Source organism: Cherax quadricarinatus, chromosome 61 (assembly GCF_038502225.1).
Source record: "Cherax quadricarinatus isolate ZL_2023a chromosome 61, ASM3850222v1, whole genome shotgun sequence".
In the NCBI taxonomy this organism is placed as follows: Eukaryota; Metazoa; Arthropoda; class Malacostraca; order Decapoda; family Parastacidae; genus Cherax; species Cherax quadricarinatus.
Window position 1 is genome coordinate 21,530,987 of NC_091352.1, and position 72,089 is coordinate 21,603,075.

General features: G+C 40.6%; 1 protein-coding gene across 1 annotated transcript; it reads left to right on the forward strand.

Annotated features, from left to right (window-relative positions):
• Positions 1-19,417: 19,417 nt before the first annotated feature.
• On the forward strand, positions 19,418-60,017 carry LOC128699300 (zinc finger protein 84-like). The gene is made up of 2 exons (XM_053791906.2): positions 19,418-19,686; positions 57,267-60,017. Exon 2 carries the CDS (start codon positions 57,904-57,906, stop codon positions 58,867-58,869), a length of 966 nt encoding a protein of 321 aa, XP_053647881.1. The 5' UTR covers positions 19,418-19,686; positions 57,267-57,903; the 3' UTR covers positions 58,870-60,017.
• Positions 60,018-72,089: the final 12,072 nt, after the last annotated feature.

Consider the following 72,089-nt stretch of genomic DNA (forward strand, 5'->3'; position numbering starts at 1 on the left):
CTACCCTTCCCCCTGGTAATAAGTCTCATAGGTCAATTGTTATATTGTGTAAATTTCCATCAGGATATGTTGTATTCTAGCCCTTTTATGTTATTAAGTAAACTATAGCCATAGTTCCCATTGTTATTTGTACCTTCATATGCTATTCCCTATTTTGTTAAGCACTGGGATATACAGGAGACGTGCTCACTCGCTGGGATACCTCCGGTAGAGTGGGTAGAGGTCTCACACCTGGGAGTGATAATGTCAGAGAATCACACCTTCAAAGACCACAGCAATGTATCTAGCGCATCTGCTAGAAAAATGATAGAATGGACAATGAGAACGTTCAAAACTAGGGACGCCAAGCCCATGATGATTTTCTTCAAATCGCTTGTTGTCTGTAGGCTGGAATACTGCTGTACACTGCCCCTTTTAAGGCAGGCGAAATTGCTGACCTGAAGACTGTACGAAGAACTTTCACGTCACACGTAAGTACGATAAAGCACCTAAATTACTGGGAACGATTGAAGTCCTTTGTTTATATTCCCTGGAACGCAAGCGAGAAAGATACATGATAATATAGACTTGGAAAATCCTAGAGGGACTAGTACCAAACTTGCACAGAAAATCACACGAAAAAGACTCGGTAGGAGGTGCAACATTCCCCCACTGAAAAGCAAGGGTGCCACGAGTAAACTGAGAGACAATACAATAAGTGTCGGGGGCCCAAGACTGTTCAACTGCCTCCCAGCATACATAAGGGGGATTATCAATAGACCCCTGGCTGTCTTCAAGAAGGCACTGGACAGGCACCTAAAGTCAGTACCTGACCTGCCGGGCTGTGGTTCATACGTCAGTTTGCGTGCGGCCAGCAGTAACAGTCTGGTTGATCAGACCCTGATCCAGGGACGTTGACCTCCGAAACCCTCTCCAGGTATACTCCAGGTATGTTGAAGGGGAAACCTTTATTGCTGGTAAAATGTTTGGAACAGGGTTAAATTTTATATAGACAATAAAAGAGACACCAATATACTGCCTTATGAAGCATATAAACCCACTAAGGTTAAGCTCCAGCTCCAGAGAGGGCACACTAAAGATGATAGGTGGGATAAAGAGAAATGTCCAGGGAAGAGGTAAGATGTGAGGTGATGGAGGTTAAGAGAGGGCAAGAAGTTATACAGCGAATGGGGAATGAAAGTTAACCGTGTATCAAGTAAGGAAGGGAAAAGTAACGTCAGATTCTTGAACGAACAGCCGTTCACCAGTATGAAGGCTTCCTCTTTTAAGAGACATCTTTCACCCTTCACCCGGGAGATTCGTCTGTAAAAACTTGTATTTGTGGTCACAGTGGTGCCTGTGCTAACCTTCCTATGGTGTAGAAATATACCTAGTTGGACGAATCCTATTGTGGCTAGCTGGTCCAGTGGCTAACGCGACGGTCTGGAGTTTTGAGTCTATGACCGCAGGTTCAAACCCCACCCGTGGTATGGTTTGTTTGCAATCGTGTCATTACGATTTCGTGAGTCATGGTTATACATGTTTCACCTCGCGCGCTGACCGCCATTCCAAAGAGCACTGGAATGTTCATGCATTTCTTGTTCATATATGTTACATATAGTAATATGGCTTTTTTTTGGAGAGTGGTGAAATAAGACATTTATTTGGGACATTAATGTTTATTTGAAAATTACACGGCGATGATATGACAGATAATTGATTTAATGAGAGATATGACTGCCCTTTGCCTTAAGCTCTATGGCATAGAATCGACCAATGCTGAACACATTTTGGCAAGTTCTTCGTCGTGGCACCAGGTTCTATTAACAACAGTAATTACCTTCTCCATAGTTGAACAGACCTGTTTCGCAATCCTGCGTCTGGTTATTGCCATAGATTCTCAGTTGGGTTGAGGCCAAGAGAATTTCCAGGCCAATTTAGAACACCTAACCCACTCTCTTCGAAGACTGTCAGCATTTTTCTGAAAATGTGGCACGGGACAAGATCCTTCTAGAAAATTCCTTCTCCATAAGGAAAGTCTCTATCCACAATGGGCAGCAAATGAGTTGCCAGGATTGCCTTGTATTTGTCACTAATCATCTTTCCCTTAACAATAACAAGCAATCCAAGACCTTTAGCAGTAAAACTATCACAAAATATCTTAGGTGTTTTGGCGCTGAATGTGTGTATTCCGAAGAGGTTCAACTTTGCTCCGTCTCACTAACATTGATTATAACCATGTACTTCAAAATGCGCCTCATCTAAAAATATAACTTTTCTCCATTCATCTGTCGTCCATCCCTGATGACTGAGTGCCCACTGAAGCCGTTTTTTCTTCATAGTAGTCAATTGTTTCTTTACTGACTTTCTGGCAGTTCTACCAACTTCAAGGAGCCATGTCGAACATTTGAAGAATTAACATTTACGCCAGCTGAAGCCAAATCTCTGTATATAATTTTGCTGGTTTTCTTGAGATCCTTCACACTATTTCTTATAACCTTGTCATCGTGAGGTGTTGTCATCTCTCTTCAAAATCCGACCAACAGTTGGCTTTCCTAGGCTCAAAATTTTGGAAATCTGTCTGATACTCAAATCAGCATATTTTCGAAGAGAAACAATACTTGCACGCTTCCTAGGTGTAACATCCATCATGAAATTCATCAAGAATTATGAACTGAGGGAGAAAATTTGGCAATACCACATTAACTCTCAGAGCATGCTTGCAGGAATGTACTCACAGAACAACAGCTGTTATAGCACTGACAAGATTCGCAGGGTAATACCACAGTTAAATGGATGCCAGAAGTAAGTAGGAAACGCTTCTGAAAAATAACCCAAACTACACTAAGCCGGAGACTAAGAGATATGAGACAATCACAGAATTTACTCCTGTCCCAAGTAATTTGCACACTACTGTACATGTTTAGATGTATTTACATATATACGAAATAATTCCAACGCATTTAAAAACAGGAAACTCACGATTTTTGTCTATGATAGCAGTGACACATTACACTGGTAAAGACCTTGAAACATACCATTTCTTTGGGGTGAACATAAAATCGAAGTCAGTGGCAAGTACCTGAGGCTGTTAAAAGGAAAAACACGTATATCAAAACAAGATATTTGATCAAAATCGACTTTTCACCTACAAAAAGCTTTATCAAATGCTTTAAAAAATCTCTTAGGTGAAATGTCGTTATTGCTATACGGGTCATTTTCCAGCACTTGTGGTGGAGTGCTTCAGTGCAACGACCCGCAGCTGTACCCAATAATAGTGAGTGCTTCAGTACAACGACCCGCAGCTGTACCCAACAATAGTGAGTGCTTCAGTACAACGACCCGCAGCTGTACCCAATAATAGTGAGTGCTTCAGTGCAACGACCCGCAGCTGTACCCAACAATAGCGAGTGCTTCAGTGCAACGACCCGCAGCTGTACCCAATAATAGCGAGTGCTTCAGTACAACGACCCGCAGCTGTACCCAACAATAGCGAGTGCTTCAGTACAACGACCCGCAGCTGTACCCAACAATAGCGAGTGCTTCAGTACAACGACCCGCAGCTGTACCCAATAATAGCGAGTGCTTCAGTACAACGACCCGCAGCTGTACCCAACAATAGCGAGTGCTTCAGTACAACGACCCGCAGCTGTACCCAACAATAGCGAGTGCTTCAGTACAACGACCCGCAGCTGTACCCAACAATAGCGAGTGCTTCAGTACAACGACCCGCAGCTGTACCCAACAATAGCGAGTGCTTCAGTACAATGATCCGCAGCTGTACCCAACAATAGCGAGTGCTTCAGTACAACGACCCGCAGCTGTACCCAACAATAGCAAAACTAAGAGGTGATGTTTTCTATTTATTTATTTTCTTCAATGTTTTGATTTCTTTCATATTACTGTATTTTGCACTCTGAAAAAAAAGGGGTAAATGAAACTGTGTCAACTAAACAGTGGATAAACAGAGGGAAAGGAATGATGTTCCTCTCTCACTGACACGACCTAACACAGTGGCTTCCTGGATGATAAACTAATGTTATATATAAGCATTGACTCCAGTTTCACTTATGACTCACCTATTTGTGGTTGCAGGGGTCGATTCATAGCTCCTGGCCCCGCCTCTTCACTGATTGCTATTCGGTCCTCTCTCCCCCTGCTCCATGAGCTTTATCAAACCCCGTGTTAAAGCTATGTATGGTTCCCGCCTCCACTACGTCACTTTCTAGGCTCTTCCACTGCCTGACAACTCTGACTGAAGAAATACTTCCTAACATCCCTTTGACTCACCTGAGTCTTCAACTTCCAATTGTGACCCCTTGTTTCTGTGTCCCACCTCTGGAACATCCAGTCTTTGTCTACCTTGTCTATTCCGCGCAGTATTTTACATGTCGGTATCAGGTCTCCCCTGACCCTCCTGTCCTCCAGTGTCAGGAAGTGGAATAGTCTAGCAAGTGTTGTAGTGGAGGCAGAAGACATACATGTGTGAGCGCGCGAGCGCTGACTGATGATGCACTAAACAGTTTTCTGACACGTGTGTAGACCTGTGGTGCTAAGGGTGATAATCAATATATTCATAAACACTTTCTGGCCATTGTAGGAGTGGAAGTGATTGTTAAGTAGGGAAAGAACAGTCAACAGCAAGGAACTTGCTCGCTACATCAGCGGGAGACAGATGGTCAGCTGTCGATATTCAGAACTAAGTTGTGAAAATAGTCGTAAGGCGGGGTTTACTGTACGAAACAAATACACCATAATAAGATAAAAACAATGAAAATATAGTTACGTTATAGTAACAAATACATAATAGCAACAATCACTAAATATAAACGCTAGTTTATATTTCTCGTAATGTTATTTTTAGTTTGATATTTTGCATAATTCTGGCGAACCGTGAATACACATCTCTCATCGACACCATGCCTAACCCTTCTAGGGTAGGGTAGGTGCCCGAGTCCGAGCTTTTAGCTCATAAGACTGTCATTCCCATTTGCTCCTTTGGGGCGGGGATGGCAGACCAGAGAGGCCTAGCTTGTGGCTAGGCCTGGGGACAGTTGGTCCCAAAGATGAGGAGGTACTTGTGCCTCCTCCCATGGGAGACTTAGGTCTCAGACACTCCCTAAAGAGGGAGCCAAGGCCGGGCCACCACTTGGAAATGGCCCGGGCCGGGAGAATACCGGCGAATCTTTAATAATAATAATAATCTGGCGAACGGTGAATACAAATCTCTTTATTCTCAATATATAAATATTATACTGTGTATTTTTAGTCTTTCCCTCTTAATGGTAAAACAACGATTTTCATTTCTTTGGAATATTACATTTATTTCCTTGAAAAAACTTTTAAAACTCTAAATATTTGATGTATTGCAAAGTTCCCATAGAATATTTTACCTGCAACAAGTGAAAAAAAATTGTTTTAACTTATAAACCGAAAAAATCAGACATTGGTGTTGTGCATTTGTGTCAATCTGGTTACACACACTTTTATCTGACCAGTAATTAGATGATCACTTAAACAAGAGCCTCAACATTAAGGAAATAAATAAACGATTTCTTGTGCATCTATGACATACAATACCAACAAGATGAACTGAGTAACATCTGGGTATCTTTATTGTAGACGTTTCGCCATCCAGTGGCTTTATCAATACAAATTAAAGATCATAATTGGAAGACAGTAGAACTGTATACAAAAGATGAGGTAATCAGTCCCTCAGCCTTGAAATTGGTGAAGATTATAATCAAGGGGGGAAGCACTAAACCCGTAGGATTATACAGCGTCTGTGGGGGGGGGATATGGAAGGTATTCAGGCTTAATTCGGGGAACTGGAGCACAGATCCAATTCCCTATATCAAGAGCCCCTCACCAGCATCAAGGAACCTTCCCTGAGGGGAAATTGGTGAAGAGTACCGTGGTACTCTATATTTTGTATACAGTTCTACTCTCTTCCAATTATGTCCTTGAATTTGCATTAATAAAGAAATTGGATGGCATAACGTCTACAATACGATATCTTCCCATAAGTCCTGCTGTACCACATTGACATATGCAGTATTTATCCAGCTTCTCGTTTCTTAGACTCCATATGGGCAGCGCTGTATAGCCCTTGTGGCTTAGCGCTTCTTTTTGATTATAATAATAATAATTAGACTCCATATGTCCCCCAACTTATAGAATTATTCTTCATTATGTTAGCAAAACATACAGTAATCTATTATCTATTAATGCTGTTGAAATATTCCGTTCAATATATAACAAACAAAGGGACAATACCGTGACTGGAACAATACACAAATAACCCGCACATAGAAGAGAGGAACTTACGACGTTTCGGTCCAGCTTGGTCCATTTACAAAGTCACTCTCCTTTTCCTTAGTGTGACTTTGTAAATGGTCCAAGTCGGACCGAAACGTCGTCGCAAGCTCCTCTTTTTTATGTGCGGGTTATCTGTGTATTATTACCTTCAATATTAAGGTCAGTCCATACTCTATGGGAGCAGTCCTGAGCTGCCCTCCAACTGTGTTACTTGTAATAGTGTTGGTAGAAATACCGACAATATGTAAAGTAAAAGGATACAAGTGCAACTAAGCACATTACAGAGAGTGAACACTGAAACAGCCCTTCTGTATCCAGTCTATATTTGTCTAACCTATTTTTATGTTACCCAAGTAATAGCTTTTATATCCTTTTACTTATGTACGAGTTAATTGTTCTACCATATTGCATTACTACTACTACTACAACTTATGTCACTACTACTACTGCCACTAGTATTGCACCTCACTATGAGCCTATATATATATCCTCTGTGTCAATGTACTGTTTCATTGTACGTCGTCGTCCCAAGATGAGCTTCTCCAACAGAGTCAAGATAAAACCATCCAGTGGTACTATCAATGACTCCACCAAGCTTGCCCTTGCTGTGGTAATCAGGGGTCTACAGGTCAAGATTTATACCATCCTCTCACTCCACGAAGCCTTCATTATTGTATACATCCATTATTGTCTGTGAAGACGATGTTGAAGCTGAAAAACTAATGACCTCCTCCGCTTTGTCCACTCTATCAGACCGTGGCTTCAAAGTCATGTCCTCTCCTGCCTTACGGGCTAAGAGGACTGTCTTCTTGAAGAGACTTGACAAACATTTTACCATACAACCTGTTGAAGACCTAAAGACCTCCATAGAAGAACAAAATCCCTGGGCTACAGTTGAAAGCATCACCAAGATTCCTACTGCCTCCTCCATGCTGAAAATCACTTTTACTGATGTGACAATGGCTGCCCAAGCTATGGCTGAAGGTTTGGCAATATACTATTACTTCATTAACTCCAGTCATACTGAAGCTGAGCGGCACCATCATATTACTCAGTGCTGGAGTTGCTACTCTTACCTACACTCCACAAAAGACTGCCCCACAAAAGACAAAAAGTTCTGCTCTACCTGCGGGTCTGAAGGCCACGATTCCAAGACTTGTACTTCTACTGCCCCACTTAAGTGTCTCAACTGCAAAAACAATCACCATACTCTCGCTGCAAAGTGCCCCACTCGTCGTGAAATTCTGAAAAAAAGCCAAGAAGCAGAACAGAAGAAGACACCTTCCAAGTCACCTACTTATGCTGCCATCACCAAACTCCAGGCCGACACAACAAAACTTTTAAAAGCTACCCAACCCTCTGCCACTACTCCATCAGCTTATGAACCTACGAAAATTCATTACTGTATGCTATATGCACACATGCATAATATGGCGTTACCAGGCTCCTTCAACAGTTATTAACGAGCTCTTCCGATTGAACAACATGCCAAACTTTACTTTCCCAGACTCTCCACCATCTGCCGACATCATCCTCACCAAAGAATTAGGCAACATCACAACACCTGAAGTTCCATCTCCAAGAAACAACCAATCAGCGACTTCCAACATCACCACCGCTGTGGACCATTCACCTGAGTCTTCCACCTCCTCTGCTACTACTACTAACGAACCACCTGCTTCATCTCCAACTCAACCACCAAAAGCCAAGAAAGCTAAGACACTTCCTCCTGAAAATCCACCTCAAGATACTCGAAGACCTTAAGAAATGGAAGAGGAAACAATATTTAGACCAACTGAACCCCTCACCTTCTATACATATAACCCTCACACTCCGTCGCTATATGCACCTCAGGTCATCTATTCCATGCACCATGGTAGTATCAAGTACACTGTTGCTCCTGGATGCGATCCCCACACTGAAACTGCCCTAATTGCAGACTTAGAAAAAGACAGCAAAAGTCTGCTCAAACTTAGTTTATTATCGAAACGTGCTTTCAAAAGACTTCAAAATGGCTCTACGACAGGAACGAAAAATTAACAAAACGCAGATATGAAGAGTGTTATCCACCAATCAACGCTGATCCTCTCTCCTCTCTGCATACTTAACCAATCCAGCAACCAATCGCCGACCAGATCTAGAGATCAACCACCATGATGCAGCCTGCACAGCTTGCCCACGTCGTCCACATTCTCAGCCAAGTCCTGTTCTCTCCAGCTCTATCCCACGATCGTCTCAGCTGCTGGGTTAAGCTCTGGCTCTATTTCTACAACTAGGAACACTCCTCTCCTTCGCTATTCTTCGTCTGTCCCGTCTTCCCCGCTCATCCAATTGGGATCTTACCTGAACTTGTTCGTTCGTTCACGTACTGTTTGTAACGGCTTGACAAAGCTCCTGGAGAGCGAAACGTTGCCACAATAAAATGTCACATTAGTTGCACTTGTGTCCGTTTACTTTACAAACTGTGTTACTTATCCTCCAGACACAGAACTATGCACAAGTAATGAAAACAAAGACAAAATAAACTTTTGCTGGAACAATGTTACGGATCGTCTGTCAAAAATACATCTGTATACGATTTTTGCCACGAAAATGGCAAAAAGTAAAATGCAAAGTTCCTTTTAATAGAGCGAATAATATAGCACTTAAAGGACAGTGTCAAAGGAAGTTGTGGTAAACTAAACTTTTAAATTATGAAATTAAAAATTAACTCTGTTATAAATTAATGGGGCTGAGTAGTCAGTAATGGAGAGAAATTGAGTCATGGAAAACGTGATTACACCCATCATGGGATTATTTGATCATTATAATCATGGGGTAGCGCTAAACCTGTAGGATTATATAACGCACGTTGGGGAGGGGGGGGGATGTAAGGTATTCAGGCTCAATTCATGGAACTGGAGCACAGATTCAATTCCCTAGATCAAGAACCCCTCCCCAGCGTCAAGGAACCTCCCTTAAGGGGACCCATTATGGAAAATTCACATACTTCGCTTATTTTAATGAGAAATTAATATGTAACCATTGTCACCACTGCATCTGATATCACGTCGATTAGACATTCACTCATGAATCGCTAAATCCTAAATGGTGTGTTGCAGGATCTTCCCTTACATCATACATCCAGGAATGTCATTAAGCCTCCAGAACTGTGAGTTATCAGCTCACATTGAATTAGTTGCCCAAGTAAGCGTAACGCATCCTAATAATTTCCTATCACACATATTATGCAAATTGCTCAAAATAAGTGATTATGGATAATTCTGTCTTTATGGTTGTATGCTTTTAACATGCGTCGAGTGCAAATGCGGTGGTTTTGGTAGGTTTAGTTAATTCAGCTCTTTGTTGGGTCATTTGTGCTGTAGTTCGACGCATACCTACTACTACTACTACTAATAATAATAATCTTTATTTCTACAAGTATATATACACGGTATACAGACCTAGCTGACATCGGTGACATACTGCTATATAGAAAGTCACTTGTTATACAGAGCATTTCTGGCAAATTAGGTCAAGTTTGTCCCAGGATGCGACCCACACCAGCCGACTAACACTCAGGTATCCATTTTACTGATGGGTGAACATTGGATAGCAGGTATCTTAGGAAAACACGTCCTAATGTTTTCCAGTCATAACGAGGATCGAATCCCGGATCACAGTGTGTGCGCGCTATCTAACGTTCCGGCATGTCATCTTAACCAGTTAGAAGCACGGTTAGTTATTACCTCTAAGGCGAGTCCTCCATTATAGCATGGGTGGCTAACATCAGGTATCTAACAGCAAAGGGTGGCTAACAGCATGGGGTGGCTAACAGCAAAGGGTGGCTAACAGCAAAGGGTGGCTAACAGCATAGGGTGGCTAACAGCATGGGGTGGCTAACTAGGTGCTACGTCTTTCAGAAGAGGATTGGTGGCCTGGGAAAAGTTATCACGCTTCTAGTAACACTTCAGACTCTCCCTCTCTGGTTCATTTCATTACAGATTCGATTTACATATAGGTGTGCTATTGCTGCTGTAGTGTGTGCATACGTACTCACTCCAAAAAAAAAATTATATTCACCAATACGTTGACGCTGTTCCTAAACTCTGAACATAGTGTACAAATGTTCTAGTGATGGGAATGTACAGTTTGTTAAACCAAACTATTCTAGATTTTTTAATACACTGGCAGTCTCCCACCGAGGTATGGAGGCCCGGAAAAGAAAAAAAAAACACTTTTACCAACACTCCATCACTGTCTTGAGAGACAGAGGCGTTCCGACATTATATTTCAAATGCTCCTCCAGACTATTGTACTGTGTATACTTTATTCCTTATTTTCTGATTGCTGCTGTAAAAGCAGAAATCAGGTACTGTAGTCTCTTAAAACGTTCCACAGAGTTCGTGATAATTTTCCCTCACAGTTTGTTAGGTAAGACACATATGCAACAGTTAGACAACTTTATTCCGAAACGTTTCGCCTACACAGTAGGCTTCTTCAGTCGAATACAGAAAGTAGGCAGGAACAGTAGAGATGTGAAGACGATGTAATCAGTCCATCACCCTTAAAGTCGTAGAATTTGAGGTTGTCAGTCCCTCGGCCACTTCGAGGTACATTCACAAAGAGGATCAGCAATGATGCCCAATTTTATTTTCTGGCTCTCCGTCTCTTACACGATTTGAGGCGTTGCTCTATAATGTCAATGTTGGTATGTTCATTCACAAAATGAGTGGCGCTTTTCGATTTTGCGTTTATAACGGCATCTTCACACACACACACACACACACACACACACACACACACACACACACACACACACACACACACACACACACACACACACACACACACACACACACACTCGCACACACACACACACACACACACACATGAAGATTGGGGAAGGACAAAGAAGACCGTAGACAAAGTATAGGCTAGGTGGCCAAAGACTGCACACCTCACACAAGGATAAAGATCTTGGGGTGAGCGTAACACCGAGCACGTCTCCGGAAGCACACATCAACCAGATAACTGCTGCAGCATATGGGCGCCTGACAAACCTGAGAATAGCGTTCCGTTCCCTTGTAAGAATCGTTCAAGACACTGTACACTGTGTACGTCAGGCCCATACTGGAGTATGCAGCACCAGTTTGGAACCCACACCTGGTCAAACACGTCAAGAAATTAGAGAAAGTGCAAAGGTTTGCAACAAGGTTAGTTCCGGAGCTCAGGGGAATGTCCTACGAAGAAAGGTCTGGGGGAAATCGGCCTGACGACGCTGGAGGACAGGAGGGTCAGGGGAGACATGATAACGACATACAAAATACTGCCTGGAATAGATAAGGTGGACAGAGGCAGGATGTTCCAGAGATGGGACACAGAAAAAAGGGGTCACAACTGGAAGCTGAAGACTCAGACGAGTAAAATTGATGTTAGGAAGTACTTCTTTAGTCATAGAGTTGTCAGGAAGTGGAATAGTCTAGCAAGTGATGTAGTGGAGGAAGGAACCATACATAGCTTTAAGACGAGGTATGACAAAGCTCATGGAGCAGCGAGAGGACCTAGCAGCGATCAGTGAAGAGGCGGGGCCAGGAGCTGAGTCTCGACCCTGCAACCACAATTAGGTGAGTACAATTAGGCGAGTACAAAAACACACACACACACACACACACACACACACACACACACACACACACACACACACACGAGACATGACATGACAACGACATACAAAATACTGCGTGGAATAGACAAGGAGGACAGAGACAGGATATTCCAGAGATGGGACGCAGAAACAAGGGGTTACAATTGGAAGCTGAAGACTCAGATGAGTCAAAGGGACGTTAGGAAATATTTCTTCAGCCACAGAGTTGATAGGAAGTGGAATAGTCTGGCAAGCGATGTAGTGGAGGCAGGAACCATACATAGTTTTAAGACGAGATATGATAAAGCTCATGGAGCAGTGAGAGGAAGGACCCAGTAGCGGTTAGTGCAGAGGCGGGGCCAGGAGCCGAGTCTCGACCCCTGCAACCACAATTAGATGAGCACAATTAGGTGAGTACACACACTGAGGTGCCGCTCAATACCGTCAACATGATGAAATGTTGACTCAAAGGGTAAGTGACTGCCAGTACAGTAATTATAGTTATATGCCACACGATTAGTGACTCTTAATTCTGTCATTACGACGGTATATTCACTTCCAGAAGATACTTAATAAAACTTTTTTTTTGAAAAAAAAAAAAATGTCAAAGGATGTGGTGGGATGTTCACTCTCAGGAGAAATGTTACTGAGGCATGTTTAGCCATAAGAAAAGTTGCGCTGCCCTGTTCAATCAAAGCAAGAATGGTGCTGTCCCATATACTCGCCTCTCAGAATAAAAAAAATACGATGAAATTTAAAAAATCAAAGGAAAAAAATATGGACCTAGAGTAAGAAATATGCGAGATTATTATATTAGGTGAATCGGAGATAAATTGATCCGATGTGATGTGACTTGTTCTGGCTGACTGCATCCTTCTCCGTTTTCATTACCATTAGCACAAGATACAGCACGTTAAATATTCATCCTTCAAAAATTATTCTAAACGAACTTTTACAACTGCCATTTCAACTGAAACAAAGAGATACATGGTTTTTTGCTATGTGCGCAGTCGCGAAAAAGGTTGGGAAGTTGACTGGCAAGTACTCTCCGGACCCTACACCCATTCTCATGCTTGCTGGTGATAACGTTGCAAACCCAATTGCTGTGGAAATTGATGTCCAGTTGTCACAGTAATTGGACATCATCTTGGGCTACATCTCTCTCCCTCGTTCCTTTTCTCTTAACCCGGGAGAGGGTCGGCACCTCTAGATTTTACATCTCACACTGAGGGACCTTATGACGTTTGCTTTACTCTCCGCGATCTCATGTAAACATTATCCACTAGCCAATCGACAGCAGTTGGGCCTAATGATATACATGTTTATATGCTTCAACACTTACACCCTACGGTGTACGTTGGGCCATAACACCACTCAGTACTGACCCATCGCCCTTACTAGTGCAATTTTTAAGTTGATGGAACACTTAGTCAACGTTCAATAAGGCGATTGTATACCCGAAATTTTCTCCCATCATTTTTTTTAAGGTCGTTCTACCATCAGCCCTTTAATCCACTTGAATACGTACATTTGCAGTGCTTTCACTAATGGACAATCAGTTATTGCAGACTTGAACCTTAGACCTGAGACTGCTACTCTTCCTTAGAGACTTCTTACTGGAGAGAGCCTGTTGTGTCTGAGTGAATAACAGCTCTTCCATTGACTTTGTCCAGGTTTAAGACGTAGCTCAAGGCTGTTCTTAACACTACTTCCTCCTCGCCATTAATGGCCTTGCTTCTGTTATCCCTTCCAACATTTGGTCATCTCTCTATCCCCACGATTTTACTAGAACTTGTGTGGGCGCTGACTATCTCCATGTAGCGGCCCCTCTAGCATGCTTCCAACTAGGCCACCTCTCACGGGTTTAATTTTTTATACTAAAACACACCAGATAACTTTTACAAGACGCCCTATTATCTATCATACCATTTTATTCCCGTGCGGTTCCCATATACATGACCAGGATATAGTCAAAGTTCTCGGTGTTCTGTTTGATCACCGAATGTCCTGGAAGCCTTTCCGAAAACTGCTCGTCTTAAATGCCTGAAATTCCTTAAAACTCTAGCCCATCTTTCTCAGGCAGCTGAGAGAGAAACCCATTTTCACCTTCATTTACCCTCGTCTTATCTAAACTAGACTACACTGACTACATTCTTCAGCCTCCTGCGCTATTATTTTTAATCTTGATTCCGTTTATCGTGAGTCACTTTTGAGTCTCGGAACCTATCGATGGACCAATGCTTTAATGTCTCTATTATATTTAATTCCACGATCTTTATGACCTTCCACACAGAGCAATAATGCATGATAATTTGGAAAATTAACCGAGTATCATCGTCGCCCTAGTTTATTGTGCCTGTTTCTTCTCTGAATTCACTCTGGTCATATATTCCTCTTGACGTTCACCCTGCATCTTATTTTTCCTCTCCCTTCTTAGGAGGTTCCGATGATTCATGCTTGTCCCTCCCTACTTTCATGAGCAAAAGCTCTAGTCGCCTATTACAACTTTATGCTCTCTCTTACTGCAGCACTTCCAATCTCATTCTATTACAGTGTACAATGATGGTTCTAATACCATTTACTGACTTACTAGGCTCTAGTATATACATTTACTATTGCGACTATGTCTGCCTCGTCATTCGTAGCTATATCTGATTTCCAAAGTGCGCCACAAACTATCCAAAAATTCGACCCTCACCTCGTACCATCATCCTTCATATATAGCTTTGGTTACCTATTTACTTGCCTGGAGTCTGAAGGTAGACACTGGAGTCCATCTGGAGGTCGTACAGAGGGTCAACTCCCCCGGTACGACAAGTCAGAGTCAAACAAATCTTTCGTATAAGTTGAATTGGCCAGCTTTTAAGCAAGTGATGTGAAAAGTTAGTATTATTAAAGAATTAGGTATATAACATACAAATATTTTACAATGGTCTTGAGGGCACCCGAATGTTACAAGCACATAAAAGTATTTTATGTAGATTCAACACTGACTTATTTCTGATCAGAAGAGACATTCTGCATTTTTTTTTTCAGAGAAAAATTGATACAATTGGCAAATTAAAACTTAAAAATCAAGAGAAAACTTCCATTGTGGAAAATAGCACTAAAGGTTTGGAGACGACCAGGAGATGCATTCTTCAGTTATAGCAGAGACTCCAAAAAAATTTCTACCTACACTGCTTATATTCAAGAAACGTTTCATCCCTTTCATACAACAGCCATTAACGATTTATACTGTACATAATTGTTTGATTTTAATCAGGGGAAAGCACTAAACACACAAGGGTCATATAGTGCCTGTAAAATGGGAAGCATTCAGATTCGGTCAAAGGAAGAGGAGGATCAGTTCAGTTCTCTGAATCAATAGCCCTTCACCAGCATAATACAGTTATTCATTGCAAGATATTACAATGAATAGCACTAACGTCCCATATTAAAAATCTTTGAAGGGGTTCTAAGAAGCAAGATCGCCACCCTCCTAAATATCCATCAGTTCTGCAACCCAGGGCAGCACAGGTTTAGGTAACTCCTGCCTGTTCCAGCTACTGGACCACTATGACAAGGTCTTAGATGCACTGAAGGACAAACAGAATGCTGATGTAGTATACACAGACTTTGCAAAATCCTTCGACAAGTGTGACCATGGTGTAATAGCACACAAAATGTGTGTTAAAGGAATAACAGGAAAAGTTGGTAGATGGATCTATAGCTTCCGAACAAATAGAACACAAGGAGTAATAGCAAACAACAAAGTCTGAGGTGGCCACAGTGGAAAGCTCTGCTCCAGAAGGCACAGTACTCGCCTCCATTCTGTTCTTTATCCTCATACCTGCCAGACATAACCTACTGTACCGTGTCTTCCTTTGTGGATGACACCCAAATTTGCATGATGGTGTCATCCATTGAAGACACTGCAAGACTAAGCGGACATCAACGAAATCTTTAATAGTCCACAGAAAACAATATGAAGTTCAATGAAGAGAAATTTAAATTACTCTGATATGGAAAGCTAGAGGAAGCTAAAGCTGTATCGGAGTATAAATTCCAGCCACACAATAGACCGAAAAACTAATATGAGTGACTTGGGAGTGATAATGTCAGAGGATCTCACTTTCAAAGATCACAACAATATATCTAACACATCAGCAAGAAAATGAATGATGGATAATGAGGACCTTCAAAACTAGGGATGCCAAGGCCATTGTGGAAACTTATTCGGAAATAAATCACTGACTTTTTGGGTTATCCGAGGTACTTTACACATATGCTGCTATTTATGATAATTCTATGTAACTATTTGTGTATACCTGAATAAACTTATTAAAAGTTTCACAGGGTATAAGCCGTATGAAGCCCTTGACATCCACACACACATCCACACACACATCCACACACACATACACATACACACACACACACACACACATCCTAGTTGGTGAAGGGATGCGAATGTACGTATTAATTGATAAATTTACCCTTCAAAGAAGGCTTAGGTAGAATTATACGGTTAGTAACTAATATTAGGATTAGTGAGGTAACCTTAGGACCATAACATAGGTAGGCTTAGTCCTTTAGTATAGGCTAATATTAGGTTATATTAGCTAAGGGGAACTGACAGCCCCAAGCCTGAACAAAGTAGGAGCAGGGCAGACAGGTAATAGTTTCTTCTTCCTGGACAAGACACTGGTGATAACATACCAGGAGCTGCAGCTCGGTGTCCCACATATCTACGCATACTAGACCTGGAGAACTCAGTATCAGAGGCATCCCGAAGTACCGTGGGCATTCGCCTCTGTATACACACACCTACATAAAGACAATACCTCTCTTTTTCTCAGCAAGGTTGGCCAGCATTCTGGGGAAAATGTGAGTTGAACTGTGGGTCTTTGAGCAGTTGGACGCCCTAAGACCAGTACGTACGGGCCTCTCCTCTTATGTACAAGTCTAGAAGATAGTGTCACTGCATAAATATTGCTTAGGGGATATCCTTTGAAATCAAGGAGCTCAGAGGTGCAGGCAGGACACTATCACCTTCTGAATACTTAGAGAAATTAAGTCCTTTACTGCACATGGTGTCTCGAAGGAGAGACCATGTGGAGGTTGGAAGAAACTGGTGATATATTCCTCTCCAAGTCCTTTTGTTCGTGCATGTAGTTGGGAATTTTCTTGCGAGTTCAGTTATATATGGAAATGTGTCCCATAAGCCACTTGTGAGACTGAGAACTATTCTCGGGGTCTGTGTCAACAGCGCCTGCTAGGGCAAGCATCTCACTTGGAGGCAGTCCATAGATAAACTTCCAAACCCATGATGATTCTTTCTAAGCTGGAATATTGCTGTACATTAACGGGTCCCCCTCAAGGCAGGTGAAATTGTAGATCTGGAGAACGTACAGAGAACTTTCATGGCATGCATAAGTACGATAAAGCACCTGAATTACTGAAATCTCTTGATTTGTATTCCCTGGAATGCAAGCGAGAAAGATACATGACAATATACACTTGGAAAATCCTAGAGGGACTAGTCCCAAATTTGGTCACAGGAATCACTCCCTACAAAAGCAAAAGATTTTCAGGAGATACAACGTTCCCTCAATGAAAAGCAGGGGTGCCACGAGTATGCTAAGAGACAGCAGAGTGTCAGGGGCCCAAGGCTGTTCAACTGCCTCCCAGCATACATAAAGGGGATTACAAATAGACCCCTGGTTGTCTTTAAGGTGCTGGAGAGGCACCTTAAGTCAGTACTTGACCAACCGGGCTGTGGTTCATACTTCCCCACAAGTAATTTGGTAATTTGATTACCATAATACGCCATATTCACATTACCACTTAACATATATATTACATTATATTAACAAATTGTAGGAAAATTATATAAAAAAATCGACAGTTAATGTGGAAATAAATCACTGAATTTTTTTGGGTTATGCTAGGTAATTTGCACTGTCTGACACTCGCTTCACACAGCGAGTGTCTGGGTTCGATTCCCGGCGAGGGTAGAAACATCGGGCGTGTTTCATTACACCGGTTGTCTATGTTCACCCATCAGTAAATGGGTACCTGGGTGCTAGTAAACTGGTGTGGGTCGCATCCTGGGACAAAACTGACCTATTTTGCCAGAAATGCTCTGCATAACAAATGGCTTTATATACTGTAATACATTACTGATGTCAGCTAGGCCCGTATACCTTGTACATGTACTTAGAGTAAATCAAGATATTAAGGAAGGTTCCTTGACGTTGGTGAGAGGCTCTTAATCTAGGGAATTAGATCTGTGCTCCAGTTTCCTGAATTAAACCTGAATACCTTCCACATCCCCCCCCACACAGGCGCTGCATAATCCTACGGGTTTAGCGCCCCCCTTGATTATAATAATAATTATATTAACACAGTGTCTACCCACTGAGGATCGCAGGACCCTATGTCTAGCCCTTATACAATGCCATATGGATTACGCTTGCTCTTCATGGTACTCTGCCTTGACAAAAAAAAAACTGAAAGATAGACTGCAAATCACCCAGAACAAAATTGTAAGATTCATCCTGGGGCTGGGACCAAGACAGCATGTAGGCCAGAATGAATTACAGCAGTTAGATATGCTGAATGTTGAAGACAGAGTAAAACAACTTAAGCTAAATCATGTTTATGAAATTGCTCACAATGTTCAGAATATCTTGCTGTCAATTTGTCAAGGTTGGGAAGCAAAGCAATCATAGTACTAGGGGGAGAGAGCACAACTTAGTAGTACCCACAGTCATTGGCCAGGCTTCAAACACCTTTTATTGTACATCAATAAAGGAATGGAACAGACTACCCGCACATGTCAAAGCCAGTCATAGCATGAACCAGTTCAAGAAGAGTGCCAAAAGATGTCTGATGAATGTAGCTACAGAAAGGGAGGGGAATGATTATCTATTTTTTAGCTAGCATACGTGTAAATTTTACCTTATTCCTAGTAATGACCCTCGTATTGTAGATAGTCTTAATGACCCTCGTGTAGTATAGTCTTTTTAGTATGATAAGATGTTATCTTCATTATAGAATAAAAAAAACATTATAATCTTTATATTATAATAATAAGGTAAAAGGACCGCAATGGAAATAAGTCACTGACTTTTTTGTGTTATCCCAGGTTCTCTACACATTTGCTGCTATGTATGATAATTCTATGTAACTGTATTTGTGTATACCTGAATAAACTTACTGGTATAGATACTCAAAAATTAGGGACAAAGGAATTAATGTACATTATTATTATTATTATAATCAAGGGGGAAGCGCTAAACCCGGAGGATTATACAGCGCCTGGGGGGGGGGATGTGGAAGGCATTCAGGCTTAATTCGGGGAACTGGAGCACAGATCCAATTCCCTAAATCAAGAGCCCCTCACCAACATCAAGGAACCTTCCTTGAGGGGAATTAATGTACAATTGCTATGGATCCCATCACACATTGGATTACTCCATGATAAAGTTGATATGTTAGCCAAGAAGAGTATCCAGAAGGAGAACGTAGAATATAACTTTGGTATAACTGTGTCTAGCATTAGGAATAATATTAGGAGAGAAGTAAATAATGAAGATGACTGTTATAGGAATGCAGTTAGAAGCCTGAGTACTGTAACATGGGGAGGCAGAGATCCACACAGTATAAGCTGCCAGTGGCCCTTTACAAACCCAACAAGAACATCAACAAACTTAGTAAATTGGAGCTAAAATTAGGTATCTTGTTCATCATGTATCTTTGGTCATCTGTTGAATCAGGTAAGTACCATTACTGGAAGAATTTTGTATAGTAAAAACTGTGCTATAGCTGCCGACCCCAGTGGAAACAGGTCGCTTTGACTGTTTTTAATGGAAATTAGTCACTCTTACTTTTTTGGGTTATCTTAGTTTTCTACATATATGTATGATAATCTATGTAACTGTATCTGTGTATACCTGAATAAACTTACTTTCTAATGATCTTTATTTCTACAGTGGTAAGGCTTCAAACACATTTTTCTATTCAACAATAAAAGAGTGGAATAGACTGCCTGCACATGTCAAAGCCTATCATAGCATAAGCCAGTTCAAGAAGAGAACCAAAATGTATCTCCTGAATAAGGAAGGAGAGTGATTTCTTGTATGAAAATAACTAATTTTACCTCTCCCCTGGTATATCTTCTTTGATTGTAACTGCCTTTACATAGTTAAGATACTAACCTGTTTTTAACTTGTAAATATAAATAATTAACACAAGGACACCAATGGGAATAAGTCACTGACTTTTTTGGGTTATCCTGGGTTCTCTACACATATGCTATGTAAGATAATCACTGTGTATACCAGAATAAACTTACAAGTACATGTACAAGGTATACAGGCCTAGCTAACATCAATGGCATAGTACTATATAGCGCTGTATAGCCCTCGTGCCTTAGCGCTTTTTTTGATAATAATAATAATAGTACTATATAGAAAGCCCCTTGTTATGCAGAGCATTTTGGGCAAATTTGGTCAATTTTGTCCCCAGGATGCAACCCACACCAATCTACTAACACCCAGGTACCTACTTACTGCTAGGTGAACAGGGACAGCAGGTGTCTTTAAGGAAACACATCCTAATGTTTTCACCCTTACCAAGGATCCAACCACGGATCTCAGTGTGCGCTGAGTGCGCTACCATTCGAGCAATGGGACACAGTTTTCGGTTATTGTAGCCAATTTACACATATTATTATTATTATTATTATTATTATTATTATTATTATTATTTAAGACAATTGTAACCATTCAAAGATTGTGTGATTGTACCTGACTGAAGTTATTTGCATATAACGCAACAAATACATTTGTTAATTATTTTACCATGTTGAATTTTTCTTCTGGTGATTACTTCTTTATGCTTCCCTGTACCCCTCATGGAAGGTTAGGGGCTCTTGATTAGAGAAAATGGAGCTATCTCATCCTTTCTTGGGACAGATCCAGATTGCCTCCCATTCCCATGTGTACCTGTGTCTAAATAAACTTTCTTAATGCTTATGTATCTGAGGTTTCTTCAGGTTGATTCCTGTGATATACCTGTTACCTGATATACCTGTGAACTGACCATTGTCTGCTTTGTTGTCGAGTGCTTGTTAAACCAGATTGTTGCTCTTGGCACTGCTCTCACCTCACACTCACTGTCCGTGGTTCAATCCCTGGTCGGGTGGAAATGTTGAACAAGTTTCCTTACACTTAGTGTGTGTGTGTTCACCTAGCAGTAAACAGGTATCTGGGTGTTAGTCAACTGGTGTGGGTTGCATCCTGGGGTACAAGACTGAATGATCCCACTGTTAATAAGACAGTCTTCAATGATGCACTGACTTCCTTGGGTCATCCTGAGTGGCTAACCCTCCCCAGGTTAAAAATCTGAACAAATCATATTTTATTCATTGCTTGGTTGATATGGCACTTTTACAGATACAAATATTAGATACTGGTTGTGGGTCTTTGATGGAACCCAAGCATTATTTTATATTTTACAATATGCACAAGCTCACTACAAAATACAGACAGGCTCTGCTTATACAGCAGGTTATGTTCTGCACTACTGCTGTAAAATGAAAATATGTAGCATATAAAAGCATATAAAAGCCTGATAACATGTTTACACTATCATATTAAGTGAGCAGTAGAGCTAGGCCTAAAAAATGCATATACAGTGGACCCCCGGCTTACGATATTATTTCATTCCAGAAGTATGTTCAGGTGCCATTACTGAACGAATTTGGTCCCATAAGGAATATTGTGAATTAGATTAGTCCATTTCAGACCCCCAAACATGCACGTACGAACGCACTTACATAAATACACTTACATAATTGGTCGCATTGGGAGCTGATCGTAAAGCTGGGGTCCACTGTACAGTACACATATTACTTTCCTTAAAAAAAAAAATTTGTTTTTAGCTAGTAAAGCATTTAAATTACCAGGATTGCCTTAGTCTTAAACATGTACTTACTAGAACAGAGGAGGGATACATGATAATATATACCTAGAAGGTTCTCAGTGGCCTGGTCCCACATCTGCACACTACCATAACATAATGGAGCAAGAGATTTGGGAGGAAATGCAAAATAAACCCTGTGAAAACAGGGTTGCAGTGGAGACAATAAGGGGACACTATATGAACATACACGACCCCAGATTATTCAGTATCTTACCATAAGATTTCAGAAACACTGCTGGCACAAATGTAAGTCTTCAAAAGGAAACTGGACAAATATCTTCACCAAGTGCCAGATCAGCCATATTGTGATGGATATGTGGGGCAGTGGGCCTCCAGCAGCAACAGCCTGGTTGACCAGGCTAGCAGCAGATGAGACTGGCCTATGGCTGGGCTCCAGGAGTAGAAAGTCTTTTGTAACTTGTCAAAGATATATCAAAGGTGTAAACATTAGCTTATAGTGAATGGTGAATATATTTATTGCAGGAAATCTGAATAAGTGAAGAATGGTTATATAGTGGAACCTTGGCTCATGAGTTTAATCCGTTCCATGACTTTGCCCATATCCTGATTTGCTTGTATGCTGAGTCAGTTTTCCCCATTTAAATTAATTGAAATGCCATTAATCCATTCCAGCGGAATTCCTGCTCTCAGGAGGCAGGAATATGATGCTAATATCAACTCTGGCTTATTTATCTATCACAGTTTATCTAATATGGCATATTAAACAATATAAATAGCACAGAAATCTGGGCCGCCTTGTTGTGGGTCAGCGGGGGAGACCTCCCACCATCCCCTGCTATCTCGACACCACCATCCCAGCTTATGTGTTAAGTTCCACTTCTCTCCTACAAGCTAGCTGTGTTTGTGAATTGTGTTTTGATCTTTTAATTACCATATCTTGTATCTGCCAGGCAATCCTGACACCCCAGTAGGCATACCAGTGTTGCTGAATGACTTACTGGCTTGACTGATCAACTGATTGACTTGACTGACTTAAAGTCAGACTTTTTCCCTGAAAGGATGTCTACAGCAGCTGATGCCTTACCGTCAGTTGTATAATGTACTGCAGGGTAAAACAGAACAGAAATCCATTACAGAATTTATGCACACTCCAGTACAACCATCGACTTCAGTACCAGAACCTCTACCATTCGCCTCAGCCCAGTAGGGCCACAGCATAACTCTCCACTCTCTTCACAATCACCGACAAACACCAGCACCCACAATTTAAGGTAAAAAATATGTTCATGTACTATTATTTTTGTTGCAGTTGTAGTCTTAAGCAGTAAAAACAACATAATACATCACGACAATGAACTGCAATTGTATACGTATTCACTTTTACTTTTGTAAGATCTTGAGGTCTAAAAAAAAGTTGTTTGAGGGAGAAGCTTGCATCCTGAATTTTTGTTCGTATCCAGTAACAAAAAGTCGACCAAAAAATCGACCGAGCAACTGCTCGTATCCTGAAAAACTTGTATGGCAGGGCACTCGTAAGCTGAGGTTCCACTGTAATTGAAAAGTGCTTCATTACCTTACCATCATGTTATAACCAAGTCATTGCCATTTTTATTTTTTTATTATTTTTTATTATCCTTTGCTACCTCAACTTGTGTATTTTGTCTTGTCAAATTAAATTTAGTTATACTCTAGTTCTTGTTAACAACTTACATTAAACCTTAGTGCAATTACAAGTGAGAGTCTTGTGCCATTTTAAACTAGTATTTTTTATATTGTTAGATTAAACCTAGTTGTACTTTAGCTCATTCTAGCTCAATACATAGACAACACCAAATTCATTATATTAGACCTTAGTGCAATTACAAGTGAGAGTCTGGTGCTATTTTAAATTTGTATTTTTATATTTTTAGTTTATACTTAGTTGTACTTTAGCTCATTCTAGCACAACACAAAGACAATATCAACTTCATTATGTTTATTATTGACTATACTCTATATGACCAAAGTGCTTTAGCTATATACTTGTCCAAACTTCCCGCTACTACAGATATCAGTATTAGAACTCACCGCACAATACAGGATATAAATAACCACTATTTAAACCTAGAAGATGAATAATCACGTTGACCCTGATATAAGCCTCCACAATATAACACCCAATCAAAACCTACTGGAAAGTAACTGCCTTTATTACACAGCATCACAAGCCAGCACTATCCTAAACAGTGCTAAAAGTCTATCAGTTCTTAACTACAACATCAGGTCCTTAAGCAAACACTATGATGACCTCCTGGCACTCCTTGAGCTGCTAAAGACACCCTTCTCCTGCATTATTCTTACTGAGACCTGGCTTAAGCAGGACACAATAGATATCTACCCACTACCAGGATACACAGCACTCCACAACTGCAGACCATACCAAGTTGGGGGTGGTATTGCAATCTATTACTCCAACCAACTATCTTGTATTAGCACCGCAGCTTTAGTGATGAATATGCTAATGATGAATATGCTAATTTTACTGTAAAAAACCTTAAGACGCCTATAACAATTGGCGCCATTTACCGGATACCTCACACAAACATCCCAAATTTCAGTGAGAAATTAAAGGCACTAATAACAGACAAATGAACAAGCACCACCTTCTCTTAGCTGAGGACTTCAATATTAACCTTGGCCTACTAGATGATCAGCCTGTAACTGATTTCATCAACAATATGAACATACTTATACCAACAATAACTAAACCAACCAGGCTGACTGAGACAAGTGCAACCATAATAGACCACACATGGACCAATATAATAGCCCCCCTTAAATAAGGGATAATTGAAGACACCACTACAGACCACTACCCTACCTTCCTCTTAACAAACATTAGTAAACCACCACTGGAATACAACAAAGTTTCATTTAGACTCCATAACGAGGCCTCAATAAAAAATTTCACAGAAGACCTAGAGACTGTTGACTGGCCTACAGAATTGTCCAAGGCCAATGGTATTGATGACTGGACAGACATTTTTCTTAACAAATTGCTTAGACTATACAACAAACATTGTCCTATAAAAACGAAACAGATCACGAATAAACGGCTCGGTTGCCCATGGCTAACCAGCAGCATTCTGAAATCCATTGATAAGAAACACCAATATGAAAAGCAATATACAGGGCTTAATACACAAAGATATTCTCAAACACTATTCATCAGTTCTCACCAAAGTAATAAAGAAAGCCAAACAACTGTACTACTCCAGCAGATTCACCGACACAAGAGGAGATATAAAAAAGACCTGGAAAACACACTCTCAGGTTCTGGGCACCCACAAACTGAAAAAAAACAAGAATATTGTCCTAACTAAACCTAACGAAACACCACTGCATCCCACTGAAACAGCTAACAAGATAAACGACTTCTTCTCAACCATAGGATCTAATCTTGCCAGTAAAATCCCACGTACCAACGCCCATGCCGGGGACTATCTAGATGGGAATTTCCCAGATTTCTTCTATCTTGTACCAACTGAGCCCACCGAAGTCACTGAGATTATAAAGTCACTTAAAAATAACTCAGGGAACCTGTCTCATGTCCCACCATTATTGTACAAGCGAGCGGCCCATGTCCTCTCGCATGCTATTTCATTACTTTTTAGCAAGTCACTAGAAACTAGCACCTTCCCGAAACTACTCAAGACAGCAAGAGTTACACTAATACATAAAGGGGGTGACCCTACAGATGTAAACAACTATAGGCCAATATCAAACTTACCATTGCTATCCAAAATCTTCGAGAAACTCGTGCACAGGAGACTGTATTCATTTATAACGGCACAAAACATACTTAACTCCTGCCAATTTGGTTTCAGGAAAAATAAAAGCACTAACGATGCAATTGTAAAAATGCTAGATCTGCTTTACACAGCATTGGAAAATAAGGAATATCCACTAGGAATTTTTATTGACCTAAGAAAAGCTTTTGACACAGTAGACAACGGCATCCTACTCCACAAACTTGACCATTATGGTATAAGAGGCCATGCACTTGCATGTTTCAAACCCTGTCTTACTAATAGGTATCAGTATGTCACCACTGAAGACACAGCATCAACAACACAGCCCCTTGATACTGGAGTTCCACAGGGAAGTGTCCTTGGACTCCTGCTCTTCCTCATTTACATCAATGATCTTCCAAACGTATCCCAACACCTGAAACCCATTCTCTTTGCTGACGACACGACTTATGTCATCTCTCACCCTAATCTTGTCACCCTCAACACCATTGTTAATGAGGAGCTGCTCAAAATATCAACTTGGATGACAGCCAATTAACTTACACTTAACACAGACAAAACCTACTATATTATGTTTGGTAGCAGAGCAGGTACTGCACAACTAAACATTAAGATTGACAGCACTCTAATTGCCAGACATAATGAGGGCAAATTCCTAGGCCTATACCTCGACAACAACCTGAATTTCAGCACCCCTATCCAACACATATCAAAAAAAGTATCCAAAACAGTTGGGATCCTCTCCAAGATACGATACTATGTGCCGCAAAATGCCCTTCTCACACTATACCATTCACTCATTTATCCATACCTCACCTGTGCTATTTGTGCTTGAGGTTCAACTGCAGCAATACACCTAAAGCCAATAATAACTCAACAAAAAGCCACAATAAGAATAATCACTAAATCCCATCCCTGGCAACACAGCCCCCCACTCTTCATAGATCTAAACTTACTCCCTGTTCAGAACATCCACACTTACTACTGTGCAATCTACATATACAGGACCTTAAATTCCAATATTAACCTTGACCTAAAATGCTTTCTTGATAGTTGTGACGGGACCCACAAGCATAACACCAGACACAAACATCTCTACGACATTCCCCGTGTCTGACTAAATCTATACAAAAATTCAATGTATGTCAAAGGCCCTAAAATCTGGAACACCCTACCTGAAAACTCTAGAACTGCAGACACATTCATCACCTTCAAAACTACCGTTAAAAAACATCTTATCTCCCTGATACACCCCGTCAACTAACTACATAAAAACCATCTGGTGGTTCACACTTACACTCACTCACTCGCCCATTTCACTATAATCACAGAAATACGTATCTTAATCTTAAAATAATGATTCCTAACTAGTCACAAGTTTGCCTGTGTTACTCCAATATAGAAACTATGTATTGTGCCAAAACAAAAGCATTCACATTGCTAAAATCACAAACTAGTATTTAGTCACTTAGTATTTAGTTTTTTATTTATTTATTTATTTAGTAATTTGAGCATACATACAGAGGTACAAAAAAATACAGGTAAGAGCAGCATGCCAAAGCCACTTATATGCATAGCATTACGGGCTGGCTTAAAATTAACTTGAGTTTAACTAAGCAATGATGAAATCAGTGATAAGACATTATTGTAAACAGATAACTATAAAGCACAAATGAGTATTACAAAGACAGGTCATATGGTTGCATGCATTGCTGTACATTCAGTCGAATGGAGTATTCTGTTAGATTGGGTTTTAGGTTTAACATTTATGTGATATAATTGTGAGAAACATTTAAGATATACAATTTATAAGGTTCAGTTATTCAGTATTTATTTGGTTTTGGTTAACTTACTCCACAATTTGTAATAATTTAGGGTTAAGAATTAATCTAAGTTTGCCCAAAATGCCTAGCCTTGCTAGGTGTTCTGGTGGCCCCCTCTGTAATTAGTATATTTTATTACATGTAAACCACACACTAACCAAAATCTGTAAACCCCACATTGTAACCCTTATAGAGAATAAACTTTGATTTAATTGATTTGATTTGATTTGAGAAACACTGTAAAATGAAGTGCTGTAAAGTGGAGCCTGGCTGTTATGAGGTATTAGCAAAAATAATGCCATTATTTTTACTAAATAATGGTATTTTAGCAAAAATAATACCATTATTTTTGCTAGAATGCAACATGGAAGGGCTTACCAATGGTTACTAATAAGTCATGTAACATCTGGACAGTCACACATCAGTCACATAATAATAATAATATAATAATAATAATAATAATAATAATAATAATAATATTTATTTCTACAAGTACATAATACAACTTATACAGATGTAGCTGACATCAGTGACATACTACATATAAAATCCCCTGTTATACAGAGCATTTCAGGCAACATAAGTTAATTTTGTCCCCAGGATGCAACCCACACCAGTCTGCTAATACCCAGATATATACTTTCTTCCAATTACAATGAACATAAGCAAAACCATGCCATATCCTTATCAACTGATAGAGTAAGTTCTTCTCTGTATGATACAAGGGGCTATCAAAGAGTTCTTGAACTTGAGTTTTCGCAAGACTCCTGTGTGAAACATAGTAGCGGCTTAGATCATTCTATACACTACAATTTTGTGAAGTATTATTGCCAGTTTTAAAGTGATCAGTCATTCCATAGAGATTAGATGGGTGTTTTTTTTGCTGTGCTGTCAGTGTGTTGTTGCAATTTTTTTGTGTATCAGAATGTTATCTTTAAAAAAAAAAAAAAAAAAAAAAAAAAAATGTTCATGCAAGCATTTTGGCAATGAAACAGTGAATCAGCCACAAGTTTTTGGATGATTATTCAGAGCAGGATGAATGCCATTTGAGGTGAATGCTATGGTCATCCATCAACAACAAGAACAGATGCCAACATTGAAAAAGTGGAGGAAAGCTATTCATAAAGATTGTTGTCAGAGTATCCAGGACATTGCAAGTTCTGTGGGAATTTTTTATGGGTTGTCTCCTATGTTTTTGACTGAAAATTTGAACATGAGATGAGTGGCTGTGAAATTTGTGCTCTGCTTGCCAACTCGAGATCAGAAAGCCCTTTCTTTTCTGGCCAAAAACAATGTGGTGTTGTCCTCCCACCCTCCGTACTCCCAAGATCTAGTCCCCTGTGACTGTTTCCTTCCCCAAAATAAAATGGCAATCATGAGGTGGCATTTGTATGATGTGGAGGAGATTCTAGCAGAATTTAGGCAGTTCTAGACACCATTAGGAAAAAAAACAATATTCCAAAAATGTTTGGAGAAATGGCAGATGTGCTGGGATCTGTGTATAGCCTCACTCTTTTCATTTTATTTTTTTACTGACCATTTGCTGCAGGACTCTAGTTCCAGTGATAGTATATTAGCTATATTTTGTGGGTCTTTAACCAAGACTGTCAGAGCTCTGTCATCTGATGGGTATGTCATTTTTTTTTTTTTAACACACATGCTGTTTTCAACTGAGGCAGGGTGGCCCTAAAATAAGAAAAACTTTCAACATCACTCATCACTGTCTTGCCTGAGGGGTGCTAATACTACAGTTCAAAAATGCAGATGTCCCTACCCCTCCTTCAGAGCGAAGCCACTGTACTTCTCATCCCAAGGACTCAATGCTGGCTAACCGGTTTCCCTGAATCTCCTACAGGACGTCAGATCATGAAAAACTACTTTGCTCCACTCACTCCTGTTGAACGTGCTCACACTCTTGCAGGATGTCTAAGCCCTTTGCACACAAAATGTCCCTTACCCCCCTCCCTCCAACCTTTCCTAGGATGATTTCTACCCTACCTTCCCTCAACTACAGATATGTCCAAGTCATTCTATTTTGTTCCACCCTCTCTAATTGTCCAAACCACCTCAACAAACCCTCCTGAGGCCACTAGAATTGTTAGTAATCCTGCACCTCTCCTCCTAATCTCCATGCTATAATCAGGGGTTCTGATTTGAGGTGGACATTGAAGAATTTTCCCCTTGTCTTGTCTTTCATCTTTTTGTTTAATTGTTAATTTTTGACTTTATTCCCAGACATTTAATAAGTCTTAGCATTATGAATTGTGTTAATTTGTTTATCACCATCCAGTCTATTCCTTTTTAAGGTAGTTTAACATTGGCTAGGTTAATGAGACCAACTGAATTTGGATTAAAGATGACAAAGGTAGTGTTGTAGAATAAAAAGGGCACAATACCATGGCTGGAACAATATACAAATAACCTACACATAGGAGACAAGGTTATGATATTTCAGTTGGACCAAAATGCGTCATAAGTTCCAGTCTCCTATGTGCGGGTTATTTGCGTATACAAGAACATAAGAAAGGAGGATCACTGCAGCAGCCCTGTTGGCCCATACTAGGTAGGCCCTTTACAATCCATCCCACTAACAAAACATTTCCCCAACCCAATTTTCAATGCTACCCAAGAAATAAGCTCTGATAACTATTCACTCATTTGCAAGTCCCACTCAAATCCAATCCCTCTCACTCATATATTTATCCAACCTAAATTTGAAACTACCCAAAGTCCTAGCCTCAATAACCCAACTAATACTGTTCCACTCATCAACTACCCTATTTCCAAACCAATACTTTCCTATGTCCTTTCTAAATCTAAACTTGTCTAATTTAAATCCATTACTGCGGGTTCTCTCGGAGAGACATCCTCAAGACCTTATTAATGTCCCCTTTATTAATACCCCTCTTCCACTTATACACTTCGATCATTTCTCCCCTCATTCTTCGTCTAACAAGAAAATGTAATTTAAGAGTCTTCAATCTTTCTTCATAAGGAAGATTTCTAATGCCATGTACAGTGGACCCCCGGTTAACGATATTTTTTCACTCCAGAAGTATGTTCAGGTGCCAGTACTGACCGAATTTGTTCCCATAAGAAATATTGTGAAGTAGATTAGTCCATTTCAGACCCCCAAACATACATGTACAAACGCACTTACATAAATACACTTACATAATTGGTTGCATTCGGAGGTAATCGTTATGCGGGGGTCCACTGTATTAATTTAGTCATTCTGTGCTGAATGTTTTCTAACGAATTTATATCCATTGTGTAATATTAAGACCAGAACTGAGCTGCATAATCTAGGCGAGGCCTTACTAATGATGTATAAAGCTGCAGTATAACCTCTGGACTTCTGTTGCTTACACTTCTTGATATAAATCCCAATAATCTATTTGCCTTATTACGTATGCTTAGGCATTGCTGTCTTGGTTTTAGGTTGCTGCTCACCATAACCCCCAAGTCCTTTTCGCAATCTGTATGGCTATGTTCTACATTATTTAACTTGTAAGTGCTAGGATTATGGACACTCTCGAGCTTCAGAACCTTGCTTTTATCTACAATGAACTGCATCTGCCACTTTTCTGACCAAGAATAGAGTTTGTCTAAATCCTCCTGAAGTTCCCTAACATCTACATTTGAATCAATTATCCTACCTATCTTTGTGTCATTGGCGAATTTGCTCATATCAGTTGTAATACCCTCATCAAGGTCATTGATGTATATTATAAACAACAACGGGCCTAAGACTGATCCCTGTGGTACGCCACTTGTTACAGATCCCCACTCGGATTGAACCCCACTTAAGCATACTCTCTGCTTCCTATTAGTGAGCCATGACTCGATCCGTGACAGCACTTTTTCCCCTTATGCCATGAGCTGCCACTTTTTTTAACAGTCTCTGGTGTGGTACTCAATCAAAAGCCTTACTAAAATCTAAGTAAACTACATTGTATTCTTTATCATGATCAACGGCCTCAAAAGCTTTACTGAAGAAGGTTAATAAATTAGTTAGGCAGGAATGGCCCCTCGTGAATCCATGCTGAGTATCCTTAATCAAGCCGTGCTTATCCAGATGGCTTCTTATATTATCAGCTATAATTGACTAGTAATTTGCCTATAATTGAGGTTAGGCTTATTGAGCGGTAATTTGACGGTAACAACTTGTCCCCTGCTTTAAAAATAGGAATTACATTAGCCATCTTCCACATATCAGACACTACACCTCTTTGAAGAGAAATATTAAAAATATTAGTCAATGGTTCACAAAGTTCCATTTTACACTCTTTAAGAGCCCTTGAAAAAAGTTCATCGGGGCCCGGGGATTTATTTTGCTTTAACCGGTCTATTTGTTTGATAACCAGTTCGATAGTGACTGTGATATTGCATAATTTATCATCAGGCCCACTATAAAAATTAATTACTGGGATATTGTTAGTGTCTTCCTGAGTGAAAACAGAGAAAGTAATTATTAAGAATATACCACATTTCATTCTCCTTATCAATGAGATGATCAGAGTTATTTTTAAGGGGACCTATCTTATCTCTAACTTTTGTTCTATAAACCTGGAAAAAACTTTCTGGGTTAGTTTTCGAATCCCTAGCAACTTTAATTTCATAGTCCCGTTTAGCTTTTCTTATCCCCTTTTTAACGTCCCTCTTAATGTCAATATACTGATTCCTAAGATGACCCTCACCTCTTTTGATGCACCTATAAATTCCTTTTTTCTGTCCTAAAAGATATCTGAGCCTATTATTCATCCTTCTGGAGTCATTTCTATTCGATCTAATTTCCTTATATGGGATAAATGTCCTTTGGGCAGCATGTATTGTGTTAAGAAAGCTGTCATACTGATAGCTCTCTTCGTTACCCCAGTCTACAGATGATAAGTGTTCTCTAAGCCCATTGTAATATGCTAAGCGAAAATCTGGGACCAGTACTGAATTATCCCTACTGTCATACTTCCATTCAATGCTAAAGGTAATTGATTTGTGATCGCTTGTGCCGGGTTCCTCTGTAATTTCTAAATTATTAACAAGAGTTTCCTTGTTTGCCAAAACCAAGTCAAGAAGGTTATTTCCCCTTGTAGGCTGTATCACAAACTGCTTCAAAAAACAATCCTGAACTACTTCTAAGAAGTCTTTTGATTCTAAATTCCCAGTCAAGAAATTCCAATGAATATGGCTAAAGTTAAAATCTCCTAGAATTACTACATTATCGTGCCTTGTGGCCTTAACAATTTCCTCCCATAGTAGTCTCCCTTGGTCCCTATCTAAGTTTGGGGGATGGTATATCACACCTAAAATCAATTTTTCATGTCCCTCTGAAAATTCTATCCAAAAAGACTGTGTGTGTGTTACTTCAGATTTAATATCCATTTTTATGCAACAGTTCAAGCGATCTCGGACATACCACCCATGCCACCCCACCCCCCTTCCCGATACTTCTGTCTACTTGGAACAATTTAAATCCCTGTATGTGACATTCAGCAGGCATATTCCGATTTTTCGTATTGAACCACGTCTCAGTTAAGGCAAATACATCAATATTACCTGCACTATCAACTAGTCTCAACTCGTCCATCTTATTCCTAGCACTACGACTATTTGTGTAATATATGTTTAAGGACCCTCTTTTCTCTTTACCCTTCCTGCTCCTTTCTGTTATTCCACTAAACCTATTGCTGTCCTTGTCACCTAGTGCCACTGGCTTTCCAATATCCACCTCGTTTTGCCTATTACTAGTTCTCCTAGTACTCACATTACTACACTGGGACTTCACTGTTTTCCCGCCAAAACCCATACCACTAACCATTCCTAGTTTAAAGACATAACAGCTCCCTCCACTGCGTTGGCCAGTGCTCCCACCCCAAACCTAGATAAGTGAACCCCATCCCTGGCATACATGTCATTTCTGCCATAGAAGAGGTTCCAGTTGTCAATGAATGTTACTGCATTTTCCTTACAGTATTTGTCCAGCCAGCAATTGACACCAATTGCCCTGGACAACCATTCATTTCCAACTCCTCTCCTTGGCAAAATACCACATATGACAGGGTTCCCACCCTTCCTCCTATTTATCTCTATTGCTAACCTATACCTGCTAATCAGGTCCTCACTCCTACGTCTGCCAACATCGTTGCCTCCAGCAGTGAGACATAATAGGATTTCTCCCATTACCTCTCATAATATCATCCAGACAGCTAACAATATCCTTCATCCCAGCCCCAGGAAAAAACACTCTCTGCCTCCTACTCCTATCCTTCAAGCAGAATGCCCTATCCATGTACCTAATGTGGCTATCCCCAACAACAACAGTGCTTTTACCTTCCTTGTCGACATCCGTCGTGATGTTCCCAGTAGTCGACTCACATTCGTTAGGTAGCACTACACCTTCACTTATGGAATTCGTGAAGATGTTCTCGATGGTCTTCATCGGTGTTTCTAGGGATGTCTCACTCACGTCTGCCAATGCTTCCTTGGTGCTCGTTGTGGCATTCCCAGTAGAACACCCACTTTCGTCAGGTAATATCGAAAATGGGTTGGAAGCTTCCACAGTAGTCTTCCGGTTTCTCGTTGTTTCTGCTTCTCCAACAGTCTTCTTGATCCTCAGCTTGGTTCCATGTTGCCCGGCCACTGACCAAGTTCCCCTCTTAAACTGGGGACTCACAACAGGAGGATTACTACGAATCCTCTTGTTCTCCTCCGTTAATCGCCGTATCTCCAGCTTAGCAGCCCTAAGCTCTTCTTTCAGTTGCTGGTAAAGTTGCTCAAGAGAGGGCATCCTGGTTCAGATTCACAGAAATGCACAAACAGGTCTTCACAGAGCTAAGTACACGTCACCACTCATATTATCTTTTGTTATGAATTTATTCTGGTTAGAAATCAACTGTTTGGTATGGATTTCCAAAGGGTCTCCATTTTTGTAGACTGGTGCAACCCTAGCTAGTTTAAGTATATTTGAATAAGTTTTGGTTCATTTGGTTTGTTAACCAGGATTGCAGTAGTTAATGCTGGTATATGGTGCATATATATGATATGGATAATTACTCAAACTCCCTATGCCTAAGAAAATCTCTCATTTGCACCTGGGAATTTGAGACTTCTCTGCCTAGCTTTGGTCTTATAACCTAATAGTTTTTTTAAGATTTATTTCCCATTTCAGTGATTTGGAGGTGAGGTTCATTAGGTTTATTTAGTATAATTTATTTTGTAATCACTGCTTGAACCCAATATTTAAGTGTGTTTATCTAGTCCATTTTATTTTTTTGTTTCATTCAATTTGTTAACATAGTTGAGTTGTGTTGATTTCTTTATTAGTTTGGTTCTTTGGAGATTAAGTCCTATCTGTATATAATATCATAGCTATGTCTTTAGTAAATGGATCCAAATATGCTATTAGTTACCTTTGGGCTATTTAGTCTCTTAGTTGTGATCTGTAGAAGCTCTTCATATTTTTTGTGGAAGTGTTAGGACATTTGAGTTAGTGCCATAATCATAATTAAATTATCTCTGCCAGCCAGTCAGTGTAAATTAATTTAAATCTTTTTTTTTTGTCCAGAAAGTATGCAATTTCTTTAAAATTAGGTGACATGTTTAGCAAAATTTGTGGGAAGCCCCTGGTTATGTAGAGTTTTTTGGCAGATTAAAACTAGAACTTAAGACTTAATTGTATAGTTGAAGCTTAAATAATTCAATGCTAAGTTTAATACCAGTATAGTATGTTATTAGGAAGAGATAGTTATCTAGAAATAGAATGACAGTTTTAATTATAAAAATTTTTGGAGTATAGTTTTAATGGTGACAATAAGTGAATGAGTATGAATGCTAATTGGGTCTGGATAAGCAGGTTACAATAGATGTGCAATATGGTAAATTGCCTCTTTTTGCATGTCCAAGTATTGCATTTCCAACACATTGCAATTCTCATTTTGTGTCAGATTGCCATGTTTTGCTGTCAACACTAGACCAATCATCACTGTGGTGTTCCCACCCACCCATAGTATGCCACCAATTACCTCATGGATATCATCACTCTCCTGTGTTTATGATTCCATTTCCATTCTATTTATCATCCTGTCTTGTATCTGGAGCTTAATAATGGCATCAACAAGTCTAGTGTTGAAGTTGCCAAGAGGTTTAATTATGAAGCCATACCTTTAGTGAAGTAATTAAGTGCAATTGAGATTCTTGATGGTGGTGCATTTATGATGGAAGCATTGCATGCATTTGGTACAAAAGACTCAATAATTTGTTCAATTCAAGGCAATGAGGAGAATATAAGAGCTTGTGGAATGAGTAACCCTCTCTGTTACTTGCTGAAAAAAGTGGGAGTGGCTGATACTGCTAAACAAGACTGAAAATGCTCAGCGAATAAATTTGACCTAGTGAAGTGCCCCACTTAATTTTGTTTTCATTAGGCAGAAAACTGTGCGAGCAGGACAGAAAAACCTGCAAAGGAAAGATTTGCTTACTTTTTGATAGTTTGTTTTAAAATGTGCATTTGGTTGCATAAATATAAAGTTTAATGTGGAGAGTGCATCTGACCACATGGCTGCAGGGAATTTTCCAGCTGAGCTGCAGCAGATTATTTCTAAGGGTGGCTATAAGCCTCAGCAAGCGTTTAATGGTGGCAAAATAGGCTTACATTGGTTACATTACATTTGGATTCAAAAACAGCTTCCTTCGTTGTGTTAATGTATCATGTGAATCTAAGTTAGGGGGCCATGCTTATTTATTGCTCCAAGAATCCCTCTGCTTTGAAACAAAGACAAAAGCATTTTGGCTTTCATTTGGCAATCTAACCCTACAGCATTGATGAGTGAGGCTTGTTTATCAAGCATTTCAATCTTCATTTTATTCCCAAGATCAGGTTTTTACCTGCAGAGAGGGACCCTTGCATTAAAAGATATTCTTGTCTCTTGATAATTCTCACACTCATCATCAACTCTTGCAGGATGTGGATCCAGATATGAAGGTTTTTTTAACCACCAAATATGACATTGATACAGCCACTGGATCGAGTAGTTATTAAGACATTCAAGTGCAAATATTTAATATGCAGCGTGATGCAGAAACTTCTTGCAGCAATGGAAACCTTCAAACTATTTTAAAATAATTATTTTAGGTAAATTAAGAATTAAAAAATACCTATTTGGCTTTTTTTAAGGTATTAGGAATGTAACCCAATTATTCCCATAAACTGTTCATTCTACAAATCACTTTTTTTTTTATAGCTCCAATTTCAGGAACGTACTTCATGTGAAAGGTGGCAAGCTACTGTATTAGATATTTACTTTTAATATTTTATTATTTTTTTTTATTAACACACTGGCCGATTCCCACCAAGGCAGGGTGGCCTGAAAAAGAAAATTTTTCACCATCATTCACTCCATCACTGTCTTGCCAGAAGGGTGCTTTACACTACAGTTTTTAAACTGCAACATTAACACCCCTCCTTCAGAGTGCAGGCACTGTACTTCCCACCTCCAGGACTCAAGCCCGGCCTGCCGGTTTCCCTAAATCCCTTCATAAATGTTACTTTGCTCACACTCCAACAGCACATCAAGTATTAAAAACCATTTGTCTCCATTCACTCCTATCAAACACGCTCACGCATGCCAGCTGGAAGTCCAAGCCCCTCGCACACAAAACCTCCTTTACCCCCTCCCTCCAACCTTTCCTAGGCTGACCCCTACCCCGCCTTCCTTCCACTACAGACTGACACACTCTTGAAGTCATTCTGTTTCACTCCATTCTCTCTACATGTCCAAACCACCTCAACAACCCTTCCTCAGCCCTCTGGACAACAGTTTTGGTAATCCCGCACCTCCTCGTAACTTCCAAACTACTAATTCTCTGCATTATATTCACACCACACATTGCCCTCAGACATGACATCTCAACTGCCTCCAGCCTTCTCCTCGCTGCAACATTCATCACCCATGCTTCACACCCATATAAGAGCATTGGTAAAACTATACTCTCATACATTCCCCTCTTTGCCTCCAAGGACAAAGTTCTTTGTCTCCACAGATTCCTAAGTACACCGCTCACCCTTTTCCCCTCATCAATTCTATGATTCACATCATCTTTCATAGACCCATCCACTGACGCCTCCACTCCCAAATATCTGAATACATTCACCTCCTCCATACTCTCTCCCTCCAATCTGATATCCAATCTTTCATTACCTAATCTTTTTATCCTCATAACCTTACTCTTTCCTGTATTCACTTTTAATTTTCTTCTTTTGCATACCCTACCAAATTCATCCACCAACCTCTGCAACTTCTCTTCAGAATCTCCCAAGAGCACAGTGTCATCAGCAAAGAGCAACTTTGACAACTCCCACTTTATGTGCGATTCTTTATCTTTTAACTCCACGCCTCTTGCCAAGACCCTCGCATTTACAGGGGACCCCCGGTATTCGATGGCATCGGTATTCGATAAATCCGGTATTCGATATATTTTATCGCAAAAAATTATCCTCGGTATTCGATACGATTCATACGAGACGTGTCCACATGTGGCCTGAACTGCCCCTTGTGTGCCAGTGTTTACAAGCCAGCCAGTGTGCGCACATCTAAGGATACATTCAGTACGTTCCATATTATCCAAATTATCACTGTGTTTGGTGCTTGTTTCTGCAAAATAAGTCACCATGGGCCCCAAGAAAGCTTCTAGTGCCAACCCTTCAAGAAAAAAGTCACTAATGACTTATGAAATGAAGAAAGAGATAATTGCAAAGTACGAAAGTGGAGTGCGTGTGTTGGAGCTGGTTAGGTTGTATAACAAACCCCAATCAACCATCTCTACTATAGTGACCAGGAAAACGGCAATCAAGGAAGCTGTTCTTGCAAAAGGTGCAACTGTGATTACGAAACAGCGACGGCAAGTGTTAGAAAATGCTCAGAGATTGTTATTGGTGTGGATAAATGAAAAACAGATAGCAGGAGATAGCATCTCTCAAGCGATCATTTGTGAAAAGGCTAGGCAGTTGCATGACTATTTGGTAAAGAAATTGCCTGCAAATAGTGGTGATGTGAGTGAATTTAAGGCCAGCAAAGGTTGGTTTGAAAGATTTAAGAATCGTAGTGGCATACATAGTGTGATTAGGCATGGTGAGGCTGCCAGTTCAGACCAAAAAGCAGCTGAAAAATATGTGAAGGAATTCAAGGATTACATAGACAGTGAAGACTTGAAACCTGAACAAGTATTTAATTGCGACGAAACAGGCCTGTTTTGGAAGAAAATGCCAAGCAGGACCTACATTACTCAGGAGGAAAAGGCACTCCCAGGACATAAGCCTATGAAAGACAGGCTTACTCTGTTGATGTGTGCCAATGCTAGTGGTGATTGCAAAGTGAAGCCTTTATTGGTATATCACTCTGAAACTCCCAGAGTGTTCAGGAAAAAAATGTCCTCAAGGCTAATTTGTGTGCTGTGGAAGACAAACAGTAAGGCATGGGTCACCAGGGACTTTTTCTATGACTGGTTACACCATGCATTTGCCCCCACTGTGAAAAATTACCTAACTGAAAAGAAATTAGACCTTAAGTGCCTCCTGGTATTAGACAATGCCCCTGGTCATCCTACAGACTTGTCAGAGCGACTTTCTGGGGACATGAGCTTCATTAAGGTCAAGTTTTTGCCTCCTAATACCACTCCTCTCCTGCAGCCCATGGACCAGCAGGTCATTTCCAACTTCAAGAAACTGTACACAAAAGCTATGTTTCAAAAGTGCTTTATAGTAACCACAGAAACTCAATTGACTCTAAAAGAGTTTTGGAAGGATCACTTTAATATCCTCAATTGTATAAACCTGATAGGTACGGCTTGGGAGGGAGTGACTAAGAGGACCTTGAACTCTGCTTGGAAAAAACTGTGGCCAGAATGTGTAGACAAAAGGGATTGTGAAGGATTTGAGGCTAACCCTAAGAATCCTATGCCAGTTGAGGAATCCATTGTGGCATTGGGGAAGTCCTTGGGGTTGGAGGTTAGTGGGGAGGATGTGGAACAGTTGGTGGAGGAGGACAGTGAAAAACTAACCACTGATGAGCTGATAGATCATCTTGAACAGCAAGAGGGCAGACCTGAGGAAACTGCTTCGGAGGAGGGGATAGAGAAATTGAAGAAGTTGCCTACTTCAAAGATTAAGGAAATGTGTGCAATGTGGCTTAAAGTGCAAACCTTTTTTGATGACAATCACCCTAACACAGCTATTGCAAGCCGTGCTGGTGACTATTACACTAACAATGTTGTGAAACACTTTAGGGATGTCAAAGGAATGGGAGGTACAGGCCACTATGGACAGACATGTTGTGCGACAGAAATCCAGTGACTCTGAAGCTGGTCCTAGTGGCATTAAAAGAAGAAGGGAAGTAACCCCGGAAAAGGACTTGCTACCTCAAGTCCTAATGGAAGGGGATTCCCCTTCTAAACACTAACACCTCTCCCCTCCTCCCATCCCATCAATCACCACCAGATCTTCATTAAAGGTAAGTGTCAATTATTTTATTATTATTCTATTGCATTAAACTTAATATTCCATGTAGTAAAAATTGTTTTTTTCATACTTTTGGGTTTCTTGCACGGATTAATTTGATTTCCATTATTTCTTATCAGGAAAATTGATTCGGTTTTCGATATTATCGGTATTCGATGAGCTCTCAGGAGCGGATTAATATCGAATACTGGGGGTCCACTGTACTTCTCTTACAACCCCATCTATAAATATATTAAACAACCACGGTGACATCACACATCCTTGTCTAAGGCCTATTTTTACTGGGAAATAATCTCCCTCTTTCCTACATACTCTAACTCGAGCCTCACTATCCTCGTAAAAACTCTTCACTGCTTTCAGTAACCTATGGTGTACAATACACCTGCAACATCTGCCACATTGCCCCCCTATCCACCCTGTCATACACCTTTTCCAAATCCATAAATGCCACAAAAACCTCTTTAGCCTTATCTAAATACTGTTCACTTACATGTTTCACTGTAAACACCTGGTCCACACACCCCCTACCTTTCCTAAAGCCTCCTTGTTCATCTGCTATCCTATTCTCTGTCTTACTCTTAATTCTTTCAATAATAACTACCATACACTTTACCAGGTATACTCAACAGACTTATCCCCCTATAATTTTTGCACTCTCTTTTGTCCCCTTTGCCTTTATACAAAGGAACTATGCATGCTCTCTGCCAATCCCTAGGTACCTTACCCTCTTCCATACATTTATTAAGTAATTGCACCAACCACTCCAAAACCATTTCCCCACCTGCTTTTAACATTTCTGTCTTTATCCCATCAATCCCGGCTGCCTTACCCCCTTTAATATATGTATGTAAAATTTACATTAAATTCAAGAGTTTTTTTTTTTCAATATTTCTTCTGAAGCAGTTGGAAGATAGGGAACTTTTTTATCTTCAGGGAGATAGTTCCATATTTTTGGCCTCTTAAGGTAAAAATTTCTAAACAAGTGGAGTCGTACACGTGGTACAGTATATCAGAGATATGCTTGAGCACTGGATTAACATTATTGATGTGTGTCTTACATATATAGCATGCACTGTTGTAAGTGTTGATGTTTTGTATGTTAAATAAATTTAAAATTTTAAATAGCTGTGGTGTGTGTTTCCTGGAACCTAATTAGGTGATCATTCTAATAGCAGTTCTCTTCTACAGGACTGGTTTCAGTTCCTGGGAGGCATTAGGTAGGTCATTCATGTGATGAGAAATAATAAAGGGCATAGGAGGCTGGCAGCCCTGTGGTGGCCCTGTGGCACCTCCTGTGTTGCTAGTTTGAGAAAATGTAATCAATAGTCACATGTTGTTCATTGTTGCCTTTTTTTGAAAATAATTATATTAAATGTTTTTATCTAAAATAATTGAAAATCTTTTCTGAAGGTAATGACACCAAAAATGCAAAATTTGACATAACATTTATAGAATTATGCAGGCAAGAATTTGGAGGGTGCAGAGCACTTTATGCAACAGTAATTGTGCCCAGATTTGAGTCCTATTTTTGGTCAATTCACTGCTCCAGCCAACCCAATTCATGCCTTTTGTTGCTAGCTTGCCTTTGTTACTCCTTATTGATCACTATCAGAACTATTTCAACAAATTCCAGTTTAGAAATAAAATAAAAAACAAATATTGTAAGTATTTCAGCCACTAAAGCATTCTTCCCTCTGTTCATTAACCCTTTGACTGTTTCGGTCGTATATATACGTCTTACGCACAACTGTTTCTGACGTATTTATACGCATAAATTCTAGTGGCTTCAAATCAAGCGGGAAAAAGCTGGTAGGCCCACATGTGAGAGAATGGGTCTGTGTGGTCAGTGTGCACCACAAAAAAAATCCTGCAGCAAGTAGTGCATAATGAGAAAAAAAAAACTGACCGCTTTTTTGGATTGAAACGCCTATTTTGAGGTGTATTTTCGTCTAGTATTTATCGTTGTATTCTCGTTTTCATGGTCTCAGGTGATAAAATGGAAAACATATTATAGAAATAGAGATAATTTTGATTACTTTCACGATGAAAACAACCTTGAAATTGAGCTCAAAGTAGCAGAAATGTTCGATTTTTACCAATGTTCAGGAGTAAGCAAATCACACCACACGTCCAGTACACTGCAACTGGGGAGTCTAATATTCTTTCACTAGTGCACTGATATTATTTATACCATTTTTACAATAATGCAGTAGTCTGCATAACAGTAAATTTTATATTTTTTTGTATGAATAAAAAATCAAAATAGAAAGCAGTAAGAGGGGCCTAGAGACGTGACTAATGAACAGAGGATATGTTATTTTAGTGCCAAGTATGTCTACATTGTTTATTCTGGACCCTATTTTTGAAATTGGCATCTTTTTTAATTTGCATGAAATTGGCCAAATTGCTAATTTCTGACCACTTTATTGGGTAGTTTAAATTGGTAAATGGGCAGTTTCTTGTGCTCAACTGATAGATAGAAAAAATGGAGTTCTAAAGAAATAACTATGAGTTTGGTCAACTGGAACAACAGAATTTGCCCAAAACAGGGCTAAAAGTCGGTGAAATCGCCAATGCGTATATGTCACCGAGACCGCTAACTTCGCGGGACCGTAATTCCGTGAGTTTTTGAACAAATTCTGTACTTTTGGTGTCATTACCATCGGGAAAAGATTCTCTATCATTTCATAAGAAAAAATAGTTTTTTTTTTTTTCCAAAAATTTATCGACCTAAAATGACAGTTTCAGAAAGGGGCCTGCGACAGTCAAAGGGTTAATCATGTGCCCATATTTTGAATTACACACACAAAAAGTTACTTATTTTTCCTCTTATTTTTTGGGCTGATAAAATATAACCAAGACAACTTTGTCATGGTTTAGGTCATCTCAGTCACTGAAGTAGACCTACTACAAATCCAGAAAATAGATTGAGAAGGGGGGAAAACCCTCTACACTTCCTCAGAAAAATTGCCAAAAATTGACTGCTTCTGCCACTTTGAAACTTGTTTCAAGCACTTCCAGTCTGAAACTTACCAATATCATCTCAATTTTTCACTTGTATGTCTGACACTAAGAACCAAAAAAAAAAGGTCAGAGGTTAGGTTCTCCCATCATGCTCTGGACTATATTGTAAAATAGTGTGCACTGATGGTTCCAAGTCTTCTGATGGTGTTGGATTTGCAGCATTGTTTCTGGACAGAGTTGTGCGAGGGCATTTATTATCCCCACCTAGCATTTTTACGGCTGAATTGTATGCCATTCTTGTAGCACTTATCTGTATTGCATCTATGCCTATGTCACCATTTGTGGTTGTCTCAGACTCCCTTAGTGCTTTACAGGCTATACAAAAATTTGATACACCTCAAATTTTCATATCCAACTTTGGTTATGGCGTATCTCTAGCAAGCACAAAGATGTTTTTTGTCCCTGGTCATGTTGACATACAGGGCAATGAACAGGTAAACACTGCTGCACGGTCAGCAGTACATGACCTCCCAGTTTCATATAGAGATATTCCATTCACAGACTATTTTGCTGTAATTGCGGACCACCTTCCTACTTAGGGGCAAAAACGTTGGGCTGATCTACTCTGTAATGAACTACATTCTATTAAACCAAGTAAAGGTTTCTGGCCATCTTCTTATCAGTGTCGAGGTTGGGAGACTACTCTCTCCCGTCTTTGCATCGGCCACACTCGTCTTACTCACGGGTATCTCATGGAGAGGTGCCCTGTTCCACTCTGTTAAAATTGTCAGGTTCCAGTTTCTGTTAGCCACATTCTGTTGGACTGCCCACTTTATCAACGAGCATGCAGAATTTACCTCCAATGTTGTCACTACTCTACTGCCCTTTCTTTACCTTCCCTTCTTGCTGATGGACCCTCTTTTTAACCCAGACTCTCTCATTGACTTTTTGACAGCAACTGATTTACTGCACAAACTCTGATGATGATGCCTCTAGTACTCCTCACAGCCCTTTCTACCTAAATCTCTTGCTACCCTCTGCCCCCCTGCACTATTCACTGCCCTGCTGCAGTCCATGACCTAATATTCATCCCTCTCCCTCTTGCTACCCATTACCCCTGCATCCTTCCCTGCCTTGTGATGCTGTATGACCCTTGTAGGTTTAGCGCTTCTTTTTTATAATAATAATTACCCTGCAATACTGTATACAGTAGATGGTAAGGCATCATCAGCTGCTCTAGATTCTGTTTCAGAGCAGTGCTTCTAGATTCGTCAGGGCCCTCTTCAGTAAAATAGTGTGTGAGTTTAGCAGTAACATAGATTGTTGCACTGTTCACTGTTTTCCTTCAGGTTCTTCCTTATCTTCCTCTTGTTATCTGCCTTCCTTGTATCTGGGCACTGAGCTCTGCCAACATTTCCTTTGGACTTCTTTGTTCATCATCTAACAGTTCATTCACATTTCTTGCATATCTTCGAAGCCCTCACCTGGTAATCTCCTAGCCAGTTAAACAGTTTCCTGCATGTGACTCAACTAAGGGAAAACCTATTTAAGTATTCACCACACTAGGCCAATACTTAACCCAGCCTGCATTTAATGTTTATTGGGGCACTTCATTCCATGCACTTTTGACTTAGCTGATGTAGCATCTGCAGTGTTAAATTTGTGCCAAAATTTTGCACTCCAAGCTCAGTCAGTGTGTAGTTACACTTAAATGTTCTAATAATTCCACGATACAGTGATTCTATTTAGGATTTTGTATCAGATGATAAAAACACAACTTCTACATGTGGATGCACATCCAACAAAAGTACTGGATGAGTACAAGAATTATCAAGAGTGAAGAGAACCTTGAATGCAAAGTTCTTGCTGTGCAGGTAAAACATTACTAGGAATAAAGTGATGCTTAAGGCAGTCAATAAATAATTATTCTGTCATACATGTTGACCGTTTTCACTTCCAAACAGCTGGTAAGATGGTTTTTATTTACACTTTTTAAAGCACCGGGAGTCTTGGAGTGGTAAATAACCATGGGTTTGAACTTAAAACACTTGATGCATCACCACAAAGGAGCAAGCTGAAGCTATCCTTTGCTGCTTTGAATCTCCTGCACTTTTCTCTTCATGTCTGATGTAAGTTCTCAGTGGCATCTTCCAATAAGATGCGTCATGTCAGCATTAAACACTTGCTGTGGCTCGTAGCTACCCTCAAAATAATTTCCTGTAACTCAGCAAAGAAATTCCCTGCAGTCGTGTGGTTAGCAGAAGCACTTTCACTGGAAAACTTAATATTATGCAACAGACTCTGCAATTTGAACTTGTGAAACACCCTGTATTAAACAAACACTCTTCTTCAGGCCTTCCTTCCTCATCAAACACTGTTTTATAGCATTCAAGTATAAGGCTTTTTCCCTTATTAAGATGAAATTAATTGATGCACCTTAATTATTTTGTGCCCGCTTCACTCATTCATTCACTTCTCCATCTTGTTTACCTTTTCTGACCTATTTGTCATTCTTTTCAGGTCATAACCTGGGTTACTCATTGTGCAAGTTCATATCTTTCCCTCATTCTTTTTATTCATGTGAATTTATGCCCCATTCAAGACATAGGCTAGTGCTGTCTCCATCATACTTGCACAGTTCTTAAGCTTATATAATATCTCTATTTTGATCGAAACACCAAGACTTTCATACTTATGCTGCTTCTTTCCAGTTACAGGATCACTCTTATTCTTGGGTACCATTGTTACTATGCAGAGATGAGGCGAGATGATGAAAGCTAAAAAGTCGATTCACTAACACTAGGTGAGGGAGGTTGTGTACATTATATAGGCCTTCCCTGCAAGTCAATGGACTAGCACTGGGGCTCACTGTAAGAGTGTAAACAGATTTTTGTTACACGTATTCTCTGAAAATATACCACAGTTTTGCAACTTTGTTATAATGAAAACATTTTAACAAATCTTGTGCTCTCTGACAGTTTACTGTAATTGATTCAGGGTATATCTTTCAAAACATAGAAATGAGCCACATTGTTTAACATTCTTGTGTTTTCCTGGGTTAAAAGTACACATACCATGTATGTTTTAGGTGCTCAAAACATGTGTGCTATGAAGACAACATACAAAGAAGTCTTTTGACAGAGCAGTTAGTTGAGAGTGCAGTACCCTTGAAACATGTTAGTAAATCTCATCGACTTGCTTGATTCCTGAATGAAAAATATACGTTCTCTGTAATTATACATACCCTGTATCTAGTTTAAAAGTAGCCTCTGTATGCAGCTGAAAAAGCCTGCTATGGATACGAAACATTTTGGCAATAAGAAGTTCCAAGCATTGCACGCATGTCTCATGAACTTGTCGATGTAGTACAGTGAAACCCCGAGTTATGCATGCCCTGACTACCGTACGCTTTGAGTTTAGACGCTTTTTTTGGCTCAGTTTTGTACTGTGAGTTTCGTACTGTGCCCCGTGTTTAGTACCGTGTACCAGACCTGTCCGCTTGCCCGTGTCCCCCACGCAGGCGTCGTGAGCCAGTCTGGCGTTGTTTATGCTTTAGTGGACACTACCCTGCGTGCTCATTCAAACATTTCATTGTGTTTGGTGCTTGTGCGACTGTGGGAGGCAATTGAAAAGTCTTGGGCCCCGGACACTTACTGTGTTCTCTCTCACTGTACCCGTGGCACCCCTGCTTTTCATTGGGGGAATGTTGCATCTCCTGCCAAATCTTTTGCTTTCATAGGGAGTGATTTTCGTGTGCAGGTTTGGTACCAACCCCTCCAGGACCTTCCAAGTAAACTCTCCAGGTCTGCAATGTCACCAGCCTTGAAGGGGGCCGTTAGTGTACAGCAGTATTCCAGCCTAGCGAGCACAAGCAATTTGAAGAGAGTCATCATGGGCTTGGCATCCCTAGTTTTGAAGGTTCTCATTATACATCCTATCATTTTTCTAGTGGATGAGGTAGATACATTGTTGTGGTCTTTGAAGGCGACATCCTCTGACATTATCACTCCCAGGTCCTTCACATTACTTTTCTGCTCTATTGTAGGGTTAGAATTTGTTGTATACCCTGACACATTTTTAATTTCAAGTTTCCCATATCTGAGTAGCTGAAATTTCTCATGTTGAACTTCATATTGTTTTGAATGGCCCATTTGAAGATTTGGTTTATGTCCTCTTGGAGTCTTGCATTGTCTTCAATGGAGGTCACTGCCATGGTAATCCAGGTGTCATCCAGAAAGGAAGACACGGAGCTATGGCTTACATCTCTATGTCAGAAGTGAGAGTGAGGAATAGAATGGGAGCGAGTACTGTGCCTTGTGGAACAGAGCTTTTTACCGTGGCTGCCCAGGACTTTACTCTGTTTACTATTACTCTTTGTGTTTTATTTGTCAGGAAGGTATAGATCCATCTATCAACTTTTCCTGTTAGTCCTTTATCATCCATTTTGTGTGCTATTACACCATGGTCACACATGTCAAAAGCTTTTGCGAAGTCTGTGTATACTACATTTGTATTTTGTTTATCCTCTACAGCATCCAGGACCTTGTCATAGTGGTCCAGTAGCTGAGACAGGCAGGAGCGACTTGCTCTAAACCCATGTTGCCCTGGGTTGTGTAATTGATGGGTATCTAGGTGGTTGGCGATCTTGCTTCTTAGAACCCTCTCAAAGATTTTTATGATATGGGATGTTAGTGCCATCCATACCTCACCTATGCTATCTGTGCTTGGGGTTCAACTGCAGCAACACACCTAAAGCCAATAATAACCCAACAAAAAGCCGCAGTAAGAATAATCACTAAATCCTATCCCTGGCAACATTCCCCTCCCCAGTCTTCATAGATCTAAACTTACTCCCTGTTCAGAACATCCACACTCACTACTGTGCAATCTATATCTACAGGACCTTAAATTCCAATATTAACCTTGACCTAAAACGCTTTCTTGATAGTTGTGACAGGATCCACAGGCATAACACCAGACACAAACATCTCTATGACATTCCCTGTGTCCAACTAAACCTTTACAAAAATTCAATGTATTTCAAAGGACCTAAAATCTGGAACACCCTACCTGAAAACTCTAGAACTGCAGACACACTTATCACTTTCAAAACTACAGTTAGAAAACATCTTATCTCCCTGATACACCCCGACAACTAACTAGATGATAACCACCTGGTGGTTCACAATTACACTCACTCACCCACTGACTATAAACACAGAAATACTAATCTTAATCTTAAAATAATAAATCCTAACTAGTCATAAGTTTGCCTATGATACTCCAATATAGACACTTTGTATTGTGCTAAAACAAAAGCATTCACATTGCTAAACTCACAAATTATAATGTAGTCACCTAGCCTTAATACCATAATCTGTAAGGATTTAATGTTAAGAATTAATCTAAGTCTGCCCAAAATGCCTAGCAATGCTAGGTGTCCTAGTGGCCCCCTCTATAATTAGTATTTTATAACATGTAAACCACACAATATCCAAATCCTTTAAACCCCACATTGTAACCCTTATAGAGAATAAACTTGATTTGATTTGCAATTGCTTTACTGCCACCTTTGTGGAGTGGGGTTATGTCTGTTGTTTTGAGTGTGTGTGGGATGACCCCTGTGTCCATGCTCCCTCTCCATAAAATGCTGAAGGCTAGCAATGGGGTTTCTTGCAGTTCTTGATGAACACAGTGTTCCACGAGTCTGGGCCTGGGGCAGAGTGCACGGGCATGCTATTTATTGCCTCCTCAAAATCTTGTGGAGTTAGGATAATATCCAAGATATTTGGGATGCCCAAATTTTGGGCTTCGTTCATTTGGGTTGTCGACCCTTAGTCTGGGCAGTGGCTCGCTGAACACCTAGTCATATTGGGACGTTAGTATCTCACTCATTTCTTGGCTGTCATCTGTGTATGTCCCATCCCGCCTAAGCAGGGGCCCAATACTGGATGTTTTTTCCCATAGATTTTGCATAAGAGAAGTAGTATTTGGGTTTTTTTCAATTTCCTTTACGACTTTTAGATTTTCCTGTGATACTGGTCTCCTGTTAGATTCCTTCAGACTAAGTTCGATATTTGCAGGGAGGAAAAATCCTATGTCATAACCCTGCTGAGGTTCTACGACAAGGTAACAGAAGTATAACAAGAGAGGAGAGAAAGTGAGAGAGTGGGATGGTTAGACTGCATTTTGTTTGACTGCAAGAAGACTTTCAACACTGTTCTGCACAAGAGATAATGCCAAAGCTAGAGGAACAGGCAGGAATAACAGGAAAGGCACTGCAATGGATCAGGAAATATCTGACAGGAAGGAAACGAGTGATGGTACCCTACTTGCTTGTGATGAATAGGGTCCCACAAGGGTCAGTCCTAGGGCCAGTGCTGCTTCTGGAATATGTGAATGACATGACTGAAGGGATAGATTCAGAGGTGTTCTTTTTTGCAGATGATGTGAAGCTAATGTGGAGAATTCAAGCAGACGAGGATCAAGTAGGACTTCAAAGGGATCTGGACAGGCTGCAAACCTGATCCAACAAATGGTTCCTGGAGTTTAACCCCACCAAGTGCAAAGCCGTGAAGATTGAAGGTCAAAGGAGACTGCAGACAGAGTATGTACTAGGGGTCAAAGTCTGCAAACTTCACTCACAGGAAAGGATCTTGGAGTATATCAAGAACATCTCCTGAGGCACACACCAACCAAATAACTACTGTAGCATATAGGCACCTGGCAAACCTAAGAATAACGTTTCGACTTGTAAGTAAAAAGTCATTCAAGACATTGTGCACTGTGTACGTCAGGCCCATATTGGAGTATGGAGCACCAGTATGAAACCCACACCTGGTCAAGCACGTCAAGAAATTGGTGAAAGTGCAACGGTTTGAAACAAGACTAGCCCTAGAGCTAAGGCATATGTCCTATGAGGAGAGGGTAATGAAAATCAACTTGACAATACTGGAGGACAGGAGGGATGGGGAAAGGGGGCATAACAACATGTAAAATACTGAGAGGAATTAACAAGGTGGACAGACAGAACGTTTCAGAGATGGGACACAGCAACAAGGGGTCACAACTGGAAGATGAAAACTCAGACGAGTCACAGGGATGTTAGGAAGTATTTCATCAGTCACAGAGTTGTCAGGAAGTGGAACAGTCTGGAGAATGATGTAGTAGAGTTAAGATCCCTACATAGCTTTAAGAAGAGGTACAGTAAAGCTCTTGGAGCAGGGAGATAGTGGACCTAGTAACAATCAGTGAAGAGGCAGGGCCAGGAGCTGTGAATCGACACACAAATAACCCGCACATAAAAGAGAGAAGCTTACGACGACGTTTCGGTCCGACTTGGACCATTTACAAAGTAAATGGTCCAAGTCGGACCGAAACGTCGTCGTAAGCTTCTCTCTTATGTACGGGTTATTTGTGTATCGTTCCAGTCACGGTATTGTGCCTTGTTTTGTTATTTGTGAATCGACCACTGCAACCACAAACAGGTAAGTGCACACCCTGTCACATTCACCCACTCACTCACCACTCTCATATTCACCCACTTACCCACCACACTCACATTTACCTACCGACCCTTTCACTCTCCCACTCTGTTACATTCACTCATAAAGCTATTCTGTAATTCACTAATCCACCCACTCTCTCACACAATGACTAGGAACTAGTGACCATGTCGTCTTGAGTTTTGAACACAGAGTTAACAGTGGAGAGTAAAGCAGCACAAGATGGACGGGAGAAGCCAAACTTCCAAAAAGGAAACTAAACAGGTATTAGACAATCCCTATATGAGGAAAAGACAGTAAATGAAATGATGGTACACATGACCACAGAGTGTGGAAAACAGCAAATGTAGTCCTGATTTTTAAGAAAGGAGACAGACAGGCTGCACTAAACTGCACAGCAGTGTGGGTGACACATATGTAAAGTTATGGAGAAGATTATCAGGAAAAAAGAGTAGTGGAGCACCTAAAACAAAACGGACTAATACACGACAACCAACATGGCTTCAGGGAAGTGAAATCCTGCATCACAAACCTATTGGCATTCTATGGCAATGTAACAGAAGTAAGACAGGAAAGAGAGGGATGGGTAGATTGCTTCTTCTTGGACTGTGAGAAGGCTTTCGAGGAAGAGGATAAAGTAAGCCTACAAGGGGATCTGGACAGGCTGCAAGCCTGGTCTGACAAATGGCTCATGGAGTTTAACCTCAGCTAATGCAAAATTATGAAGATTGGGGAAGGACAAAGGAGTCACAGGCTGCAAAACTCACTCAAGGAAAAGGATCTTGGGGCAAGTATCATACCAAGCTTGTCTCATGAAGCACACATCAACCAAATAACTGCTGCAGCATATAGGTACCTGGTAAACCTGAAAAGAGCATTTTGACATATAAGTAAGGAGTCATTCACGACACTGCACACCGTGTACATCAGGAGTATGCAGCGCTAGTATGGAACACACACCTTGTCAAACATATCAAGAAATTAAAAAAAGTGCAGAGGTTCACAACAAGACTAGCCCCAGAACTGAGGGGGTTTGTCCTACAAGGAAAGGTTAAGGAAATTCAGCCTGACAACACTGGAAGACAGGAGAGAGAGAGAGAGAGAGGGTATAACATGTAAAATACTGAGAGGAATTAACAGAGTGGATAGGAACAGAATGTTTTAGAGATGTGAGACAGCAACTAAGGGTTACAACTGAAAGTTAAAAACTGAAATGAGTCACAGAGATGTTAGGAAGTATTCTTCATCTATAGAGTTGTCAGGAAGTAAAACAATCTGGAGAATGATGTAGTGGAGGCAAGATCCATACATAGACTTAAGAAGAGGTATGATAAAGCTTATGGAGCAGGGAAAGAGTGGACCTAATAGCAACCCCTGCAACCACACTTAGATGAGTGCACCCATCTACCCTCTTACACATCCATCGTCTCCCATATACCTCACACACTGATTCACTCTCACACCCCATCCACCCTCTCATACACACCCATCCTCTCAGTCCACCAAGTTAGGCCAAGGAACCAAGAGGGCAAGCAGTTGGGTGCAGGGATAGCAGTAAGTGAGGGGGGAAGCAGATAGAGAAAATGACAGGTCCCATGCAGGGGCACGACCAAGCTACCAAGAGTTACAGGAAAAAACAAGGAAGACAATAGCTATGCACCAACAGGACCCAGATACACAGAGGGAAAGGCAATGGGAGGAGGAGAGGGCGAGGTCAGTCTTGTTCATGGGCTTCTGATGTCTTTCTGATGAGACATTAAAAAAAAAAAAAAAAAAAAAAAAAAAAGAGATTGAAAACATCAAAGAAATAAGCGAAGAGGACATGACTGAGATAATAAATTTTCAGAGAATAGGGGGGTATTCAAAGAGGAGAAATCGGCCAAAACTGTGCAGAACAGGGTCTTACAAGAGAAACCTCAGCTGAAGGAAACAACAGTGACAGGAGTGGCATGAAAGAATCAAAGAAGCACCACCTGAACAGAGGGTGTTCCTAGACTGACAGAATGAGAACAGAATGACAGCAACCGAGGGAGAGGACACAGAAATGAAAGGGGCTAGAAAGAGAGAGAGAAGGATAAAGGCAGCAGAGGATAACCAGAGCCTGGCAGAGCAACAGGCACACACACACACAGAACCACTCTCAGAACCCCTCAGCCAAACACACTATCCCAGTACGAAACACACTTACAGCCCCCACCCCACACAATGCAGTAGAATCCTACAGCACCCTGCCAGGTTCCCCACTCCCTCAACCTCCACAAGCCCCCCAGAACACAGTATTGGACATGAAACTGAAGGTATCGTATACCAATGGTGATTGAATAATGAACAAGTGCCAGGAGTGGCATGACAGAATCAAAGAGGCACCACCTGGCATTATTGCTCTCACAAAAACTAAGCTCACAGGAATGATAACAGATGCCATCTTTCCAACTGGTTATCAGATCCTGGGAAAAGACAGAACAGAGGGGGTGGAGGAGTGGCACTGCTCATCAAAAACCAATAGGATTTTGAGGAGCCGGAGAGAGGAGACAGAGAAGCAAGAGACTACATAATAGGAATGCTTCAGTCTGGAGATCCCACCACAGAATAGCAGGAGGCCAAGGCAAGAATATGATGAGAGTAACAAAGAAATGGTCAACAAACTGGCTGAAGTGTCCAGAAGGGCTCATAGGAGCAGGGCAAAATTACTGATTGTGGGTGACTTCAATCACATAGAAATTGGCTTGGAAAACCTGAAGCCACGTGGGGGCCTCAAAACGTGGAGGGCTAAGATAATGGAGGTGGTACTGGCAAATCTTATGTACCAACACAAAGGACACTACCAGAGAGAGAGAGGAGAGGACGAATCAGCAAGACTGGACCTGGTATTCATCTTGAGTAGTGCAGATATTGAGGACATCACACATGAAATTCGGACCCCTAGGGGCCAGTGACCACATGGTTGAGCTTCAAATACATAGAGTTACAAGTGGAGAGGGAAGTAGGAAGGGAAGGACAAATGAAGCCAGACCACAAGAGAGGGGACTACAGAGGCAGTAGGAATTTCCTGCACAAGGGTCAGTGGGACAGAGAACTGGCAAGGAGATCAGTAAAGGATACGATGGAATATGTGACAAAAGTATGCCAGGAAGCAGAGGAGAGGTTTGTGCCCTAGGTTAACAGAAATAGCAAGGCCGGGATGAGCTCTTGGTTCACCCAAAAGTGTGGAGAGGCCAAAACCAGGTGTGCTAGAGGATGGAAGAAGTATAGAAGGTAAAGGAACCAGAAGATTAAGGACAGCAGTTTTAGAGCCAGAAATGAATATGCTCAGGTAAGGAGGGAAACCCTTCGACAGTACAAAAATCACAGCAGCAAAAAACAAATCTGACATGAAGCTGTTGTACAGCCACATCAGGAGGAAAACAGCTGTCAAGGACCAGGTAATCAGGCTGAGGAATGAAGGAGGGGAAATCACAAGAAACGACTGAGAAGTATGTGAGGAGCTCAACATGAAATTCAAAGAAGTATTCACAGAGAAGGCAGAAGGTACTCCAGAAAGATGAGAGGTGGGGCACACCAAATGTTGGACACAATACATACAACCGAGGATGTGAAGAGGCTGCTAGGTGAGCTAGATACTTCAAAGGCGATGGGGTTGGATAACATCTCTCCATGGGACCTAAGAGAGGGAGCATAGGCATTCTGTGTACCACTAGCAACAATCTTCAACACATCTATCTAAACAGGGCAACTGTCTGAGGTATGGAAGACAGCAAATGTAGTCCCAATTTTTAAAAAAGGAGACAGATACGAAGCATTAAACTACAGACCAGTCACGGACATGTATAGTATGCAAAGTCATGGAGAAGATTATCAGAAGGGTGGTGGAACACCTAGAAAGGAATGAGCTTATCAACGACAACCAGCATGGTTTCAGGGATGAGAAATCCTGTGTCACAAGTCTACTGGAGTTCTATGACATGGTGACAACAGTAAGACAAGAGAAAGAGGGGTGGGTAGATTGCATTTTCTTGGACTGTAGGAAGGCTTTTGACACAGTTTTGCACAAGAAATTAGTGCAAAAGCTGGAAGGCCAGGTAGGTATAACAGGGAAGGCACTGCAATGAATCAGAAAATACCTGACAGGAAGGCAACAGAGTCATTGTACGTGACGAGGTGTCAGAGTGGGCACCTGTGATGAGCAGGATTCCACAGGGATCAGTCCTAGGACTGGTGCTGTTTCTGGCATATATAAACGTCACGATGGAAGGAATAGACTCAGAAGTGTCCCTGTTTACAGGTGATGTGAAGTTAATGAGGAGAATTCAATCAGAGGAGGACCAGGCAGAACTACAAAGGTATCTGGACAGGCTGCAGGCCTGGTCCAGAAACTGGCTCCTAGAATTCAACCCCACCAAGTGCAAAGTCATGAAGATTGAGAAAGGGCAAAGAAGACCTCAGACGGAGTACAATCTAGGGGACCAGAGACTACAAACCCACTCAAAGAAAAGGATCTTGGGGTGAATGTAATACTGAGCACATCTCCTGGGGTGCACATCAATTAAATAACTGCTGCAGCATATGGGTGCCTAGCAAACGTAAGAGTAACTTTCTGACATCTCAGTAAGAAATCATTCAGGACCCTGTACACCGTGTACGTCAGGCCCATATTGGAGTATGCAGCACAAGTTTGGAACCCACACCTAGCCAAACACAAGGAAATTACTGAGATTCAAGGAAATCGATCTGACGACATTGGAGGAGAGATTGGTAGGATAAGATGACATAAAATACTGAGAGGAATCGACAAGGTGGACAGAGACAGGATGTTCCAGAGATGGGACACAGCAACAAGGGGTCACAATTGAAAGTTGAAGATTCAGATGTGTCACTGGGATGTTAGGAAGTATTTCTTCATCCACAGAGTTAACAGGAAGTGGAATAGTCTGGAAAGTGATATATTGGAGGCAGGATCCATACATAGCTTTAAGAAGAGGTATGATAAAGCTTATGGAGCAGGGAGAGTGACCTAGTAGCAACATTGAAGAGGCAGGGAAAGGAGCTGTGAATCGACCCCTGCAACCACAACTAGGCAAGTACACACCCATCCATCCTCTCTCATACCCATCCATCCTCTCTCATACCCATCCACCCTCTCTCACATACCTATCCACCCTCTCTCACATACCTATCCACCCTCTCTCACGTCCATTCTCCCACATGCACCCTTTCTCACCCACCCAATCTTACACCTATGTGCCATTTCTCATGCCCACCCCTCATGCCAGCCCTCTCAAATTCACCCCCCCCATCTCTTACTCAACCTCATCCACCCTCTTTCACATGCATCCACCCACACACCTACCCATCTACCCCTCACACCCACATGCCATCTCATAACCTTCCCTCACTCCCATCCCTCACTTCTATCCTCGCTTACCCATCCTCTTATACCCATCCTTCATACCCCTCTCATGCCCACACTTTTTAATACCTGCCTACCAGTCACCGACTCATGCTCTCTCAAGCCCACTCTTTCATACCCACTCACCTTCCCCCCCCCTCTCTCTTTTACAATTCCACCCAGTTTCATACTTATCCTAGTCTTGATATAATCTTGATATAGCCTTTGTGCAGTCTTGATACAGCTATGTTATAGTCTTGATGCAACCTTGATTCAGTCTTGATGTAGTCTTTGTCTCACCTGATCTCATTCTTACCCTTTCATTTTCTCATCTTTTCTCACTTTCCCTTCCTCACATCTTCACTGTAATTTGTTACAGGCTACAATGGCCTTTATGTCCAGTGGTGCCTCCTGAACTAATGACCATTAAAACATCACAATTCGGGAACGATGGACAGTCGGCAGTAACCTACACTCTCCCATCCCCCCCCACCTTCATTAGTCTGTTAAATCGAAGGTTCACTTTTGCTATGCACACAAAAGCAAATAATTAATTACATAGATGGTAGGTGAAAAGCAACTCGCTGTGTTTATATGTAGTAAGAAAGCACTGCCACACATGATGCACTGTGTGGACCTTCGTGGTCCTACGTTCTTACCAAGGTGAAACAAGGTGGTAAGACAACCAAACAGTTGAGGTGAGCCATAAAATTTTGACAGGCAGTAAATTTCAAGGTACAAAAAAACCTGTGTAAATTTATGTCAGTTAGGTTTGGTCCACTGTATATATTTATGTGAAACAAATTGTTAAAACATCAAATATTTTTATTTGCTATCCTGTACCCATTGTGATCATTTTCTAGTGTCGTCTGTAGTCAGCTCAAAATTTTACACCTTAATTTAGTACTCTGTACACAGTTTTAATACTGTACCATAATATAAAACAATGATAGAGTACTTACCAATTCCTGGTTCTTATAGAAAAAGTTACTTGTATTTTTTATTGGTTTGGCTGAGAGAGAGAATTATGGTTTATCCCTTTATTAGAATTTGGTGTAGGTAATATGTTTTTTTGGGATTAATGAAATTCGATTGGGTATATATTGGGTAGTTAAAAGGAAGGAACTTGGATCAGCAGTGAAAGGTATGTGCTTAGAGAATTTTCTTACATGCCACCTTGGGCAAGCATGCCTTAATTAAGCTTGTCTGCCAAGCACTTATCAGATTTTTCCATATCCCCAAGCATATATAAAAATTTATAAATTACCGTCATGTAAGTCACATATATCCACAGAAAAGAGATTTAAGGAAGAGAAATCATCTGCTTCTTACATTAGTAGTCAAAACATGTGTCTTTCCTTCACTATTTTTGGCAGTATGACATTTTGTTCCAATTCATGGCCTGCTAATCATTTTTTTTTCTTTTGCAGCTCATACTGTTACTTGAAGAATTACACATGATAGCATCCAGTGATAGAGAAGCACATATAGGTGCCAGATAGACAGTTTCAACAATGTGAGATACGAAGCTCAAACACTGTCAGAATTACTACATTCTGAATGCTGATGTCTAGTATTTTGAAGGTCACATCAATATTTTTTTAAATGATTTGTTATTTAATGGTATGTGGAAATCGTTGTGGAATTGGTGGAACATAAGTTGAAGTCTCTGTGCCAGTATACTAGTAGCCTCTTAGTACTCTCATTTGTTGCTAGTTTATGCTAACTGGCCTAACTTCATATCTGTTCCTATTAGCTTTTTTCATCAACATCCGTTAATAAGTTGTTAATCTCTCTATAATTTCATTATCCATATTCTCAGTTAACTGCTGGGGGTCTTAAATTTTGTAAAAGTCATGTTTCCTTCTATAAAAACACACCAGATCTTTATTGTTAAGTATCTCGAACATTTACTCGTCAGATTGAAAGACTTTTGTCTTCATCCTTAATTTCCTTAATTTCTCTTTCACTCTTAGTTTTATTTTTTCCAAACTTAAACCACTAACTGTTTCGTTTTCCTCATTTGATATTTTTCTCCTAATGTTCACTCAGCCTTTTAAATAAATTATGAAAAACTTTAAAGTTAAAACAGAAAATAAACCATTCCAGTGTTCAGTGTGTCAAAACGAATTTTCTCGCAAATCAAATCTAGTATATCACCTGAGAAGTCATACAGGAGAGAAACCTTACCCATGTACAGAATGTCTAAAAGCCTTTTCTCAAAGATCATACCTAATGAAACACCTGAAAATTCACAGAGGAGAGAAACCACATAAATGTACAGAATGCCAAAAAGTTTTTTCTTACAAATCACATCTAATAGATCACCTTAGAACTCATACAGGAGAGAAACCATATCAATGTTCAGAATGTCAAAAAGACTTTTCTCACAAGTCATGTCTAATAAATCATCTGAGAATTCATACAGGAGAGAAACCTTACCAGTGTTCAGAATGTCAAAAAGACTTTTCTCAAAGATCATATCTAATCAGGCACCTGAGAATTCATACTGGAGAGAAACCACATAAATGTTCAGAATGTCAAAAAGACTTTTCTCGGAAATCACATCTTATAGATCACCTTCGAATTCATTCAGGAGAGAAACTGTATCAGTGTTCAGTGTGTAAAAAAGATTTTTTTCTGAAATCAAGTTTAAAAAGTCACATGAATGTTCATGCAAGAGAAAAACCATATCAGTGTCCAGAGTGTGAACAAGCTTTTCCACAGAAAAAAATGCTAATAAGGCACATGCGAGTACATACAGTAAAGAAACCCTATCAGTGTTCAGAATGTCAAAAAGACTTTTTTTATAAATACCATCTGAAAAGCCACCTTAAAATTCACACAGGAGAGAAACCATTTCAGTGTGTGGAATGTCAAAGGTACTTTTTTCAGAAATCTCATCTAATAAAGCATGTGAAAATTCATACGGGTGAAAAACCATATCAGTGTTCAGAGTGTATTAAAGCTTTCTCGGATAAATCGGGTCTAATAAAACACTTGAGAGTTCATACGAAAGACAAACCATTTTAAACCATGTCTTTTAAATAAATGTAATTGCACTTTAATGGCCCATTTTGAGTTTAAGCATTTATGAAACCAAAAAATTGATAAAAATGTAGTCAGTGTTAGAAAATATGTTTAAAATAATGTTCATATTAAATTATCAAATCTGTAATTTTTTATACTATGTTTTTGTAGAACAATTTTTATTGTTGGCCAGCACAGCATTCAATTGGTTTATTGTGGGGCACACAGGTGTGTCTGATGCTCATTACAATCTATGTTATATATTATTCTGCATACACACACACACCTGGAGCCACATGGGGGCCCAGAAACGTGGAGGGCTAAGATGATGATGGTGATAATTGGAAACCTCATGCATCAACACATTAGGGACACTACCAGAGAGAGAAAGGAGAGGACGACCCAGCAAGACTGGACCTAGTATTCATATTCAGTAGTGCAGATATTGAGGACATCACATATGAAAGGCCCCTCGGTGTTAGTAATCACATTGTTCTGAGCTTTGAATACATATTAGAATTACTGGTGGAGAGAGAAGCAGGAAGGGCAGGACAAGTGAAGCCAAACTGCAAGAGAGGGGATTACACAAACATGAGAAATTTCCTGCGGAAGGTTCAGTGGGACAGAAAATTGGCAGGGAAATAAGTAAATGATATGATGGAATATGTGACAAGAATATGCAAGGAAGTGGAGGAGAGGTTTGTACCCAAGGGCAACAGAAATAATGAGAAGGCCTGGACGAGCCCTTGGTTCATCCAAAGGTGTAGAGACCAAAAACCAGGTACGCTAGGGGATGGAAGAAGTATAGAAGGGAAAGGACCCTGGAGAATAAGGAGAGTAGTCAAAGAGCCAGAAATAAATATGCTCAAGTAAGGAGGGAGGCCCAACGATAGTACAAAAATGACATAGGAGTGACAGTACAATAATGACATAATGAAAGCCAAGTCCCACCCAGAGCTGTTTTACAGTCACACCAGGAGGAAAACAGTCAAGGACCAGGTAATCAGGCTGAGGAAGGAAGGAGGGGAGATCACAAGAAACAACTGAGTAATATGAGAGGAGCTCAACACAAAATTTAAAACACATATGCAACAGTTAGGTATCTTTATTATGAAACGTTTCGCCTACACAGTAGGCTTCTTCAGTCAAGTACAGAAAAGTTGATAGAAGCAGAAGATACTTGAAGACGATGTAATCAGTCCATCACCCTTAAAGTTTTGAGGTGGTCAGTCCCTCAGTCTGGAGAAGAGCATTGTTCCATAGTATGAAACAATATGGAGATGAAGTGACAGGATGGAGCTTTTTATAGCGCCAAGAGGTGAGACGTAGGCCATATGGAGAGGTAAGAACTCAGATGCTGAGAGGTCAGGTCCCTCTCAAATCCAGCCGCTCTCACTAGTGGAAGTTGTCGAAGTTGATTGCAGGTCTGTACCAAGATACCCTTGTGTTGCAGTGTCTGACAGATTGAACATTAAAATGGTATAAAATACCGACAGGTTGTAGGTAAGACACATATGCAACAGTTAGGTATCTTTATTATGAAAAGTTTCGCCTACACAGTAGGCTTCTTCAGTCAAGTACAGAAAAGTTGATAGAAGCAGAAGATACTTGAAGACGATGTAATCAGTCCATCACCCTTAAAGTTTTGAGGTGGTCAGTCCCTCAGTCTGGAGAAGAGCATTGTTCCATAGTATGAAACAATATGGAGATGAAGTGACAGGATGGACTGATTACATCGTCTTCAAGTATCTTCTGCTTCTATCAACTTTTCTGTACTTGACTGATGAAGCCTACTGTGTAGGCGAAACGTTTCATAATAAAGATACCTAACTGTTGCATATGTGTCTTACCTACAACCTGTCGGTATTTTATACCATTTTAATGTTCAATCTGTCAGACACTGCAACACAAGGGTATCTTGGTACAGACCTGCAATCAACTTCGACAACTTCCACTAGTGAGAGCGGCTGGATTTGAGAGGGACCTGACCTCTCAGCATCTGAGTTCTTACCTCTCCTAATGGCCTACGTCTCACCTCTTGGCGCTATAAAAAGCTCCATCCTGTCACTTCATCTCCATATTGTTTCATACTATGGAACAATGCTCTTCTCCAGACTGAGGGACTGACCACCTCAAAACTTTAAGGGTGATGGACTGATTACATCGTCTTCAAGTATCTTCTGCTTCTATCAACTTTTCTGTACTTGACTGATGAAGCCTACTGTGTAGGCGAAACTTTTCATAATAAAGATACCTAACTGTTGCATATGTGTCTTACCTACAACCTGTCGGTATTTTATACCATTTTAATGTACAAAATTTAAAGTATTCACAGTGGAGACAGAAAGGACTCCAGAAAGAGTGGTGGGGTACACCAAGTACTGGACACAGTACATATAACCAAGAAGGAGGTGAAGAGAATGCTAACGAACTAGATACCTCAACAGCGATAGGGCTGGATAGCATTTCTCCATGGGTCCTGAGAGTGGGAGCAGAGATGCTCTGTGTACAACGAGCAACAATCTTCAACACATCTGTCAAAACAGGGTGACTACCTGAGGTATGGAAGACAGCAAATGTAGTCCCAATTTTTAGAAAAAGACACACACAGCATTAAACTACCGACCAGTGTCACTGACATGCAAAGTTATGGAGAAGATTATCAAGAAAAGAGTGTTGGAGCACCTAGAAAGGAATGAGCTCGTACCTAATAACTAGCACAGTTTCAGGGAAGGGAAATCGTGTTACAGACCTGGCATATATCTTGAGGGCAAGGTGACAGAAGGAGAGGGGTGGGCAGATTGCATTTTCTTGGACAGTTCCACATAAGATATTAGTGCATAAGCTAAAGGAGCAGGCAGGAATAACAGGAAAGGCAATACAATGGATCAAAGAATACCTGAAAGGATGGAAACGAATGATGGATGGTACAGTGAAGTGTCAGAGTGGGCGCCTGTGACGAGCAGAATTCCACAAGGGTCAGTCCTAGGGCCATTGCGGTTTCTGGTATATGTGACATAATGGAGGGGATAGATTCAGAGGTGTTCCAGTTTGCAGACAGTATGAAGATAAAGTGAAGAATTCAGATGGATGAGGATCATGTAGGACTACAAAGGGATCTAGACAGGCGGCAAGCCTGGTCCAGCAACTGGCTCCCGGAGTTTAACCCCACAAAGTCATGAAGATTGAGGAAGGTCAAAGAAGACCGCAGACACAGTACAGGCTAGAGGGCCAAGGAGTGCAAACCTCACTCGAGGAAAAGGATCTTGGGGTGAGTGAAATACCGTGCAGTGGCGAGCACATATCTTTAGGCGCACATCAACCAAATAACTGCTGCAGCATATGGGCACCTACCAAACCTAAGAATAGCATTTCGACACCTTAGTAAAGAATCGTTCAAGACTCTGTATGTCAGGCCTATGTTGGAATATGCAGCACCAGTATGGAACCCACACTTGGTCAAGCACATCAAGAAATTAGACAAAGTGCAAAGGTATGCAACAAGACTAATCCCAGAGCTAAGGAGTATGTCCTGTGAGGAGAGGTTAAGGGAACTCAACCTGATGACACTGGAAGACAGGAAGGATAGGGACAGCATGATAACGACATAAAATACTAAGAGGAATTTACTGCTTATGGTGCTGTAACCTATGACAGCTAATGGTACTCTACCCGCAAATTGTAGCTTATGGTACTGTACCCCTGTATATCAGCTTATGGTATTGTATATCTATATGACAGCTTATGGTACTGTAGTCAAGTGACAATTTACGGTTCAGTAGCTCCTTTATAACAGCTTGTACTGTAGCTGTTGCAAATTGTGGTGGTTAAAATGATAACATGTGGGTAGTTCACCTTTTGTAGCATAATACAGAAAACCTGCGTGTCTAGGATTATTAATACAGGTACAACAACAATTTTCCAATAACGGATCGTCCAACCTCTGAGTCTGGACAAAATAATGATACTACTTTTTTGACAAAATAGTTTACCTGGTGGCCACAGATGGTGTTATATGTACTCTGTTCTCATATTAGTGATCCCTTGATTCTATAAAAGTCTTAGCATATTTGCTAACAACTCTATTACTAGTGATAAGCTCAGCAGCTACCATAAAATTCTAAGATTTATTACTTTGGTAGTGATAATACTGCAGTATTCTTTGTAAGTACAGTAATAAACCTGTTTCATTTAAACTGATGTTTAATTAAGGTTTCCAGTAGACTAAGGTGGGTCAGAGGTGTTTTGTTGAATTATGTGACCTCTGTTATTCAGGCAAAGTTGATATACCCTTCAGTTGCAAATAAAATGATTGCTACCAGGGCATGACTATGTTAGCCTCAATATTTTTAATCACTCAGTCAGTTCAGTTTAAGAAAGGTCTGTAGAGAAATACAAGGTTAATAATAATGTAAGTAAATTAAGATGTTAAACTTGAGTAATACAGCGCTGCAAAGAGGGGTGTGTGAAAGGAGTGTTTGAAGGGTACGAAGGAGCAAGAGGCAAGGGTAGAGGGGTAGTGGGTACAGGTGAGAGTACAGGAGTAAAAGCTACATCAAAGACCCTCTTTAAGAGGGATTCCTTGATTTAAGAATCTGGACCTTTTGTCTACTTCTCGGACCAAGTCTAATTGCCTCCCTCCCTCACTTCTCCCTTCCCAACCCCATTTCCCTTCCCCTTTTCTTCTATCCATTAGGCCTTAAAATTATAGCTCATGGGTTGGGGGAAAGTGAATCTTCTGACCTGTTTCATGGAGGTCCTCTGAGGTGGTGGTGTTTGCCATGGAATATGGATCATCTGGGGATGTGCTGATCTGCCCTCTGGAGTTCCAGAGAGCAGCTTTGGGTGTCCTTAAGGTGATGGGTGTATCTCTGGAGGCTGCCTGTCAGCCAAAGGAGGTATGCCTCTCGGCGGATTTCCTACTACCCTCTTTTGTCTGCCAAGGTGGATGTGAAGTTGCTATCCTGAACTGTCGGTTTACTGGCATGAAGGGTAGAATTGGGAGCAGGTTCTATGCAGCATCTGCACTATCTGCTCCATGGAGCTACCCTCTCCCCCTCCATCCTTCCCTTCCTTTTTTTTAAGTAAAAAAATAAATGAAAACTATCATGGACACTCATATCCATGATCTGCCTCCTCCTGGGCCCCTTCCTTCTCGGCTTTATCCTTAAATGACCCCAGCACAGCCACAGCTCTTTCCACAGACCATTCCACAGACTGCATCCTGGTTTGGGATATGGGAACAGTACAAGTAAAGAGCAGTACGAGGAATAATGGGGTGTCTTATGAAAATGATTTGTTACGTTTTAGCTACAGTGGTAGCTCAGTTGGAGGCACAGTAGCATACTGAAGAAAGACAACTTACAAGGTGACAGTCTGCACAAGTTTTAGCAAAATCAACAACATACAGAAATGACAAAATATTGGTAGGGAGAATAGAGACATGATCATTAATAGCTTTATCTTCGACTTTGTCAATATAAAAGCTATTATTTATTCACACACAGTAGTGCCCCTCCAACAAGAAATCTGTAAGAAAAGTGGCAAATTGTCTTGGAGGCGGCATGACCTGAAGTACCTGGCTAACAGATAACTTTAACATCAGCAGTTTTCCATTGCAGAGGGAAAATCCCTTAGGATAGAACAAGACTGAGAAATGTAAGAGGACGATGAGTGCCATAGAGTGCAAATGTTAAAGCATACAAACATGGATGTCATCAGGCTCAGCTGCCTCCAGCTGGTATGTGGAAAGGGTAGATGAGAGTTTAAGGAGGATGAAAAGTACTTCTGAATGCGAGAAGTAAAATCCAAAGGAGCTGACTCCCCTCTCAATCTTAGAGGAAAGATATGAGAGGAGTGTAGTGGAGCCCTTAAGACATATAAACAAGGTGATACCCATTTGCTATGGCAACCTCAATAGGGTCTGCAACACAGCACACAAACCGCACATGTAAGAGGGGAGCTTATGACGACGTTTCGGCCCGACTTATACCATTTACAGTCACACAAGTGTGGTTGTCACACTAATGTGACTGGTCACCTTAGGTGAGGAAGGGGAGGGCATTGCAATTGATGCTGCAGCAAGAAGAGAGGTAGAAAACTGTAACAACTTGTATGTTGAAGAAAAGATGTATGGTGTGAAGAAAGTACCCAATATGCTTGCTGAAACTGTCAACTGGAGTGACAAAGTTGTCAAACATAAGAATGGAAAGTAATAAGAGGAAAATTATCACTGACATGAAGATCAGGCTCGACAGACAGATCATAGTCCAGTGCTGTAGAAGAGCATAGATCAATACAGGAAAGAGTAAAAGTGTGAGGGTCGAAGTGTGTAGTGGTACCAGTGTTTAAAAAATGGAGAGGGAGAGATTTAAGGAAAGCCTCTTGACTGGTCTCCATGAGTCACAGTGAAAACCTCAGAATATATCATGAGTTAAAGTCACCTATTAAAAGGAGTGACATAATCGTAATGACACGATTGCAAACAAACCATACCACGGGCGGGAATGGAACCCGCGATCATGTCAACAAACAAAGAGAGATAGTAGAGGTCAACGAGTGATTAGCTCCCTAAAGGTTTACTATACAAATAGGAGTCTAAGAAATAAGACAGATGAGCTAAAATTACTTGCAAGTGTAGGTAATATAGATATTATTGGTATAACAAGAGACCTGGTTCAACCTGAAAGATAGAGAAATGCCTTCTGAATGCAACATACAGGGTTATAAACTATTCCACACTGATAGGGTCAACAGGAAGGGTGGTGGTGTGGCGATGTATGTCAGAGAAAATTTAAATTGTTGTCTTAGACATGATATAAGATTAGAAACATCGAACACAGAATCGGTTTGGCTACAGTTTCTCGAGGGACGTGACAAATTAATTTTGGGTGTGATTTATAGGCCCCCCAAACCTTGATAGGGAGTGCAGTAAGCTGTTATGGGACGAAATTCATAAGGCATCTAGATATGAAAATGTGATAATGGGAGATTTTAACTTTAGACAAATTGATTGGAACAATATGACAGGAAATCTTGAGTCTAGTGACTTTCTTGATACGGTTCAAGATTGCTTTTTAGAACAGGTTGTGACAGAACCAACTAGAGGAAACAATCTGCTTGACTTGGTTCTTGCCAACAAAGATTCACTAATTAATAATCTTGAGGTTAATGATAAGCTTGGGGAAAGTGATCACAAATCACTTAGTTTCAATATATCATGGAATTACCCAGATAACTGCAATCAAATCTCTGTCCCAGATTTTCGCTTGGCCGACTTCATGGGACTGAAACATAACTTGGGTGGGCTAAATTGGGATGTCCTGACTATGGGTCAGGTAGGTGATCTTGGTTGCCAATATGACGTTTTTCAGAGCATAGTTCTAGCTGCCCAGACAACTTTTGTTCCGAGTAGGGAAATTAGATCTAACAAAAATGATCCCAAATGGATGAACAATAGGGAATGGGCAGTTAAGTAATCAATATATTCAATTAAAGAGAAAAAAAAAGGAATAAGAAAAGCAAAAAGGGATTATGAGGCTAAGGTCGCAAGGGATTCAAGACTAACCCAAAAGGGGGTTTTCAGGTATACAGAAGTAAGATTAGGGACAAGATTGGCCCACTTAAGAGTAACTCTGGTCAGATCACTTACAGAGATAAGGATATGTGTGAAATTCTAAATACCTACTTCCTCTCAGTTTTCACCCAGGAAAATACTAGCGATATTCCTGAAATAATGGATTACATAGAACAGGATGATAATAAACTATGTACGATTGCGGTAACTAGTGACATGGTCCTCAGACAAATAGAGAAACTAAAACCTAACAAATCCCCAGGTCCTGATGAACTGTTTGCAAGGGTGTTAAAGGAATGTAAAGAGGAACTAACCATACCTTTGGCTAATCTTTTTAACATATCACTACAAACTGGCATAGTGCCTGATAAGTGGAAAATGGCAAATGTAATACCTATTTACAAGGCAGGTGACAGGTCCTTGGCTTCGAACTATAGACCAATAAGCCTTACCTCCATAGTGGGAAAATTCATGGAATCTATAATTGCCGAAGCAATTCGTAGCCATCTTGAGAGGCATAGATTATTCTCAACACGGTTTTACAAAGGGGCGTTCCTGTCTTACGAATTTACTAACTTTTTTCACTAAGGTGTTTGAGGAGGTAGATCATGGTAATGAATATGATATTGTGTATATGGACTTCAGTAAGGCTTTCGATAGAGTTCCACACCAGAGGCTATTGAGGAAACTTAGGGCGCACGGAATAGAAATTTTTTCCTGGGTGGAGGCATGGCTGACAAATAAGACAGCAGAGAGTTTGCATAAATTGGGAGAAATCAGAATGGAGGCACGTCACAAGTGGTGTTCCTCAGGGGTAAGTGTTGGGCCCGTTGTTGTTCACAATTTACATAAACGACATAGATGAGGGAATAAATAGCGACATAAGCAAATTTGCTGATACCAAAATAGGCCGTCCAATTCATTCTAATGAGGACATTAGAGCACTCCAGGATGATTTGAATAGACTGACGCAACGGTCGGAGAAGTGGCAGATGCAGTTTAATATTGACAAATGCAAAGTTCTAAATGTTGGACAGTTAAATAACCATGCCACATATAAACTAAATGTAGATCTCAATACTACCGATTGCGAAAAGGATTTAGGAGTTCTGGTTAGCAGTAATCTAAAACCAAGACAACAGTGCATTAGTGTTCGCAATAAAGCTAACAGAATTCTTGGCTTCATATCTAGAAGTATAAATAATAGAAGTACCCAGGTTGTTCTTCAACTCTATATATCCTTGGTTAGGCCTCATTTAGACTATGCTGCTCAGTTCTGGTCACCGTATTACAGAATGGATATAGATGCTCTGGAAAACGTACAAAGGAGGATGACAAAGATGATCCCATGTATCAGAAATCTTCCCTATGAGGATAGACTGAAGGCACTGAATCTGTACTCTCGAAAGGCGTAGAATTAGGCGGGATATGATCGAGGTGTATAAATGGAAAACAGGAATAAATAAAGGGGATGTAAATAGTGTGCTGAAAATTTCCAGCCAAGACAGGACTCGCAGCAATGGTTTCAAGTTGGAAAAATTCAGATTCAGGAAGGATATAGGAAAGCACTGGTTTGGTAATAGAGTTGTGGATGAGTGGAACAAGCTCCCGAGTACAGTTATTGAGGCTAAAACGTTGTGTAGTTTTAAAAATAGGTTAGATAAATACATGAGTGGGTGTGAGTTGGACCTGACTAGCATGTGCTGCTGGGTCTAGTACAGTGCTCCATCCTTGAGTGGGGATGACCAGACTGGGTGGGTCATTTGGATAATCCGGGGGGTGGGTCATTGGTCCCATCCGGGGGGGGGGGACATGGACCTGCTCCGCATGGGTCAGTATGCCTGTTGCAGTGTCCCTTCTTTCTTATGTTCTTAAAACTCCAGACTGTCGCGTTAGTCACTGGACCAGCTAGCCACAATAAGATTCGTCCAACTAGGTATATTTCCACACCATAGGAAGGTTGGCATAGGCACCACTGACCACAAATGCAAGTTTTTACAGACGAATCTCCAGCTAGCGTGGCCGTGACAAACTCTAGCTCAAGTCCCCTCAAAACCGTCAACATGACTAATCTTATTGTGGCTAGCTTGTCCAGTGGCTAACACAATGGTCTGGAGTTTTAAGACTGATCGCGGGTTCTATTCCCACCCGTGGTATGGTTTAAAAGGAGTGGCAGAGTATTACAAAAAAAGTAATTTTTAAGATGGTAGGTTTACTCATTTTCGGGATACATAAATACGACATTAAAATCAATTAATCTTTAATATATAAAAATCAATCTTTGGTCTAGAGGTATTTAAAATATACATACATGTTACAATATTATAATTAGCATTTTACTAAAATAATAAATAATCAACTGCATTCTTCTTGTCTCACGACATCCTTATGACCCTCTGTCACACGACACTTATCCGTGGTGTGTTGCGATGCTCCTGAACTGTGTCACTTGACACCCTTTCTTCCGTGTAATGACGCTCCTGCTCAACCGTGTCCACTAGACACCTTTTTCTCTGTCACACGACACTCCTACTCTCCGTGTCACACGACATCCTTTTCTCTGCATCATACACTATCTCTACTGTGTCACTCTTGACACCCTTGTCTCTGCGTCGCACACTATCACCCACAGCATCTTTCTCGAGGCCAGTCACACGATACTATTCAATGTACACTACAACCTGACCATCTTCAGTGTCACACGACACCCTTTTCTTCTCAGTGTTCCACTACGGTCCTGTAGCATATCTCAGTGTTCCACTCCATCATACTTCCCTAAGTGTCACACTACAGTCCTAGCCCAGTTCAATGTAACACTCCAACCTTTTCTTCATGTAATGTCCCACTAAAACAGCATCAGATGACTCCGGCCCACAGTTGACCAGCGTAGGCGGTGAGTCCGCAGACATCACCGGTAGTCCTGTAAATACTCTCCAAGGCCGGTAGAAGTACACCGTAAGATGGTCTGGCGAGTACTATCTACCACCTTCAAGACCAGTTGACACCGCAAGGAGGTTCAGTTAATCCTGCTTGCCGAACACCATGCTGCAAGCTCACTGAATGCGGCCGTCAAGTAACTGAGGCCAACAGACTCAGTGAGCTGCGGTGAGCGCTTCCTCTAACGTCAGTAGAAGCCAGTAGAATACTCTACTGCCAGTAGACGTGTACGATTAGGTGTTCTGGTAACTACTGCGTAGATGCGTACCGTGAGATGTTCAGGTACTTACTGCTTCTAAAGCCAGTAGATGTGTACCATTAGGTGTTCAGGTACCTACTGCTTCTAAGGCCGGCTCAGCAGTCCCCACAATGGGTTTGATGACGTACCCAGTGGTACTACCGGCCGGCAGGTTAACTATTTAACTGCTAGTTTGGCAGGGGGCCGTAACACAGAGGTAAGGCAGAAATCAGAAAATAGACATCAGGAATAGTTAGTGAGCAATAACACTAAGACCAGATCTTGTATCACTTGCCCAAATTGACATGGGTTGCAGTGTAATGAAGCGAAGTATGAACAGAAAGTTAAGAATAAGGAATATCACTGTGAGCAAGAAGTGCACTCTTGCAGAATGTCTCATCGGGAAAATGATCAAGTGATTGCAATAAAACAAAACCAGAGATTGAAAGTCCAACAGGGGAATGCATTTTTAGTTCTTGTAAATATACATACAGGGCAAAACTGCAATAGCAACATTTTGGGTCTCCTTGTTTAGCACTTCCCCATAATTATAATAATTATGATAATGGATCTCCCTGACTTTCCCTGTATATGATATTTCTCTGTAATATAGCCATTATCAGCTACAGAAATCAAGCAGTGATTATCGGCTAGGTTGCTAGCAGTAAGTTAGAAATAAATGATTTGAGGGTAGCCCTAGAAGAAAGACACTGGTCAGGAGCAGGTGTAGAATGTGTGTGAGAATGTGAAGGTAAGGGAGGCAAGCCAGTGTCCATCACTGGTTTTGTCTCAAAACCCGATATGGTTTTAATAATATCGGAAGGCAAGGAAGTAACAGGAAGCATGACATGAGGTGGAAAAGGTAAATGGAGCAGAGGGCAAAAGACATTGACAGCTGTCAAAACTGGAGGAGAGAGGATAATTGGGTCCTGGGAGGAAGGAATCTGGCTGGAGATGGAGTTAATAATAAATATAATCAGATTAAGTACTGAACCTGGAAGAATCATACAGCACTGCAGGGAAGGGTGTGCTAATGGAGAAATATGTGGAGGTTAGGAATGAGAGTCTGGACAGTGTGAGGATGAGGGTTAGTTGGGGTACTGGAGAGTGCAAAAAGTTAAATGGAATATAAGTTGGCACAGTAAGTTAAGTTTCTCTTAAAATGTTGAAGTCTGCATCAGAAGTGGGACTTTCAGTGAGGAGGTAAGTTAGTGTGTGTTGGGGTGCTGGAGAATTTGGAAGTGAATTTTGCCTTCCTGCTTATAGACAAGGCAATTTAAGATATGGGGGAACTGACACTGCAACCTGACACTCCTCGCAGTGCTGTGCTGGGTACTTTTCCATGAGATTTTGGTGAGAATCATAGGGCTGATACTTAGGGAAGAGAGTGAAGACTCAGCCTAAGAGAATGGTTGGGTTTGATTTCTTGTGTGTTAGTGATTTATTACCAGAATGAGGAGTCCGCCAATACGGGATTGTTAATAGTGTTATCGAATCGTGTGGGGGATGTAGAGATTTTATTAGGGATTTCTTTGTTATTTATATTAGGGGGGAACGTTGGAATTTTATTTTTCACAGGGAATATTTGGGTGAGGATTTTTTTTTTTTTTTTTTTTTTTTTTTTTTTTTATTATTGATGATTTTTGTATGTGTGGCTGTTGTATAGCCCTTGTGGCTTAGCGCTTCTTTTTGATTATAATAATAATGTATGTGTGGCTGCTATAACCAAAATGGCTCAAATTCAGTTCTCAGCCTGGTTGCTTGCAGCTATAGCGGCACTTACACCAGTTTCGGCTTTAGGTCATTCCTCGACTTGAGTGACGGCTGGCGTTTATATTTTAATTCGGTTTAGTGGGATTTTGGGGGGCTCTTTTGTTCAGACTTTTTAATTATTTGCTGTTTGGCAATGTTTATGGCGGGGCTGGAAGCTAATTTTTAGTTTGATTTGAAGAAAATTATTGCCTTACCTGCTTTAAGATAGTTGGGGGCGATAATAAGCATCTTAGCTCTGGGGTTCGCTGATCTTGTGTTTTTTCATTTATTGATTCATGCTTTAAGGCATTATTGTTCATGTTTGCTGGTATGGTTTTTCATAGGGTTAATGAGTACCAAGATGTTCAAAATATGGGGAGGGAGGTGATATGTATATCTTTGACTAGGGTTTGTATGAATTTAGCAGATTTGGCTTTGTGTGGTATACCTTTTTAGGCTGTGTTTTATTCTAAGGATTTGATTTTAGAGGTAGCATTTATAAGGGAGGTAATTTTTTTTTTGTTTTGGCTATGGGTTTAACCATGTGTTATACACTTCGGTTGGTTTATTATAGTTTGAGTTGTTTACCTAATATAAGGCCTTTGGTATTTGTTAGGGAGAAATATAGAATAATGGCGGGGGGAATTAGTGTTAAGGGTTAGGGCAGTAATATATGGTTCTGTTTTGGTTTGGGATGTATTTCCAGAGTCTTATATGATT

What these genes read in the sequence shown, in the direction of transcription:
- LOC128699300 (XM_053791906.2), top strand. Translation starts at nt 57,904, where the DNA reads ATGAAAAACTTTAAAGTTAAAACAGAAAATAAACCATTCCAGTGTTCA.